General features: G+C 40.9%; 3 protein-coding genes across 3 annotated transcripts; 2 read left to right on the top strand and 1 right to left on the bottom strand.

The window, feature by feature from the left end:
* Positions 1 to 1873: 1873 nt before the first annotated feature.
* Positions 1874 to 20768, top strand: LOC129122333 (protein mono-ADP-ribosyltransferase PARP14-like). The gene is made up of 17 exons (XM_054636055.2): positions 1874 to 2115; positions 3605 to 3744; positions 3828 to 3861; positions 4921 to 5157; positions 5708 to 5944; positions 7016 to 9252; positions 9753 to 9983; positions 10216 to 10437; positions 10886 to 10949; positions 11904 to 12053; positions 12746 to 12808; positions 14450 to 14617; positions 14742 to 14954; positions 15036 to 15644; positions 16174 to 16319; positions 17618 to 17792; positions 19408 to 20768. The coding sequence occupies exons 1-17, from the start codon at positions 1923 to 1925 to the stop codon at positions 19692 to 19694; spliced, it is 5406 nt and encodes a 1801-aa protein (XP_054492030.2). The 5' UTR covers positions 1874 to 1922; the 3' UTR covers positions 19695 to 20768.
* A 1367-nt stretch (positions 20769 to 22135) lies between these two features.
* LMLN (leishmanolysin like peptidase) lies at positions 22136 to 37763 on the top strand. Its single transcript, XM_054636329.2, has 17 exons — positions 22136 to 22333; positions 22660 to 22757; positions 22855 to 22885; positions 23364 to 23446; positions 23909 to 24026; positions 24880 to 25058; positions 25677 to 25782; positions 26030 to 26124; positions 26852 to 26969; positions 27749 to 27856; positions 28582 to 28658; positions 29248 to 29358; positions 30071 to 30203; positions 30806 to 30965; positions 31751 to 31881; positions 32829 to 33039; positions 33615 to 37763. The coding sequence occupies exons 1-17, from the start codon at positions 22178 to 22180 to the stop codon at positions 33707 to 33709; spliced, it is 2010 nt and encodes a 669-aa protein (XP_054492304.2). The 5' UTR covers positions 22136 to 22177; the 3' UTR covers positions 33710 to 37763.
* A 122-nt stretch (positions 37764 to 37885) lies between these two features.
* On the bottom strand, positions 37886 to 52889 carry LOC129122451 (glycerol-3-phosphate dehydrogenase [NAD(+)], cytoplasmic-like). The gene is given in 9 exon segments (XM_054636330.2): positions 37886 to 39985; positions 41419 to 41525; positions 41675 to 41908; positions 43495 to 43607; positions 45265 to 45403; positions 46608 to 46748; positions 48617 to 48794; positions 52406 to 52590; positions 52593 to 52889. Coding segments are annotated over 9 exon segments (1476 nt in total). The 5' UTR covers positions 52875 to 52889; the 3' UTR covers positions 37886 to 39888.
* Between the last annotated feature and the right edge of the window lie 2991 nt (positions 52890 to 55880).

The following is a 55880-nucleotide window of genomic DNA, read 5'->3' as shown; positions in this document are numbered from 1 at the left end:
TGTGAAATAACACAAATATGCAAGTCAAGTATCTCAGTAGAGCTATAAACCTCAGGCTGTGCATTTGTACATCCCATCCTTCTGTGACAGCAGTGGAGCTGCTCCCTTTGGGCTTTTTTGCTTTTTACTATGTAAAAAAAACCTTTTTCAGTAGTTACAAAAGTTCTGTTTTTTAACCACTGAAAATTGCTAACTATTGAGATCAAGTGTGTTGAAACCAATTTAACCTAGAGCTGGAGATCAAGGTATTGGTATGGGGGCCAAAAGTCTTTAAGTTTTGCTTATACAGTGAATAAACTTATTAAATCCCCGTCACAAATACCTGTGGCCAGTGGTTCATCAGCCTGCCAGGAGCCAGAGGAGATGGCTCCAGGTGCTTCATTGCTGCTGATGGGTCACTGGTACCAGTGTGACCATTCTCTCCAGGAGCCAGTACTGCATCAGGTCTCAGCTTCCCCAGCGCCACAAGAAGCTGCAGAGGACACCAAGGTGTTTTTCACCAGTGCTTTTCTTACAGGTGTCTAGGGCATAAAGCCTGGAGCAGAAACCTGTCACCCTGGGTTTTGTGCAGGCCATGAGTGACAGATGCTACTTTTCCAAATGGGCTTATTCTAACAGGCAAAGCCAGAGGCAGGAGTGTACAAAGGGACCGAGAGTCATCGAATAGCCTGAATTGGAAGGGACCCACAAGGATCACCAAGTGCAGCTCCTGGCCCTCCACAGGACATCCCCCAGAGTCACACCATGTTCCTGAGAGTATTGTCCAAATCCTTTTTGAATGCTGCCAGGCTTGGTGCTGTGACCACTTCCCTGGGGAGCCTTTACCAGTGCACAACCACCATCTGAGTGAAGAACTTTTCCTGATACCCAACCTAATCTCCCCTGACACAACTTGTTCCACCCTGATCTTGTTCCTCTGGCAGCAATGATGCAAAATGTGAAATATGTAAAAACTTCCTTCAGGAACCATGTTCTTTGGTGTTTGATCTTTGTACACTCTCAAGTTTAATTAACAAGAGAGGAGATTTCATCCAATAAACAGATAGCTAGCAAGTAAGCTCTAACTGATGTCCAGGTGTTAGGAAAACAAATTGTTTGTAAGTAGAATTGCCTCGTTAAGGTTTAGGGCTTAACATGTTTCAGTGATTTGAGACTTAGGAGGAGGTTAACAAGGCTTGGGGAGAAGGATTTACCATTGATAGTGGGCACAAAGAATGCAGGATTTAAAGGCCACAAGGACATTTGGCAGAAGCCCCAAGATTAGGAAGAAACTAATAAAGGCAACTCAGCAAGCATGCTGTATCAGCTCTTACTGGTTTAAGGTAATTCCAGCAAGGGGAGATCATGACCACCAACTTATGGCCCACTGACCCAAAAAGAAGAGAAAGACTGAGCATATGAACTAATTGGCATGAGAAGCAAGAGAATCATTAATCAACAGAAGATAGAATACTAATTAAGAAGAGAAGTAAGTAACCTGTAGCCAATGAACATTAATGCCATTTTTTCCTAAAGTTTTGGTAGTCTCTATGCTGGCTTTGTGGATTTGCCACCTAGCCCCCTACTCTGTGCAGAGCTGTAGATGAATGAAATGCCTCGAATCTGTGTGAGGATTGTCCTCTTGCAGAGCAGGTGGGAGAACTCCTGGGACAGCAGCGAGAGCGGCTGCCAGCCCCCGGCAGAGGGGCGAGCAGGGCATTTGATAGGCGAGGGGGTGCTTTGGATGTTCCAGGGGGAGAGGAGGGTTAAGGGCGCAGGTGTGAAGCTGTGTCTGGGGGTGCCGAGGAGGCGGCCCGGGGCAGGGCTACCTCGAGAGGCGGCAGAGGAGACAAGAAAGGCTCGTGATTGCCGGGAAAAGGCGCGTCCTGGGGCGCGGGGAATCGAAAGCGAAAACGCGCCGGGAGAGGAGCCGCTCAGGAGCCATGGAGGGGCAGTGGCCGTGCTCCTTCCCGCTGCTGGTGCGAGGGGACTGGGGCCCCGCCGAGCCGCCGCCCTCGCTCAGGAAGAAGCTGCTCTGCTACTTCCAGAGCCAGAAGCGCTCGGGCGGCGGCGAGTGCGAGCTGCGGACCGGGGACGACAGCGGGACCATCCTCGTCTGCTTCGCCCAGCCCGAGGGTGAGCGGGGCGGATCGGGGAGAGGGGACCCGCCGGGGCGGATCGGGGAGAGGGGACCCGGCGAGGGCAGGGGCCGGGATTAGCGTGTGGCCACCCTGCGGGGGTGTTGGGGTCGTAAATCGCAAGTCTAAACTTTCTGCAAGTTAAAAGATCGTTGCATGTAATAATATATGTCTGGTACGTGATGTGCAATATCTGTAGTATATAATATGTCGTATACACTCCCTCCTGTCCAATATAGAATAGACAGTATGTAAACTTGGTGTGATTCTTGCAGATGTCTGGCGCAGGTGCAAAAGTTGGAGTCGATCTTTGTGGGTCCCTTCTAACTCAGAATGTGATATTTACTTTATATATATATGCTTAGATTTGGTGCTTAGTACTAGCCTCTGGATTGTGTTTGGCATAAAGGCTGTAAGTGAATAAATATATCCTAGGAGGAATATATACAGGCATACTCAACTTGATGCACAGTAGTATTCTCTAAACTGCACTCGGAATAATAAATCTTATATTAACCTAACAATTAGATTAGTTACAGATATATATATATATAATATGTCATCTGTAACATGCACATATTTTTATAAGCTTGCAGCAAGCTGGAAAGGATTTAGCTGCAGTTGAGTTAAATGTATATATAGACATGCATGTATGTGCAGAAACACACAGATACCTATGTACAATTTTTCCTTTTCTTGCCTTAACGTGCTTCCCAGTTGCTGGCTCTCCTTGCTGGTAAATTCAGGACATACAGCCCAAAGAGCCATCCATTTCGGCACTGTCAAGAGGATTTTCAAGGCCGACTCTCCGGGTCCCCATGAAACCCGTGACAGAGCCGAGTTTTGCATCTCTGGCAGTTTTTCGCGGGAGTAATGTCCATGTCCTCTGAATGTCCTCTGCTGTCTTCCTTTTTTTTTTTTTTTTTTTTTTTTTGAAGGAAGCCGTTTGCATTCTGCGTCAGCATTGAGTTTAAAGCTCTTTCGTTTCGCGGGACGGTATATCTACGGTATATCTGTATATCCTTGTTCCGGCCAAGGCGAGGTTAACTTTTCCTGGAGCCAGGAAGGCACAGCAGCTTCCTGGGGAAATTCGATCCCCCTGAGCCGTGCGGTGGGGCACAGAAAGGGAAGGGAGGGATTTTTTCCGGCTTTTGTCGAGCAGCGGCCCGTGAATCGTTTATCAGTACTGATGTCGTTCCTGTTTTTCTTACTTCGTTGCTGTTTGTTTGTAGTTTATTGTTCTCATCTCGTCCTGTAATGCTTAACATTTTTGTGCCTTCAGTTCTCCTATCCATCCTGCCACGGCGGGGGAAGCTCACTACCTAGCGGTGAGGTCTGGCTCCTTTCAGTGGAAAGGAGCAGAATACCAGAAAATTGCAGAATATCATTCTTAAACTGCGACAGTGTCATAATGGTGGGAAAGTGCCATGCAATGTAAAGCTGTGTTTCCATTCACATTTTCACTGGGCTTTTTTGGGTTTTTTTAGTCAAGAAACGAGTTCTTGAGAGACAGTCGCATCAGTTGCATTTGGAAGGAGAAGGAGAATTGAGGTTGTTTGTCACAGAGCCTGAAACAGCACAAGCTACTAAAGAGGAAACATTTGAAGAAAAATCAGTTCCCACAAAGGTGAATAAAAATTAACCAGAGCTTTGAAATAGTGGTGAGAATGTCTAATCTGTCACTGATATTTGGCTTTCATTTTATTTTAGGCTTTGGATGCCATGAGCAGCCTTCAAACAAAAGGTAAAATGTTATCCATCACTCTATGTGCTGATTCTTCAGAAAACAAAAATGTTGGTGCTTTTCTCCACACAGGGCTTCCAGTTCTCCAAGTTGTCATCTATTTTGTAGTTATACTAGAGAGGAACCTGGAAATCTTCAGATCCTGCTCTCAATTGCTTCCTTGGGTCAGCCTGGCTTTCAGTTTTGGCTTTTTGGTATTTCCTTCATTGGACAGAGTGGACAAAATTACTCCTTCAGCAGTCTAGAAATTAGTAACTAGCATCAGAAGAACTGTTGCTTCTTATTTCTTTAGTTTTCTTCTTGGTGGTAGTGATAGGCCTTCAAAGGCAGCTGTCTTCTGGACATGTTATGGGTCTGATATCAGTAGTTTTTGTACCTCAGTGAGCAGGCAGAGCCAGCCTGTTGGTCATTCACCTCTGCCCTCATCTGTCTGCAAAGCTGGTGACATGATTGCCTCTGGCAGACCCTGGACTTTGGGATACTCAGTGGGTACCTCTGATATATTTTCTATTTACAAAATGTTGTTTCATCCCTGTCAGCCCTTTTTGCACACTGTCATGCTGCACTGATGCTGCTCCAGTGCTGTCATGCTGCACTGATGGCAGGGCACAGTGGTCATCAGGAGGCTTTACACCAAGTCACACGAAGCTACCTGTGGTCTGTGGTGCCTGTGGATGTCCTGAGCTATGTTCAGGCTTGTTTTGCCTGCACGGGGCTAAGAAACAGATGTAGAGGCTGCAAGGTCTCTGTCAACCCTTACTGACATCTGAGCAGCTGTGGTCTATCATGTCAACGGATTTTAGTTTTGTTTAGTCTCTGACCAGAGACATACCAGTGACATTGGTCTGTTTTTGTGCCACCAAAAAAGCTGCCTGCAGCCCTGCAGAATATTGCATCTGGGCTGTTTTGGATCTCAAAGTGTTCAGTGGTACCCTGCAGTATTTGTTTGGTTAACAATCCCTTTTTTTTGGGGAAGGAAAAGAGAGAAAGGGTCAGAAGAATCTGTTCATTCCAAGAAATGTGTACTGACATTTTATGCGGCTTATCTTTCTGCTGCAGATGATACAAAAGCCTCGAAGAAAGATGAGAGTTTTGTTCCAAACAGTGAACTCCAGGAGGAGGTTGACTCTGCAGAGGCCTCACGTTCGGTGGTATTTGAGAACACACAGAGATGCAATCCAAAGTGCTTACGGATACTGTTGGAGAACATCACTGGCCTGAATATAGATGTTGACTTTACTGTTGAACTGATACCTGAAATAAATGTTGCTGTAGTAACCTTTATAAAAAATATTGGTAAGACAGGATGACACTGTTATTAATTTCCATTTATAAGCATGAGTAATAGCTTTCAGAGCTTGATTCCTCTCCCATTAGAGATCCAGACTGTTTGAAAAAAGCACCTGGATTGTGATCTCTCAAGAAAAATGTCTTATATGCAGCCCCATAAAAGTGCCTGTGATCCGAATGTTACACTGAAAAAAGAAAATGGTGGCATCTTTATTAATTGAAATTGGATTAGAATGTTTTGTTGTTTCTGTCTTATTTTGGATTAGATGAAGAAGAATTTAAAGTGCACTGAGTGTGGGGATTATATAAAGTCTCCTTTAGAGAAGACAGTAAACTTATGAGATAGGAACAGAGACACAGTGGTAGTGAATAGCAGAGAGTAACATGGATTGTGCTTTCCCCCTTTTTTTTACAACACAGAATTATTTGGCACCAGAGTCAGTTTTGTTTCAAATACAGGGAGTAGACTCTGCTCATTTCTCTGCCTGAAGTGATAGCCAGGGCTGATAATGACTCAGGAAAACATGGTCAGTTCATACTGCTTTTCTGTTTACAGATACTAAAGAATTTGTTGAGAAATGTTCACAGAACAAGAGAGTCAGAGAATTCAACATGACTGCCCGGCTTCTTGAATCAACACAGAGCATCAAGGCTGAAAACCTACCAGAGAGCATTTCCTCAGACTACCTCACGGTGTACTTTGAGAGCGCACGGAACGGAGGGGGGCCCGTGGCAGATGTCCAGCTCTTCCCTGAGGAGAACTCAGCCATCATTACATTCTGTGACCACAAAGGTAACTCTGTCCTTTGCCTGAACGAGGTACTCACAGGCAGATAACCTGCAAGGAAGTTACTGAAAATATGGGCATTAGGAGAAGCCTGGCTTTCTGTTGCTGAAGTCAGTGTACCTGTCCTGTTCCTAGGAAGTGCTCTGGATGTAGAAATACTGCTGTGTGTCTAGGGCTTCAGTATCTATTGGGGGGGTTTGTTACCAGAGATTTATTTTAATATCTGCCTTGTCCATGGGTTTTTTTCACTGGTGTTCTTTCTCCATTTGCAGAGGTTTGTATATGCAATATAAAATTCATGGTACTTACAGGTAGAGGGACAGAGCAGAATCTGTGAATGGCTTTGTGTCAGTGACACAGTTGACTTTCAGAAATGAAAAAAGGTCAAATATCCTAATTTCTAGCTAATTAAGTCAAATATCTTCATTGTCAGAGAAGAACAGAGCTAAAGAACAATCTTGTTAATATTTCTTCCATTCCTTGAATCACTCTCCGGTTTTTGTGCCAGTGCAACGTCTGGTAAATATCTGTGAGGCGACTCCTGGCTTAGTAAATTTACTTTGACAAAAAGCTTTATCTGCCAGGTGGTTTTCTTCTGACTCTCAGGATTTTCTGAAGAATATTTTGTACATGAAGGTAAAACATAATTTGGATCATTGTAATGGAGTTTTAAGCTCCTGCCAACATTATAATTTCTTTGCTTTGTCCGTTCCAACAAAAATGGCAAAAAAAAGTAAAAATGCACTGGCACTAGGAGATTTATTTTAAGTTAAGAGTAAGGAGTATTTCATAGTAGTATGTTGATAAGGCCTTGCTCTGTGGTGGAGTTTCCAGGGGAAATGAGCAGGGTGTAGCTCTGCATGGAAATGCAGGCATGAGCATATTTACCAAACAAGTTGGAGCCAAGGCTTTTATCTTGTCCACTACAGAGTAGTTTGGAAATCAGAAAGACATAAAAACAGGTCTTTGAAATGGAAGAAAAGGAAAATCAATGTAATAATTCTAAGAATAGAGACATTTGCCTGATTTAAAGTTAATGATATATGTTTGTTTGTACATATGTGCACTGACTTTCAGATGTAACCACGGTCCTGAAAAAGAAACATTTACTGGACCAGACACTGATTTCTGTGTATCCATATTACCACTCCATGGGAACAGCTCTCTATGGAGAAGAAAGACCAGCTTTCAAGATGCCAGACCCCATTGGGGTGCCACTAGACCCATATGTATGGCAGTTTTTACAAAGGCATGCCAATCTGACCCAGGACATAAACCAGGAAATGGCAGTTTGCCATTCTGAGCTCAAATGGCCCCAGGCAGACTGTGCAAACCCAGAAGTTATGTTGTGCCCATCACCATCTCTCTGCAAGCAGGAAAAGCCAATGATTAAGTTGCTCAAGACATGGCAGCAAGATGCTTCCACTGAGTTCTCGCGTATCATGGCACGTTACATAGCTATAAAATGTAAAGTCAATTCATCAGGTTGGGAAGATGTGAAAAAAAGGTTGTCAAAAGATGTTGCTCTGATGATAACTGATATTTCTGAGGAGATGGTGGTGATTGCAGGCAACAGAGCAGCAGTGGACAGTGCAGAAAAAGAAGTGAGGGAATGCATGAAGCAAAGTGAAAGGGAAAAACAGAGCATAGAAATTTCTGTGTCAGTGATCCCAGGGAAGTATGCTGTGCTGCACAATGCTGGGTTAGAAGAGAATATTCAGAAGGAATATCCATGCCTAAAGCTCTTTTATGATGACAAAAAAAAGACTGTTCAGTTGTGTGGATTACCTGCAGAAGTATATAAAGTCAAAGCTGAGTTACTGGAAAAGGTATTGAGTATGCCATGTACATCAGTTCCCATTGACCGCCATGTTTTCCACTATCTGCAGTGTGTAGATAATAAAAAAACATCAGATATGTTATTCATTAGGGAAAAAATTATTGCTTTTTATGAACTTCAGGATGATACTCTGTTGCTATATGGAGATGCTCACAAAGATCTTCTAGAAGCAGAAAAGCAAATAAAAACAGGTTTAGAATACAAGTGCATCAATGTGGCGGATGGTGAAATTATGAAAAAGGATCAGTGGAGGGATCTTCTTCTCTCCTTGCTCAAGACATATAATTCTTCCCAGGAAATTGTCATCACTTGGGAGCCTGTTGGAAAAGAAAATACAATGACTATTGCTGGCTTTTCTAAGGCTGTAACAGAGGTTTATCGGAGACTTAATGCTTTTGTAGATAGAAACACAATCATTGAAAAAGTAATCCCAGCTAAATCAGGGGTAATAGTGCAGTTTGTAGAGAATGAGAAGTCTGGCGTTTGTAAAGAATTGAAGAAGAAAGGTGTGACAGTACGTTTTGACACCAAGACACCTTGTATTTCTCTGAGGGGACCCAGAGCAGAAATGCCAGAAGCATTCAACATGTTTCAAAAAACTGTCTCATCCCTTTACTCAAAAGATGTGCCAATTGATAAACCAGGGGCAAAGGAGTTCTTCACTGAGAGAAAAGATTTATGTATTTTAGAAGCAAAGCAGAATTATAGCTGTTTCATTAGGATTAAGGAAGAAGAAGAAGAACAGAAGGGTGGAAAAGCTGGTGATAAAGTGAAAAGAAAAGTCTACTATGAAAAAAACCTGCCAGGTGGAATTATGGTAGGAGTGTATAGAGGTGACTTGTGTGACTACCCTGTTGATGTTGTGGTGAATGCATCTAATGACAAACTAAAACACGTTGATGGGCTGGCTGAGGCACTGTCAAGGGCAGCTGGGCCAGCACTGCAGGAGGAGTGCAATGAGCTGGTGAGGAAGCTGGGGAATTTGCAGCCTGGCTGCGCAGTGATCACATGCCCTGGGAGACTGCCCTGCAAGAATGTCATCCACGCTGTCGGGCCCAGGTGGAACAGGGAGAGACCAGAAATGTGTGTGAACCTGTTGAAGAAGACAGTGAAAAAATGTCTACAACTAGCTGATATATACAATCATCATTCCATAGCTCTGCCTGCTATAGGTGGAGGGAATTATGGCTTTCCACCACAGATCTGTGCAGATTCAATTGTGACCTCCATCAGGGAGACCTTGGAAGAACTCACGGAGGACAGAAACTTGAAGGAGATCCATCTTGTGAGTAATTCAGAAGGAATTGTTCAGGTTCTGAGTGAGACAGTAAAAAAAGTATTTTCAGCTAAATCATTCTCCCCAAAATGGCTGAACAAAAGCCAGAAGGAGAATAGAAAAGGGGATCTGAAGATGATTACAACAAATGAAGGACTTTGCATCCGAGTGGAGAAGAAGAATATTCAGGAAGCTGTGGTAAGGCTTTACTTTTCTGACTCCTTTCTAACTTGATGGTAAGATCTTTCAGTTTAAATGAAAAAGGACAGACAGTAGGTTTCACAAGTACTTGCTGCATAAGGAAAAAACAACTGTGTGCTAGCTAAACAAGGATGCAAGCTTGCAAACCTTGAGTGTAGGTTGAGATCTGTTACTGCAGCCATTTCTAGATGGCAGCTGTGAATTTCAGGATGTTTCAATTCCCAGCTAGATCTTGTTTGTTTTCTAGATCCAAGGTCAACATGTAAAAGAGTTGTGGTTTTTTTTCTTAAAAAAAAAACTTAACTTAAAGTACTTTGTAAAAGTAACTGTCTTGGTTGGATATTAGGGGAAATAGGTACCTGTCTGGGCTGCTGTTTTGGGTATCCACTGGCATCTTGTTTCTTTTCCTGTGTGTTGCATTGGTAGGACTTCTAATCTTGGTGCATATTTTCGTTTGAATTCTAGCTGCAGCTGTTTTCATTGTAATCTTGTTGCAGACGGATGTTGTTGTCAACAGCGTTGGCACAGATCTGCTGTTTGGTGAGGGGGCTCTTTGCAAAGCCGTGCTGGAAAGAGCTGGGCCAGCTCTCAAAGTTGAGTTTGACAGCAAGAAACAAAGTCAGAACTCAGGTCCTGGGAGTGTGGTCTGCACCAGTGGATGTGCTATGGCCTGCAAGTCCATCTTTCATGCCATAATACCCAAGTGGAGTGGAGCACAGACAGAGAAGGTATATTTTAATTATTAACCCCCAATCCACCCCAGCTACATATTTGTTTGGGATCTGGCCTGAAATTTCAGGTTTAAATATAGTTAATTTAGTTGACTTGACTCCATTCTCTTCCGTTGGACTGACCTTAAAGATGTCTTGATGCACTCAGAGCTGCTGATCATACCAGTTTCTTTGGAACTATTCATAAATTATGCCTTTAGAAAAAAAGTACCTTTGCTGTGTTTTACAGGACCTAGAACATGCAATCAATTTCTGCTTGAAGAAAACTGAAGAACTTGGACTGAAATCGATCACTTTCCCAGCTATTGGGACTGGAGGATTTGGATTTCCTAAAATCATTGTTTCTAAGTTAATGTTTGATGTGTTATTCAGGTTCAGTAGTAGTAACACTCTGAAGAATCTCCAGGAAGTCCATTTTCTCTTGAATCCACATGATACTGATAACATTCAGGTAGTTCTTCTCAGGACAAATCTGTCTTTGTAACATACTGCTCTGTTTACACTTTAATAATCTGTTTTACTTATACTGCTTTCTAAGGGAATAATTTGGCACTTTCTTACTGCTGTGGGCCAGCAACAGTGGGATGTCTTTCCAGTGTCTCTGAAATACAAACTCTCAGCAAGCAGAAGCTGCAGACAAAATTGGCCTTGCTGTTGGCACTGTAAAAGCCTTTAGATGCTTCCTTATCTTTTGACAGAGGAGTTCTAGCAATGCAGAGCTATCTCTTATCACACTGTCCACACTGGGTCTTCTGCTGTTATTAACACTTAAATATGACTATAAAATGTGTGAGGTGTCTCAGCAAGAGGCTACAAGACTGTTAATGTTAATTACAGAAACATTCAGTGTACGTACTGTGAAATGAATACTATCTTGAATACTTTTTTTCTCTTCTTAGGCTTTTACCACTGAATTAGCACGTAGGGCAGATGAAAGTGGCAATGCCGCAGCAGCACAGCCAAGTAAGTTGTGTAGGGATGGGACAGAATGTAAATGTTATTAAGTGGTTTTACGTGTATCAGGAAACAAAAGAAATATCATCAGGGCACAGGGCATTTTTTGTCCTCCTAATGGACTTGCATTCTTAAATGTCATTTGTAAAATTCTTAGAGAGGAATTTCTTTTGTTGAGGGCATGCTGAACTCTTAGTGAGACCAGTCTTATCAAAACAAAAAGGGTGTTCTGATAGGAGACACAGTAGTTTGTCCTGCTTAAGGGATATAAGAACTTGCAATCACTTGGCCAAACAAGCCATAAATAACATGTATTTCTGTAGCTTTAATCTCCTACAAATATATATTTATATATACAGAGTGGATAATTTCCTTTCCATTTATTAATTGACAACAGTGGGACACAATAACCAAAACATGAATGCACTTCAACAAGGACAGAGGCTTATTTGTAAGGATATAAAACCCTTCCTCTTCAGTTGCTGAGTATCAAAGAGATGAAGTTAAGAGTGGGCAGATAAAATATGAGTTAAGTTAGATAAGTTTAGACTACAAGAAAGGAATAGTTTTGTATCCATGAAGGTAAACGTGAAATAACTTGCAAAAGGAATGTGATCTGATCTCCATTACTGGCAACACTTAAGCTGGATGCTCCATTTCTTGTAAGAATAAATTCAGGAAACTGTTACACAGCTGGTCAGATCAGATAAACCCTGAAGCCATTTTCTGAATTCATATTGCATAAATTTACAGGAATAGAAATGGTTTCACTTCCATAGCACAAACAGGAAGAATACTGTACCTCTCAGCTTTCAGAAATGGAATAAAAACAGAGACACTCTACATCCATCAAACTGACCTAGAGTATATTCCTTAAAAGGATAAGGAGTTTCAATCAGTGGAAGAGAATAATACTCCAAACTAAAGGAGAAGTGATTTAATGTATTTTTCTTTCCCTTGCAGGTTTCATTAGTCCTGTTTCTACTAACCTATTGGGAGTTCATGAAATGAAGATTGGTTCCATCACTCTGCAAGTAATTAGTGGAGATATTACCAAGGAAGATACAGAGGTTATTGTAAACATAGCAAATTCAACTTTTGATGCCAAAGCAGGTAATATGTTGAATATGTAGTTCCTTAGCAATAAATCTGGGCTAGTTTTTAGAAGGGGGTACAGGAAAGAATTGTCCACAAGGGAAACTTTTATGAAGCATTTTTCAGATGAGTTATTTTCATAAAGAGTTATGATTAGCCAGGAAATAGATCTTAAACAGGTTTTTTACATGTCCTGAATATTTGATTTCATTTTCAAACAGAAGGCATCTGACCATATTTTTCTTGCTTAAAACCATAAGTATTTAAATGGAATTTTTAGATTAAGTATAATTATAAAAAAATACACTTATCCTAAAATGTTTCACTGGAAGACAAAGCTCTGGTTAAGTAAATTGCCCTATAAGAAGCAGATGGTTTTCACATAGTGAATTATAAGCCTGCAAGGTACCAAATGATACCAGTTCAAAGCCATTGGAGAGTTTGGTGAGGGGCATATGGGTTTGGTGAGTGAAACAATGAAACAGGAGTTTTTAATGACTTCTAACCAGCAGTGAAGGAAACGTTCTCTCTGCAGCCAAAGCTGTGTGTCATGGACAGTACTTAGGGAAACTGTCACCGTTTTGAACTTTGAGGTATCTTGCCATAAAGCAATTTAGGGTATTTGTAGGGTACAAAAGTTGGGTAGAGTTTTGAGTAGAGATAGTTGTGGAGACTTTATGAATGTGTGTGCTTTTCTTATGTGATTTAAGGGGTCTTCAAAGCAATTATGGATGCTGCTGGTTCCCAGGTAGCAAAGGAATGTGCTCAATATGGTATGTTAAAGCCTATTATTTTTTTGATAATTCTTTTTTTTTCGTGTTCATTCTCACTGAAAACTTAAAGTTGCTTTATAATTCTCTACTCTGACATAATTGTTTTATCTGATTAATACAGCTTTCATTTTTAGGAACTTTGAAAAGTCCCCTTCTTGTTTTGACATATACCTTGAGAATTTTTCTTTTCATATTTGTTTATCAATAACTAAAACATCTCTGTGTTAGACACTTTATTCTCGTACTGGATCCAAAACATGGCCCTGCACTGGCTACTAAGAGGAAAACTCACTCTATTCCAGCTGAAATTGGGACAACCCTGATCACGAGTTCTTCCATTGTCTGCATTCTGCCAGACCAGTAGAGCAGTAGAATTCGAGCTCATTGTGGTTGGTCTCTACAAGCACAGAAAGGGACATTTTAGATGCATAACCTAAATGTGCCTGCTCTGAGTCTGGAAACTGATTTTAAAGATGGAGTTTCCTGGATTTTTTTCCCAGCCTTTGGCTCTGTAGAAACATATGTACAAACACACATTTATCATTAACCTCAAATCAGGTAAATGTCTCTGTTCTTAGAACTATTACACTGATTCTTATTTTCTTGTTCTTTCATTTCAAAGAGCTGTTTTTATGTCTTTCTGATTTCCAAACTACTCTGTAGGGGACAAGATAGAAGCCTTGGCTCCAACTTGTTTGGTAAATATGCTCATGCCTGCATTCCCATGCAGAGCTACACCCTGCTTGTTTCCCAAGGAAACTCCACCACAGAGCAAGGCCTTATCCATACTACTATGAAATACTCCTTACTCTTAACTTAAAATAAATCTCCTAGTGCCTGTGCAGTTTTTACTTTTTTGTAGGAATGGACAAAACATAGAAATTATAATGTTGGCAGGAACCTAAAGCCCCATTACAGTGTTCCAAATTACATTTTAACTTCATGTACAAAATATTCTTCAGAAAATCCTGAGAGTCAGAAGAAAATCACCAGGCAGATAAAACTTTTTGTCAAAGTAAATTTATCAGTCTGATCTCAGTGCTTGCAGAGCATCTTACTGTCATTACCTTTGTGATCTGTGAGGTGGTCTGGATCTCTGTGCTCATCAGTCCATTCATCCTCACAATATGATTCCATTTTGTAAGCAAACATGAGTGCTCTGAGAAATCACAAACAGCTTTTTAAAGATTCCATATTGTTCTTAAATCAATTGGTCATAATCTTAATGATTTTATTTTAGCCACTCAGCTCTGCTGCAGTATAAGAATTCAGGCTTTTAAGGAATAAGTGGCATAAGAAAGGTTTTCACATATAAATTAATTTGGCATGCTTTTAAGTAGAAGTGAGATGTATTCAAAGTCATCATAAATTCTTATATTGTACTTAATAGGAAAATACTTTGTAGCAGAGGTCTTAGGAAATTAGAAAACACACATTTACTTGAATTAATTTCTCAAAGAAACTCTGCAGATTATTTGAAAAGAAAACCAGAATCAAGTAAACTCACAATAAAATAGCTCACAGTGGATTTCTTAGCACTTTCTCTACTTCTCTTGTACTACCAATATAACAGAAAATACTACCAAAAGAGATTGCCACTTTGTAAATATTATGTCTCCTTCTTTATCTTCTCTCTTCCAGCTGGGCAGTGTCAAAATGGCTTTATTACTACACAGGGTGGGAACCTGTTATGCAGTAAAATCATCCATTTGATTGCTGATAACCAGGTGAAGACTCCGGTCTCCAAAGTGCTTCATGAGTGTGAGCAAAGGATGTACAAATCTGTTGCCTTCCCAGCTATTGGAACAGGTTTGTTTTTTCTTGGGAAAGCAATGTCTGATGGGGGCAGTACAGAAACAGACAAACTTCATATGGGTAACCCTAGACTTGCATAAAAACTGTTCACTGATATGTGCCTTTTATTTTTGTTTAGGTCAAGCAGGACTGAATTCAGCCAAGGTAGCTGATGAAATGTTGGATGCTATTGTGGAATTTGCAAGACAAAAATCAGTTCAGCATTTACAGACAATTAAGATCGTGATCTTCCAGACAAATATGCTCAGGGACTTTTATGAAAGCATGAAGAAAAGAGAAGATTCAGATTCATCCAAAACAGAATCAGAATCATGGTTATCTATGTTTAAATGTAAGTTATTTTCTGTGTGCATGGGCAAATAAAACTGAAGTTCTTTTATTTACAACTAATAATTGATGTATTTATCCACAGCATTTTTTTGGGGCAAAAAACAATCTTCTGAGAAGAAAAAGTCTGTGATTTTGGAGAAGAAAGTTAATTTAGTCACGTTTCAAATTTGTGGAGAAAGCCAAGAAAAGGTGGATGCAGCTGAGTCCTGGATAAAGGATTTAATTTTAAAGGAACAGTTTGAAAACACTATTTCAGATGAGGCAATTGAAAATTTTGATGAGACGCAATTTGCCATTTTGGAAGATCTCCAGAGAAGAAAGCAAGTCACCATTGAGATTTTAAATAAGCTTTCTCCCCCTCAAATTAAAATTTCTGGTATTAGCAGGGATGTGTGTTTTGTTTCTCAAAAAGTTCAAGAAATGATCAAAAAAATTAAGTCTACTGAAGAAGAGCAATCCAAGGCAGAACTTCTTTTTAACCTGGTAGAATGGAGGTATCTAGGAAGCAATGATAGCTTTGTTCCTTTTGATAAATTGACAAATATGCAGCTGGAGCATGCCAAAATGGCTAAAAAGCCATATATGAATGTCAGAATTAAAAATAAGAACTACAAGGTGGATCTGAATACTCTAAGGGCTACTGACGACCAAGGAAAAATTAAAATCCTTCAACGTGTGAAAAAGGATGAAGGTAAATAACACTTTTGTTAAATAAAAAAACTTGAATAGTTATTATTGAATGATGATTTGGATAAATGCAAGCTCAGGTATCCCAAAGAAGTAAGGTATTCCTTAGCTTTTTTCCCTTTTTCTTTTTTTTCCCTCAGCCAGGAGTTTTGGGTTTCATAATCAGTGGGAAGTATGAGTGAAATCAGAGCACCAGTTTTAAGTGCAAATATTGTCTGCATATATGTGACTGGTGAGCATAGATTTCATGCTTAAATCTGACAAAGGAAGTGGTGTATGAAGAATACATAAAATTCTTCTGGAGTTTTAAAGCTGGTTTTAGTTAGATATTGGTATGGGGATAATTAGACAAAATGTAAAGGCTTTACAGTGTATTACAGAACCAGTGATTCTTGGAAGAGCAAGAGCACTTGTTGAATGAAGTATTGCAGAAGGTGCTGTCCTCTTTGTCCTCTCTGTGCACGTGGTTTGCAAGATGTGCCTATGGAGCTGAGCTAGTTGTCTGTCATAATAATGCAACCTCTGTTTTGCAGATATGCAGTCAATAGAGCTCCCTAGGGAGTGGACAGACATGCAGAATGAACAGGTCAAAGTGGTGGAGCTCAAGCCATCGCATCCTGAATACACAACAGTTGAGAAGATGTTTAAGACAACATCTAGTAATTTTAACATAGAGAAGGTGATACCATATGGGGTGGGGAGGGGGGAAAATGTCAATGCTTGGGCAAGAAACAATAAACTTCCTAAATATGTGCTTATAAGGTGTCTGCAACCCAATACGCCCTTTGTATGTCAGTCTCCTCAGCACTGCACAGGGTGAATATAAATCAGAGCAAGTTTCCTAAGAGCTATTCTGCCATTTCTGCCATCTAATGGTGCAAAACCAGTGACCGTCAGTCTTCAGGCTGACTCTTTGTTCAATTAATGTGGTACTCTCTAGCTAATATGGTACTTCCAATTAGGAAATTCTATATTGAAATGGAGGCATGAGCAAATGCATTCAGAATACAAAGAAAAATACAAAGTCCTTGCAGACTGATACAAAGCTTTGGACTAATTTACAACTTAAACAGGCTTGGCTGTCAGTTTTAACCAGTGTCAGTATTTGATCCTGCTTATTTAGAAGTCTGCAACACAAAGCACAGAGATTTAATTGCCAGGGAGAAGATGGAATTGTTCTGAATCAAGAGAAGAGATAAACAGTAGAAAATACAATCAAATTAGGAGTGAGAATAATGTGTTTAAAACATCATGAGCTTCAATGAGCATGGTCAAGAAAACACACAAAGAGAACAAAATATTATGTATTACAGAAAAAAAAAATCAAGTAATGACATTAGGTCTTTTTCTGTTAAAAATGGAAAGCTGTTACAGAAGTGTCTTTAAAATTATACTTTGTTGGAGACACTGCTTTCCCTTAAGCTATATTCACATTGTTGGCATAGGGAGCCAGCAACATCCATCCTCCCACCAAGTGATTTTTATATAGTCATTTCTTATGGGTTGCTAAGCTACACATTAGAGGAAGCAATTTTGACTTGCAAGCTTAGATCTAGAAGAGAAACTTAACCTAATGCTATTGCTACACTCTGTCCTTTAGTGAGAAAATAATCAGTAAAGATGATTAGGATGTATAGAAGGCATCTTATATCATTGCCTCTAGCAGTGGTACAGCAGCCTGTTGCTAGAAATGTCAGTGCACAGCTACCACAACTGCTGGGTACCTGGTACACTTAGCAAGACAAATGTATACCCAAAATTACTGAGCTTGAAACTCTCTTATGAACTGCTTTGGTTTGTGATTTTTCAGGATGCCTACATAGTTCCTCTACCCAAACCTCATGCTACCAGGATATAGTGAAAATTGCTGTAATTCTTTCAGTTTGATTTCATTTTAATGCTTTTCTGCCATGATAAATATTCATCCCTACCCCATTTTTCCCTCATATAAATATAGTTAATTTTGTAATTTTGCAGATTGAAAGAATACAAAATCGCATCCTCTGGCAGACATACCAACTAAAAAAAAAATCTATCTGTGAAAAGAACAAAAATCAAAATAATGAGAGGTTGCTATTTCATGGGACAGCTGCATCTTCATTGAGTTTGATTAACTTCTATGGATTTAATCGTGGATTTGCTGGAAAGAATGGTGAGTCATTATCCAAATCAGTTAATTTCCTAGGCATGTATGAGAGCTGCAGGGTGTCAGCATTATAGTGCTGTCAGCACAACATGAAAGCTGAATGAAATTAGAGAACACAATAATAAACAACTCCTGAGATTAATCTGTATGGACAGAGGAATTATTCTGTTCAGTTAATCACTTGTTGCTGGCTGCCACCAGGTAAAGGATATCAAAAAGAGTTCCCCTGCTCTGAAATGAAGCCTGGGCAGCTTCTGGGAATTGGTTTGTATCATTTACCTAGAGAAAGGAACAAGAAACACTATTCAACATCCTTAGCTGATGTAACAGCTGCTAGCTGGTGGTATCTCCTCTCCTCTTAGACAAAGACAGGTAGCAAAGTAGAAGTGCAAATCCTTCTCCTGTTGCCTCCACAGATTAGGACAGTGTAAGATCCCACATCTGTACCAATTTTATGCTTACAAAATCTGTGAGATCCATTAGTTAATTCTTAGCCTTTAACAGTTGTTAGAGACAACTTAAATATTTAACATAAAGATATTCTGCAGTAGGTAAAAGCTTGTTCTGTCCACTTCCTCTAGTACAGTCTTGTTACGTGTATTATTTGGCAGCAATCAAAGATGAAGGACAGGATCCAAAGAAGTGGAACATGGACTGAACTGAGGTGCTCGTTGATTTTAGTGGCCATGTAGCCTCACTTCAGAAATCCTTAATTTTTGTTCTTAATGTTTTCTTCCTTAAGACAGAGTTGTACATGCCTAGGGCTGATTTGATATTGAGAGAGCTGGGCAGCTTAACTCAGATCTAGTTGATACTTCAGTGTGGTCTGGATCCAAAGACCTTTCTCTGTCTGGATCCTCTGGAGGTACTAACTCTGAGATTTTCTTCAATAAATGAAGCCCAGCATACACAAAATATATGCTGGTTGTGCACAGGTAGGAATGGCAGCCACCACTTCTTTTTAAAACATGATCAGAGGAGATGTAGTTTTGCTTTCCTGCTCTTTGGTAGTGTCAGGAGGTTGGATTTACTCAGGAAGCAAGAGCCGTAGATCCCCATGTCCTCTCTCTGCTTGTGGGTATTAACATCCACCTTTTCATCTCAGCTGTGATTAATGATTGGGAAGGCACACTTGCCTTCTGTCAGGCTGGGTAGCCAAGCAAAAGTATCCAAAGATCAGGGCAGCCAGATAGGAAGGACCTCTTTGGCCTGAACAGCTTTTTACCAATGTCAGAAAAAAGAAATCTGTCTTGAACAAAGACATGTGATTTCTCTGACTTGCTGAGAAGTGTGACTAGAAAACTGTAATAACACTTACATCGTCATAAGTCCAAAAGCCTCTGAAGAATTGCAATTTGATGGATTGCAGGCTAAACTATGTTAAACAGAGGAGCCCTTTTCTCCATAGGAAAGAGAAGTCAAAACCTGGGTGTTGATACGTATCTGCTATCTATGTGGATTCATATTTGATTCTGATACACAGGATTAGTACTAGAATTTCGTGTTTGAACTCTAACCACATTTATAGATTCTGCAGAGTTAAAAACAAAAAAGGAGTTTTAGAGATTCTGAGGAGAATAAGAACACTAACTGTATTTGAAAATGTTGTTTTTCCTAACAGCTGCAGTCATTGGAGACGGAACCTACTTTGCTGTCAATGCAAGTTACTCTGCTCAGGATATTTATTCCGTTCGACATGTGAATGGCAGAAAACACATGTACTTGGCTCGGGTCCTGACTGGGCAGTACTGTGTTGGGACAGCAGGGCTAAAGACTCCACCACCAAAGAGCCAAGCAGATCCTACTGACCGCTACAACAGTGTGGTTGATAACGTGTCTAATCCAACAATGTTCGTCATATTTAATGACATTCAGGCATATCCACAATACCTTATTACTTTCAAATAGTAGAATGATCTTAATAGTCCAGAAAATTTTAGTGCCTTTTACATTTAAGAATTTACAGAGCACTTTTTAATTCTTTTTACATCTAGGTTTCTTCTTTATTGATCTATCCATGTGTTGAAATATGTCTTCAAATTATCAACAGAAGGACTAACATAAGCAAATATTTTAGAGCATGCTATTTCATAACTCACATTTCAAGTTCAGTTATGCAGAGATGTCGGCAAGAACTGTGAGAACAACTTTAACTTCTTTCTACACAAGGCAGAAGGGAGTGGTAGAGGAGGAAGGTGCTCTGCCTTACCTGTGTCCAGCAGTAAGAGGTGTAGGGTAGGTCAGAGCACCTCTGCATGTTCCTGTTTCCAGTAGTCACCATAAAGCACCTTCTTGTGAGGATTTATTTAAAATGTTCTGTGCTAAGGGAATCTGAAAGATCTTTTCCAACCAAAGCAGTGCTGTGATTCTGATTACCTCGCCCACCAGCAGAGTTTTCAGTCATCCTTAGGTATCCACTCAGCCTTGGTGCTAAAAGTCTGGAAGAAAAAGAATGAACATGCACTTTGCATTTATTATTTCAGCCCCTTTACCTACTTGTCTGTTACCTTAGCATACTTTGCTTATTCCTTAGTATAGATTACTATATTCATACCCATTTCTTAGGGGAATTCTCTGTAGTTCCCTCCTGTTACTTCCAGGAGTAATTGCTTTGCCACTAACTGCTAAAGTACTTTGCTTCCACAAAGTAATTGCTTTTGCAATTTTCAAGACTGGAAGGAGAGACTTTAAATTTTATTCTTTTCAATACTGAAGCATGAACCATTTTGTAGAATCACCAATTTGCAGAGTCATTTTTAAAGTTCTCTAAAAACTGAAAGTAATAGCACCTTTGCAAGTAGTACTTTTAATCACATCCTAACCTTAAAACTGCCAATCTAAAGCCATATAGGCAGATTAAGAAAAGTAGTTTTAAAAAGCTATATTGTATTGATGAGCTGCAAGAGGGACACATTTCACTTAAAAGTGTTTCTTCATATTTGAATTTGTTACAGTGATGCAATAAAGACTTCAAAGACAAAATGGTTTTCTTGTGTTGTCTTAGTGACGACTTGTGCGTACAAATTCCAGGTGAAATTATTCTGCCTTAGTCAAAAAAAGACATGTGCTGCAAATAGCTGCCATGATGTCTAAAAACTTTGTCATGATGTTCTCATTGCCTGCAAAGAGGAAAAGGGTTTACAGTATCTGAAGTTTGCAATATAAAAAATTTCTGCTTTTCATAGCGTGCTGCCCATGCAGCACTTCAGATGAATAACTGTCCTGCATAAATTCCCATTTAAAGCAAAGCAGAGTGTTACCCACTCCCACTTTAATAGATTTTGTTCCCTGTGAAAAGGTGAGGATTCCTTTAATCTTTCTCTGCTTTTTTGGGTATTCTTCTGTGTCATGGAAACACTGCAGGAGCCAGAGCAACTCGGTTTAGCTGAAAGCACCAGGCATCCACTGGCTTCTCCCACCAAGCAGCTTGGAGAGCCAACACACACCACTTTCCATTTGTGTGGCCCATCTTGGAAAGCAGCAGGAGCTGCAAGATAAAGCACCTCAAAAACCCAGATAACTTTCATCGCTGGTGGTAGAAGTTTCTTCAGTCATTTCCATATTAGACACTGGGGGATACTCTGTTGTGCAGTGTTTGTGGACTGAGAAGCTGGGAAAAGCCTGTGTTGTGTGTGATTAATAAAATCCCAGTCACAAATGGAACTGGGTGTGCTGTTTGACAGATGGCTGGCTATGAACCAGCCCATGCCCAGATGGCTGAGAAGACCAGTGCCATCCTGGCTTGTATCAGCAATAGTGTGGCCATAGGACCAGGGCCGTGACTATCCCTTGTGCTGGGCAATGATGAAGCATCTTAAGCTCTGTGCTTATTTTTGGGCCCATTAATAAAGGCAATAAAGACAAAAAAGTGATTTAGGTGCTGGAGTGTGTCCAGAGAAGGGAACAGAGCTGGGGAGGCTCACCCTGGAGAAAAGGAGGCTCGGGGTGGACCTTATCGCCCTCATAGCGCCCTGACAGGAGGTTTCAGCCAGTGGGGGCAGGTTCTTCTCCCAGCTTACGAGCGACAGGATAAGAAACGGCCTCAAGGGTTTTAGTAGAGCATTGGTAAAAATTCCTTCACAGAAAGGGTGGTGGAGCATCGGAATGGGCTGCCCGGGAAGGCGGTGGAAGCATTCAAAAGCCGTGTGGATGTGGCGCTGGGGGCATGGTTTAGCGGTGGCCCTCAGGGGGCTCCTGTCCCCCCTCCCGCTCCTGCGACTCCGGCCTTGCACCGCCCGCGTCCCCCGCCACCTCCCCTCAGCTCCTGGCCCCGCCTCTCGCGGCGCCGCGTCCAATCAGAAGCGCCAGCTACTCCCGCCCCGCCCGCCCATTGGCGGAGGCCGCTCCCCCGGCGCTGCCGCCATGGCGACGCGGCGGACGGGCACTCCAAGATGGCCGCCGAGCCGGGCGGCGGGCGCGCTTGGTCTACCCGCTGCTGCCGCCCGCCGCTCGCGGCCTTCACCGCCGGGCTCCTGCTGCTCCTGCCGCTGCCGCTCTGCACCTCCGCCTCCTCCTCCTGTCACCATCGCGTACCCACCGGCGACCAGGTGGGATGGCCGAGGGTCTTCAGGCGGCCGCGAGGGGTGTTGGGGGGCAGGGGCTCCCTTGTTGGCTGTTCCCGCTGTTGGATCCGTCCCTTCTCGGCTTTTCCGGGCCGGGTTGTGCCAGGTCTGGCCCCGCAGCTCCGGCTGTGGGCGCTAAGGACGGCGGGCGGGCGCGGAGCATCCCATTGCGGCGAGGGAAGGGTCGGGAAGGGCTGGAGGGGGCCGGCACGGAGCGGTGCTGCCGGCGAGAGGGAGCCGAGGCCGGGCCGCGGGGCGCGGAGTCAGCCCGGGTGAGCTGCCTCATCCCGCCTCGTGCCTCTCCCGGCCAGGTCGTCTATCAAGTTCCTCTAAAGGAAAATCACGTCTCGAAGAGAAACGTGGATCAACAGCTAAGAATTAAGATTGTGTATGACAGAAGCGTTGAGGAGTGAGTATAATGGTGTGGCAGATTTTTTTTTTTCCCCTATGGCTGAGAATGGAAACCTTGTGAACTAAAGCTCCTTTGTTTTGTTTTTTAAATATAGTTTGCTGCCTGAGAAAAGACACCTTATAAAGGTATGTTATTTGCTTCCCCTTTGTGTTTGTATGTAATATAGATGAAATTAGGTTTAAGGCCGGTTTAACTAAAACCTTGAATGCCAGCAATTTAGTATTCCCCTAGTCCAGGAAACCAAAGCTTTGTGTATAGATTATACCTCCATAACAAATAATTCCAGAGTTCTGCTGCATGGTGTTTGCTATATCCCAAGGTACAAATGTATTAGTGAGAAATGTGTATATAGTTTTTAAGAGCCTCTTTGAAGCTGTACATTCTAATTAATACTGTTTTCCTTCCCATTTTCTCATTCCAATAACAACATATGGAAATACTGAAACAAAGTTCGTAATAATTGAACTTCTCAGAGTGTCAGGCTTTCCCCTATTGTGCTATACCAGAATATCTAGTAAGTTTTATGTAACTTGGTGGTTAATGCCTTTGGGGTGAGGTGTGTCTGCACTGCTACTGGGTGACTCTGATTTTTGCTCTTTTCAGAACAAACTCTTCCCACAAGCTATATCTTACTTGGAGAAAACATTTCAAGTGCGCAAATCTGCCGGTGCTATATTGCTAAGCAGGTTTGTGAAAGTCTGATGAAAATCACTTGCTATATTTGATATTTAACGCTGTGCTGCATAGCCTTTAAAAGAAGATTAGAGTGTAGGAAATGCCCTGCTGAATCAGATCAGTGACCCATCTGATCCAGTGGCAGTGGCAGATGCTCTTTTACAAATCTGCCAGTCTTCCACAAACAACACCTGCATTTGTTGTAGCAATTGAAATATTGAAATTGTAGATATTCAAAGCTACACGTGCTGCCAGTTTTCTTTTATGTGTACCCCCATTTATGAGCCTGGTTCTAATCACTCTTTGAGCCTGTGGATGCTCCATTAACAACTGGAAGCATTATGTCTTCCTTGGTAAGATAATTAACAATTTTCACTGTTCAAGTTCTATCAAGTACCAACAGAGTTCTGTAAGACTATTCTGTAGTTCTCTTTTAAAAATAAAAGCCTTGACTGTCTCATGTTTCATTGAAGGCAATGTGTGACAAACCAATATTTAAGGAGGAAAGCTGACCCTCACAGATATTGCCAAAAAGCCTGTGCAGACCATACAAGGTGTGGGCCGGTTATAGTTCCTGAGAAACACCTCCAGGTAAGCTCAGCTGTCCAAGCGTTTCCTAATCTTTGAAATATTACTGTTTATGGTCATTTATGAGAAAGTGAATATTGGTCATTGTGCATAAGTGACCTGTTTGCTGGACATCAGTAAGTCTGAATGAAAGAATAGAAAAACTTAAATTAGTGTGAGTTTCTGTAGTTTATGTTGTTGAATTCAAACTCAAAGTAAAAAAAAAAAAAAAACAGGAACTGGTTACTGTCTTCTGAGCCTGTGTTCTGATGGCCTGCAAGGAGAGGATGAGATTTGGAGCTTGTTAAATTGCCATTAGTCACTTTGTTATTCACCTTGGTCAATGAGTTGGAACTTCACAGAGTTAATAGTTGATTTTTTAAGACCTTTTTTGAAGAGTTTATCCACTGACTCAGGAGCATGGGGCAAGAAATGCTTCAGACTTGTTTTTGATTCAACTACAGTATGTGATCGGTAGATTTCTGGTTTTCTTTCTTTGACTTGGAAGTTTCAAGTGTATCATTAAAAAAAAAAGATTACATGAGAAATGCTGTTACTACTTATGTATACTAATTTTGTGAGCCAAGATTTTTTTTAATTTATAAGAATTGCGGGGTGCTAATCCTGGGAAGCTTGACAGGCCTTTTTGTTTGTTTGTTTCTTTAAAGCTGCCACCTTCATTGTGTCTAATAAATCATAAGAGTTAGTCATTTGAAAGTTATTCCTTGGCTCTGGTTTTGTTTGCTGCTCTTCACAGGGTGTCTTATTTCTGCTGTCTATTAGGATTTATTCTTGGCTTCAAGCTAATTGAATTGTGTCATGCAAAATGTTGGTGATAAGTGAAGTATTTTAATAGTTGCCTTTGCACACTGTACAGCAATGCAGGGTGTACAATGACAGCGACTGGCACCGCAGGCCCACGGGCTCCCCCGAGCAGGAGGGGGTTCGAGATGCTGACTTTGTGCTCTACGTTAGTGCTCTCACTACTGACAGGTGTGGCCATGAAAATATCATTGCATATGCAGCCTACTGCCAACTGGAAGCTGAAATGGACAGGCAAGTATTCCCTCTGCTGCAAACTCTCTTTTTAATTAGGCTTTCAAGTTTGTTGATTGTTTGAATGTGGAATTTGATTGTGTTTGCCTTTGTTGTATAACAAAGGAGGAGTCATCATGGACAAGCACTACATTTATGTAAAATCACAAACCCATCAAATAGTGCTTAACTTGCAGAGTTGAGGCACAGGACTCAGAGCTGATCTTCCACTGTTAATGCCTAAACTTTTTCTCAAGATCCTGTTTCTCTTAAGGTGAATGTAATGATTTCACACACTTAAAGAATGCAAGTTCCTACTTATATTTTGTTTCCATTCAGTTGTAGTTACTGTCACAGTCTTTGTACCTCCCCTAGGATCTTACCTAAAATTCAGGTCCCTTGTCACTGACTCCTATGCATAGTACTGAATATAGACATGGATTGACCCCATCCCACCACTCCCCATACCAACAGTAAAGTAGTCATTGTGTTGTTAACAGATTTTTATAAATTATTGGGAAGGACATATTTTTACATTAGTCTGTATCTTCTTTAAGTCTTCTGCTGCTTCAAATGAATAATTATTTGAATTTTGTAGTATTTTTCCAAAAACCATTTAACTTTAAAACTCTCTTCCAGGCCAATAGCAGGATATGCTAACTTGTGTCCAAACATGATTTCAACGCAAGCTCAGGAATTTGTTGGCATGTTGTCTACAGTGAAACATGAGATAATCCATGCATTGGTAAGGGTTGGTAAAATGCTGCCCTGAAATGAGTGCCTGCTTGCTCACGTGCCTCCAGCTTGTTGCCCAGAGAAGGATGTTTGGTGGAGAGAAGCTCTTGCTTTGCCTCCTTCAATCTGTGTTAATTGCCTTGGAGTGTTGTACTTCCAGGGTGTCTCTGGTGGGTGTGGGGACTCTTTCATGGTGTTTGACTTTGTATATGAATGTCTTACCAAAGGTTTCCATGTGCTTGTTTTTTGACTTGAAGGGTTTCTCTGCTGGACTGTTTGCATTTTATCGTGATGATGATGGAAAACCTTTGACACCAAGATATGCAGATGGACTTCCTCCTTTTAATGAAAGGTATTTTTTTGGACCTCTTGGTACTCTCAGTGAAGGATGTTTTCATGTTGCTTTTTCAGGATGTATTCTTCCCTGTTAAAAACCCAACTTCATTCCATTATTAGAGTGCCTTTCCTTTGTAATGTTCAAACAGTGGTGTGTGGTGACTCTCTAGTCTTTCTTTACATTGTTATTAAGGACTTAAAATATCCACATGTACTATAAACTAGGACAGGATTTTATTTATCAGAAGGCTGGAAGTTAAGCCTTACAATTATCCATGCTGCCTAATGTCAGTGCAGTTCATTTTTAAGATATATGGTTCTGCATAACGGATGATGTGTGAAATCTGCTATGTGAATTTTCTGATTTGTTACAGAATTAGCAGTTTGCATTCTTTTTTTCATTTTTTAGTTGGTATTGTAGATATTATTCTAGGAGATGGAAGGGTAGAGAGCTTTTTGTTACAATAGCAATACTGAGGGGTTTTATTTAATTTCTTACATTTTTGGTAACTGTAGAAAATGTGCCTTGAGTCTATAACTAATCTTCCTTTGCCTTGTTAAATCAGTTGTGTGTCTAATAAACACATCTTAAAAAGGAGAAATGCCGTATAATGAAATTTTTAAATTCAGAAAGCATGAGGGAGTATAGAGATTATCCACGATTCTGTTTCTTATGGAGATAGATCTTTGCACAGTAACATGTCTTTGTGGGAAGGATTTGTAACCAAACCTTCTCCTTGCAGCCTAGGTTTGTATCAGTGGAGCAATAAAGTTGTTCATAAAGCAGTGAGGCTGTGGGACGTACGTGGTGGCAAAATGCTGCGCCATGCTGTTCATCTTCTGGTGACACCTCGGGTCATCGTAAGTGTGCATTACCTTTCAAGCTTTGTATGCCAAGGTTGCCAGGACATTCTGGAGTCATAAATATTTCTTATTCTTGAAGAATGCTCTTCCCTGAAAGCATGGCCCAAAAAGCCCGTGCCATTAACATTGTGTAATTGAGAGGGTGTAGCTAAAGTAAAGTAGAAAATGAGTGAGAGACAGTATGAAATAAATAAATTGACATAGTAAGAGAAAATGAAGGGGAATGAAATGACTGGAAGGTAAATTATAAAAGGTTAAGCAAAATAGATGTTGAAGAAATTCCTTAATCCTAGTCTTTAGGTGTTTTCCTACAGACTTAAGACACCTCCCGCTCCTTTAATATTAATATTTTGTCATGTTTAAAAAGAAATTCCTCAAGGATTTTTGGAAATCTTTCTTGCTTCCCACGCATCAGACTCTCTCTTTGTGCCCTCAGCAGAACATATGCTCAAGTGTTAACAAATTGGATTTGGAAATAAGTCATAGTGTTAATCGCATTTGGCCACAAATAATCTTTTTGTTTTAAATCTAAGACAGTATATAGAGCAAACATGGATTAATTATCCCTGGTTTTCCTCATTTATTTCAAGGAGATGAGTAGATAGTATGATAGCCTTGCTGTTGGGGTGCTTGCTTAGTCAGCCTCTGAGCAGAAAATAAAAGAGTAGAAAAAGAAATGCTGAAATACTTTTAATAGGTAATTCTAGAGCACTAGGACTGTATGTGGGTATCCATCTCAGTATTTTGAGAGTTGTGTTGAAATGTTTTCTTTCTAGGAAGAAGCCCGAAAACATTTTAATTGTCCAATTCTAGAGGGAATGGAGCTTGAAAATCAAGGTGGCATGGGTACTGAACTCAATCACTGGGAGAAGAGATTGTTGGAGGTATCTGCTGATACTAGGAATGGAAGGGAACATGGAAATGTCTGCTCCCTGTGCCTTGATTTTTAGGTTTATTGTGGTACCTACTGGAGCCTTGAAAATGCAGGAGTATCAAACCTCATTGAAATACATCACAAATAGTACTCGATACTTAAATATTTAGAGGTCCAATTTCTAGATACATCTGTCTTTTAGCCTTCTTGCTAAATCTCAAAGTATGAGATCAAGTGTTACTGAAAAGCTAAATGTCTCTTACTCCTGTCTGCCATTTACCCTTTTGAGAAGGTTTGCTCCTGTTTCAGGGCAAAGGGGTTATTCCTTTTAGTCAGTTGAGTTTTGTTGCCCTCTGCCTCTTAAATACCTCATCATTCTATTTATTACCTTGACTTCATCTTTTTTCACATGCTCTGGCTTTAGCTTTTGCTCTGGCTCCTCCAGAACCTTGCCTGACCAAGGAAACACTTATTTCCCTCTTGGCATTTAAGCTAATTTTTGTTTGCAACTTAGCACTGTGTGATATTTTTGGCAGAGTTACGTTATCTAGTCATTGTTTTATGCAGTGAGGTAAACAAAAAGGGAAATGCTTCAGGACAGTCTTTTTATGAAGGAGTATGGGATTTGATTGTCAATAGTAAAAAGAGAACAGAAATAAAATGCTTTTCCCTAAGAAGTATTTTCTTACAATAATGATTTTGAGTGGCTTACCAATCATAACTGGTAACTTTCAGAATGAAGCAATGACTGGATCCCACACTCAGAATCGAGTCTTTTCCAGGATCACCTTAGCATTAATGGAAGACACCGGGTAAGAATTGAGAATGGGAGGGTGGGTTTTAGTTCATTTGTGCTTGGTTTGCATTGTACTTGATTTTATTTCAAATTGATGCACTTGTCCTTATTCCTCTGCAGCAGAGTAGGTGATTAGTATAATTAGCTTTAAATTAGACAAGGAATCATAACTTGTATGTTACTTTTTCTTCACGTGTTTCAAAACCCATTTTTAATCTAGCCTTAAAAAGCCAGGTATTGCAATCCAAAGTGCTGTTTGTAGCATTTACTTTTTCTCTTAATGTAAGTCTTCTTTCAATTGCAGCAATACATATTGATTATTTTTTTCAGTTCTTCTTGCAGATAGAAAGCAGAAATTGACTCAGGTTTCATCTTTCCATATGCATTGTTCCTTTGCAGGTCACAAAGTTTTCTTCTAGTTCATTGTGACTCGAAAAATAGTGAAGTCATTATGTATTTTCCTATAGGCAGAAGGGGATGCAGTTTCCCTTTTTCTTAATTTGAAAACCTTAAGGCATAATATGAAATTCTTTGAACTGCTGTTTTATTAATCAGAACAGTAATTTTTGAAGTAACTATATTCTCATTTCAAAATACCTTTACAGATGGTATAAAGCAAATTACAGCATGGCAGAGAAATTAGACTGGGGACGCAATAAAGGCTGTGACTTTGTAATGAAGAGCTGCAAATTCTGGATTGACCAGAAGAGACAAAAGTAAGAATACAGTCTTAAAAAAAAAAAATTAAAAATCAAGCGGAAACCCTGATGCTTGTTTACATTTGTCCTTCAAATGTAACTCGGTAAAAAGAGGTAGAAGTTGGTAGAGATCAAAAAGGAATGCTGCCCTGCATCCCACCCAATTACAGTAAATACAGAGGCTAATGGTGTAGAATGCATTTACACGTGAGAAGGCTGCACTTTAGAGAGGACAGGTAGGACTTACTCTAAAAGTGTTTGCCTTCTTATTTTGTCCCTTTTAATTGGGAATGCTGCCTGTGTCATTTTGCTGGACTTAAAGCAACTGAAGGAGATGATAGCCATCTTCACAACACAGCCTGCCATGTTTGTTCCTTACAACCTTGTTTGTTCTTTACAATCCTCAAACCTTTCTAGGACACAGCTGCATAGTGGGCCTGTTTTGCTTATATTTTTTGTTCTTTAAAATTTACAAAGCTGTGTCATTAAAACTAAATAGCTGAATGCATTGTAACTTTGTTTGCTGGCTTGATATTCTTTAAATGAGAAAGGTCAAAACCAGACAAATAAGAAAAACAAGCCTCCAGAGAAGAGGTCAGTGCTTCTTTGTGTGATTGACTGAGTCTAGGGGAGAATGGGAACAGTCTTGGCAGGCTGCTTTTGTAAAGCAGTTTAATTGATCTGATGTGATTTTTATTCTGGTTTTGTTGGCTTGCTTTTTGTTTTTGAGGAAGCAATTAATCAGTCCATACTGCAACACTTTGAGGAGTAATCCTTTGCAGTTAACCTGCAGACAGGACCAAAGAGCAGTAGCAGTGTGCAACTTGCAGAAGTTTCCAAAGCAGTTACCTCAGGAATATCAGGTATAATGGATCCTACTTTACAAATAACTGAATAATGAAGCGTTTCATTGTTGAGCTTTGCTGCCTGATGATTGTGTTTGTTTCTGGTTTTTTTCTTCTGAACTATCAGATAGTAGTAGATACTGTGAAAAATGTCTACCTAGTTCATTACAAGGAGTTGGAAGACTGATAAAAACCCCTTGTGATCTTAATAAAAGAAAATTATGTTGCTTTGCTATCTAGCCAAATACCAGATAGAAATGTTGCCATGTAACAGAAATCCCCCAAAATATCTTGTTTGAGGGATTTCTTCCCCCAGTCTTCTTCCTTTTGTCACTGCACACTAAGAAATCTGTTCTGTTTACATTCCAAAGAATGTAATTATTACAGAGGGGAATCAGGGACAGAAGCTGGATGCATGCAGATGTGAATCTCTGCATTATTTATGTATTCTTAAATACTTCTGGCTCATCTGGTTCATGGGTATTGTAAGGTGCTGTTAATAGCATTCCTGAGTAGTAACAGCTGATGTTCTTGCAACTGTAGTGCTTTGGTCTATTTAAAAAAACAGCTGTACTCTTGCCTTTGCACAAACTGCTTCACTACTGTATTTTGCTTTGCAGTACTTTGACAATCTTAATGGAGTACCAGCAGAAGAACTGCCTTACTATGGTGGCTCAGTAGAAATTGCTGACTATTGTCCCTTTAGTCAGGAATTCAGCTGGCATTTAAGTGGTGAATTTCAACGCAGTTCAGACTGTAGAATAATTGAAAACCAGCCAGGTCAGTATTCAGGACTTCAGGGTGGTTTTGCAGAGATTGCATTTGTTCACTTGGAATGGACTCGCTGCATGTTCAGACTAATTGCATGTGAATTTTTTCACTCATGAGGTTTCACACCACCAGCTTTGTCAACACTGTGCTGTGCTAAGAAGCATAGCACAGCTATTGTGTACACCTGAGGCAAACTCACATATCTAATGCAGGAATTGCATAAGGAGTGAACATTGGGTCCAAAGGACCCAAATACAGGACAAAGAATGGGGGTGGGAGAGAGTGTTGTTTATTGAGGCTCTGAAATGTGATTGCACTTTTCACCTTTGTGGGTATTTTGTTCAAGGCCAGGGTCTTTGTGAGTTACCAGAGCATGGGCTTGTCTCCTAGTGTAGTGCATGCATGGTCAGTATTGCAGAATTCCAGAATGCTGTAGGATATTACCTGTCTGTGCAGTTGTCTCAAAAACAAACACCCTCTGCCCTCAAACCAGCAATCACAGCTGGCATTCCCTGAGGGTAAACATAACCACTTTCTGATTGAAATGCTTACTCATTGTGGGGGTTTTTTTGTGGTTAGTTGATTATTTTGTTTGTTTCTTAAATCTTGCGTTCCTTCCCACGTTATTTTCAAGACTGTATAATTCCCAAATAGATAATAATTCAGGGTCTGAAATTTTCCCAAAGTAAACCTTGAATTGCATGTGGGGACATTGATTAGATAGCCTTTTAAATTGATGTGGGCTTTCTGTTCCTCTGGTTAACTTGTAATTCAGTGTATTCCTTCTACCTTAGACCCTACCAAAAACTATGGTGCAGAGAAATACGGACCAAACTCTGTATGTCTTATTCAGAAATCTGCTTTTGTTATGGAACAGTGCAGGAGGAAACTCAGTTACCCTGACTGGGGTAGTGGATGTTATCAAGTAAGTATTTGTTGGATTTTTAGTGGGTTTTCTTTTTTAAAAACCCTAAAGGGAAAAGTCGGGCTTAAAATGTTGGTTGTGACTGTTAGAATTTTTCACTTGCATTGTAATCTGTGGATCATATAACACACTTTGAAAAAAAAACTTCCAACCATAAGTCTGTAATTTAAATAGTTAAGTGTGTGACTGCTGGTATGGCTTCCAGTCTCACTAGGGACATCATCTGTCTTACCCCGTGGCACTTCATCCTCAGCTAAGAAGCAATACTTCCATGAAATGTTCTGTTGTTGAAGCTTAATATTAATTAGTCACTCTGATTTTTCAGAGGTGGAAAGCACTGTGCACATGTCACTTCTCATTTTCTCTGGGACAATCTCACTAAAGGTGTCACGTTCAGTAACTGCACAACTCTGCAAAAGTGGTCATTAGCAGAAGCCAAGTTTTACTCATTCTCAGCTGATGATCTGCATAATTGCACAAAAAGAGTATAGTCAGTGCTTTGAAGAAGCATTCCTGAATCTTGTAGTTGCCCAGATTGCATTAAAAATCTTGCAGTTAATCTGTGCCTCTGATAAATCACTGTAGGTGCACAGTTTGTGGTCATTGGGAGTGGGGCTGCCTCACTGAGCCTCATCCCCAATGGGCTCAGCTGTGAGAAGCAGGTGAGCAGCATTGACAGCAATGAGCCATGGAGTGCCCAGGGGCACTGATCAACAACCAAAGGGAGCAGAGGGCACACAGGTGCAGTGCATCAACATGAGGGTATAAAAGGCTGGGCTAAAGAACAAGAAGGGCAGACACTGAAGCCTTCTGAAGTGGTCTGGTGTTACTCTGAATGGGTTGAAGCCTTCTGTAACTGTGTGACGATATTCTGTGTATTGTGGCTGTCTCAACTGTGACATATGCTGCAATAAATCATAATACAGACTTGACTCTTTTATTTGAAGGTTTCTTGTTCTCCACAAGGGCTGCACGTGTGGGTCAAGGACACTGCGTACTTGTGCAGCCGCTCAGGCCAGGTGTTGACTGTGAGCATTCAGATGAATGGCTGGATACACGTTGGCAATCTGATTTGCCCAGCCTGTTCAGACTTCTGTGAGTCCTGTCCCCCAGAGAGGGATCCTCCAGCTTCTAACTTAACAAGAGCTGCACCCATTGGTAGGTTGCCTTTTTTGCTGAGGTCAAACTTCGGTATTAAATATCTGAAAACGTCAAAGCTTTGTGTCAGTTCTGACTGTCAGGAACAGGAGAGGAAGGCTATGGCTATTTTAAGATCCTAGGTGTAGGAGGCAAAGGAAATAGGAAAGGTGCCCTGTGTGTTGCTGTGCAGTCGTGCAGAACAGTGACTAACACAGGAGAAATGTGTCTGAAACATAACGCTTTCATTTCACATCTCCTCCTGGTAATCATCCCAGACATCTAGCTTTAGCCTGGGAATTTATCAGGAAATCTGACCTGCGTTTTGAAGGCCATATTGTTATTACAATCTTAAAAATTATCACCTTGGTGGAAAGTGAGTTCTCACTTGTATAATTTCCTATTGATAATGTTCATGTTGTAATGCAGAAAGATGAGAGTCAGTTTTCTTTTTGAGGAAAATAAAAAGCTGAATTCACTAAATACCAGTTAATGTTTTGTCAAGAAGTTTGTTTTAACTCTTTGGTGGTTTTTAGTGTTCTCTTTGGTATTTTATCTTGTCTTTAAATGTAAATTTTTTTTTTTTTAAATTTTAGACTTATGCTCCTGCTCATCCAGCCTGGTTGTAACCCTTTGGCTGCTGGTGGCCAACTTAGTTCCCCTGCTAACAGGATTGTTTCTCTGCGCATAGACTTGAGCTTGGGGCAAGAAGAAGTTCTGAGATAATCCTGCTGCCCTCCTTGCTGTGGAGCACGGAGGTTCTGTCTCAGCAGGCAGCTTTCTCCTGCTGAACCTCATCTCCCCTGGCAAGTATTGCTGCACACAGTAGTCAGGGAAGTGTTGACAAAAGCAGGTAGAATTTTGAGAGGAGGAAAATTTACCTTGTCATCTCAATAAGTGCCAGTATTTTCCTGAATTGCATCCTATGGTTTTTTTGACGCAGTAACAAGATCCACTTTGCCAACTGTTTTAAACTACCTGGCAGCTCAGTCAAGATTTGAAATGAGAACTCTTCTGTAATAGAACTGAGGGCTGGTTTTTTGTTATGTCTGTTGTGTGATTGGTAGCAAAGCATCCTCAAACTGGAAATATACCTCAGTGGTTTAGTCAAAAGCCATGTAAAAATCAGTTGTCATCACTGCTGATAACCAAGGCCTAAAGAGGCTGGTAATTTGTCTGTTTGATTTTTTAATTCTTACAATTTATGGGGGAGGAAAGAATGTAATTGGATAAAGCAGTGGTTGGCAGATGCCTCCACAACTGTATTCTGAAGCTTTGAGCCCTCTCAGAATTCATGCTGGGTAAAGCAGCTAATTCTTGGGGTTCATTACATCTTCCTACATGCACAAAATGGAATTTCAGACTGGTAACCAGTGCAACTGTCTAGAAATCCCATTTTCATTTAGCATGTGCCAGTTCTACTGTGAAATTTAATACGTCACATTTGAATATCCTCTAGAGTTTGCCAGGCAAATGCATTTCAGTACTGATACTCATACTGTAAATTTGGGATAGGATTTATGATTATTTTTTATTTTGTTGATTTGTTTCTCAAATAATGGCATTACTGTTTCAAAACTAGTATGAATATTACTGCAGATGTTCTCACTTCTTGTTGAAGAGCAAACCAGTAGCAATGGCAGCTATAATCTTACAGGATCATGCTGATGTCTCTAGACCAAAAACTATATTGAATGTGGAAGGAAAGCCTAATCTGTTTTCTTTTTTTCTTCCCTCTACTCTTTTTGGACATGTAAATGGATTATTTGAGTATTTTTAGTAAGCTGAGAATCAGGTGGTTTGAGCCACATGAGGGCACACCTTGCTACAAAATTAATCACTTGATGACAAAATATATAAGAGGAAGGAAATTAGTAAAATCTGTCAAGGTAAGGACAGCTGCTCTATAGGACTCTTATTTCTATTTATTTCTGACTATAATGTGTTTACAAATAATCCTGTTCAGAGGTAAAGAAACTCTTTGTGGTTCAATCCACTGTCTGTCGTTTTAGGACAGTTTTCACTCTTGGAAAAGTGTTAAATTTAAGGGGGCAGACATACCCATTGCACTAAAAAATGCAGATATAGGGAGAAAGATGATATAACTCTGCTTCTTAAATGTTCTGTGGCATTATAATTGTCAGTGACTGGATCCTTTTCCTAAATGGAAAGCAGGGAGATGGAGTAAAACTTTAGGTACAATTATACTGTAATAATAGGACTTCCATCATGATTGTAAGAAATTCTTTGTGCCTACTGGACTTGATTTTGTTGGGTTTTTTTATTATTATTATTTTTTTATTTAAGGAAACTTATGACACTGCTGAGGAGAGTAAGGTGCAACCTTAAACTGTCTAAAGACATCACAGTTGAGAGCACCTTGCACTGGGCTAGTTCTCCTTCCTAACTGCAGGTTAAGCTTGCTGTGAATTACACAAGGCCTAGGCTAGCCTTAAATCAGTGTCTTGGAGAAGCAATACAAGTCAGGACTCAAAGGCTTTAAAATTGTACAAACTGAATTACTAAACATTCAGATTGATAAGTGATGACTAATTATTTTAATACAACCACAAAACAGTCAATGTAAACTGATACCTGGAAAACATAAAGGTTTGAGAATACATCTTAAGTCCCAGAGGTTGATATTGTATTTTTTGTCTGTTGTGCAATAATGCAGTTGAAATGGTATCACTCAACAACAATGCTTTTGATACTTGAAAAGAAATTACTGGTTATTTTTTCTTACTGTGAAATGTTTGCACTGTCTGAACTTTCTGGTTAACTTTATAACTGTTAAACTTTTTAACTGGTGTAATTTATTGTGCTCAGTATTTGATATGCTGGTCTCCTGTTTGTCTAAGTGTGAGATTTGTCATATTTAATTGAATATTTTTATCTACACAGTTGTTTATCTTGAGGGCTTTTCTTCTTTTAATCTCTCTTCCTGAGAATTAATTGAAAGATGGGTTAGAAAGTTGATACTTACCTACTTCTGAATTGTATGCATTAATTAAAGAAAGGGGATGTAGTGCTTTGTATTGAAAGGGAAAAAAAATCTGTCAGCCTGTTAGAGCTCTTGTGGTCAGGTTCACCAGTACCTGCTAAGCAGCTGCATCAGTGAATCCAGTGAAGTAAAACTGCTACTGCCTTAATAATCTGAGGTTTCAGTTGTAATTTCTTGGTGGCACAGAACTGGACGTGACTCTGGGGGTTGGGCGTGGAAGGTACTTTAGTCAGAAAAATGCAACATCATCTATCCCACCAGTGGCTTAGCAGCTGCTAGCAGCTGTAGCCTTGTGGGAACTGCCAGGGAATGTGTCAACTTAAAGTGGCAATGAACTGGCAGCTGTCATACAGAATATTTGAGTAAAGCTGACTACCTCAGTTCTGTTTGTCTTTGCATTCAGCTTTTAACCTGCTGTCAACTTCCAGATCTTAACATCAATTAAATCAAATCACGTCTCAGGTTTTTAAGAGTAAAATTACTACAGTAGGAAGCATAAGCCATTTTTGAGTATAGAACACAGCTAAAATTGTAGCTTAAGCAGCTCAGTTATGTAGCCTTAAGTGTAGTTTCTGCCATAAAATTCAGAATTCTTTTAAATAAAAGCAGAGTTTGCTATATTAGGTGTCCTGACCACACATGACCAGTCCCTCCTATTGCATCTCTGAAGTGTGAAAACTTGGAAATACAGCCCATTTAAGCTTCGTGTTTCCACCAGAGAAGACTGGGCAGCAGGAGCCCTGGAAGTTGTGCTGAGATGCATGAGTTTGCTCATCTGTAACAGAAACATTTTCAGTGTATAGTGTCCACAGTTTTAACTTTATAATTTTTTTTAAAATATTCCATGTTTGCTTAGGGAAGTAAATTAGTCTTGCAGTCTTTTTTTGGTCCCAGTAGTTGAAATAATTTCAATTAGAAATTGAAGCAAGTCATCTTTTAGGAACACATTTTTTCTAGTGTTGCAATTATCAGGAGGAAGGATAGCTTTTGTCTGGAATCACCTGGAAAAGCAGCAATTCATTCCTTCTGAAATGACTTGAGGTCTTGGGATACAGTCACGGCCCTTGATGTAGGTTAATTACTGAATTATATCCCCCATTAATTGACTGTCAGTCCAGCACAGCTCATTCTTTCTGCTGAGCTCTAATAAACTGGGGACACTGATGTCTGAGAGCAGACATATCCACAATCCCTTATGAGACCAGTTGTTTTTAAATCTTCCTGTCCTGCACATCTTTCTGCTTGATGATATTTAGTAGAGAGGGAGGTGTACATCCTTCCTTCCCCACATTTCCAAGGAGTGACTTTCAGCCAGCTGAGCAGCTCAAGGTGTTTTCCCTGCAAGACTGAAGCCCTGTTTTTAGCTTGTTTGGATGTGTGGGTGCCTGCCTGCATGTATATACTGCTCTGCAGGATTTGGGGCTGTTTGTGCACTGAATAACAGGATCTTACATTACCAGACTTCGAAACTGCAAATGTTGCCTTTTTAATGTGAAACTTACCTTGGAGATAAAACAACTGTTTTGAGAGAAGTGGCTGACCTTGAACATGTGTTTCCTATTTTGGTACAGAATGTAAATATAGAACTAACTATTTTACACAGATTTTGGCTGGACTGAGATATAAGGGCTAATTTGTGTTATTTATGGAGTAAAAGTTTCCTTATTTTACTGTTTAAAAAAGGTATGTCATGCAACAGAAGAAAAAACTGTTCTTCAATAAAATATCTGTAGAATATTAATTCTTCTTGTCCTTTTCTTTGAGAGCTGACAATGATTAACTGCAAGAGCAAGCAATAAAGGAGCACTATTACAACAGTCATTTATTTTGTGAGAATGTTGATAAATGAAATTTCATCAAGTCTGTATATTGATCACTTTATTAAACTGTTATTTGATACACTTTGAATGTAAAATATTCAATGTTATTATTAGCTCATACATGACTTATCAGAAATTCAGCCTGATGGTGAAGGAAGGAGGTTCCTGAATTCTCTATCCCATCCTCATGTATTTGATACTTCAAAACTGTGCAACGTGTAAGTACTTTTCCACTTCAAATTGAAGATCATAAATTCCCTGCTTTGTGGGAAGGATTTGGTCACATGATTTCCATTTCAGTGGCAGGAATGTTGGTGTTGCTCTGCAGAGCCCCAAGCTGTTAGCTGTGCCTGGAGTCTGAGCAGGAGGAGCTGAGCTACCCTTGCTGCTGTTCAGGAGGATCAGGGATGCTGCAGCCACTGGTTTTGGTACCCAAGCTAGCTTTGCTAGCTGTGAGACTGAGATTTTTTACAATATATTTGTAATTACAATACATTGTTATATATATATATTACTCTGGTAAATGTGAAAGACCTATAATTTCTCTAAAATTAGTTGAAATTATTTGATAATTAGCTCATTTTTTTTCTCTAAGCAATATGACAGCGAGTACATAGATTTAAAAAAACTTGCCTTCCTCTCTGCTATTTCAGAAAATCTGATAAAGCACAGCAAAAGTAGGTTACTCTTCCTTTTTTTTTTTTTTTTTGTCTTCTCTCAAAATAGGAGTATTTCAAAAGGGGATTAAAGCTTATAAAATGCGCCACTGTTCATTTTGTAGATGTTTTTAACTCTGAAAAACATCAGGTATGTAAAGTTACCCAAATACAGCTATTAGGTTAAAAAACTTCAATATTTCTAAAATTCACGCCACTGGTAGCACAATAAAAACCCCTGGTGTGAACCCAGTTTGTGTTTAAAATTCAGAAGCAGATGGGAGATCTCTCTCCTGGAGTGTAAGATGTGCTGCTTGAGCGGGATCAGGACACGACTCTGCAGTCTGGAAAGGAGCAGTGGAGTTCCAGGAATGCAGCCTGGTGTGAAATGCCAGTTTACAGGAGTTCTGTGCGTCTATAGCGGTCATCTCCATACAGGTATAAAAAGTCAAGTATCACAGAGAGTTTGTCACTGTTACTGGTTGCCCCCTCAAAATATCAGCATAAGTGCACAAGCTGCAAGCTGAGCCCTGGGTACATCTCTCTGTCAACTTCCACTTCCCCCCTCTCAGCTGGTTCAAATTAATGGTGAGGACTTGCTGAGAAAATCTGATGCTAACAAAATTGTCTTTGGTTATTTCAGATGGTTTTTTCTGTATTTTAAAGGAATACAGTAAATTTAATCAAGGTCAGATTACTATTGAGGGTTCCTAGTGTCCCAGATTTGAAACAAACAATACACCCATCCCAAACCCCTTCTCCTTTCCCCCACCCCTTAAACTGTTTTATTTATACATCTGATGAACATTCTTGTGTGTCTGAGTACAGTAATAGTACCTATTTTTCCAAAGAAGCTTCTACTGGGAAACTAAATCAAGGAAGGCCTAAGTGTCCCAAAATGCAAAATGTTATTTATGTTTGAGGGGAATTACAGAAATCTAGCATTTGTCCATGCAATTGCATCTAACTGCTCTTGGATTTTTTTTAAACTATGATTTATCTGTTTGAATGAGTTCTTTGATTTTTCTATGTGTTGTGCCATTCTAGAAGTAACTGTAGGCAAAACATTAAGTTTTATGTGAGCTATTTAGCTCTGTTGTAGAAATTACAAGGGGAACTGTTTTCAGTCAGCAAGAAAATAATTATAGGGAAATACCCACATTACTAACTCAAATGAAATAATGTTAAGTTTTACATTTGTTTCCTATTCCTTAGGTATAATGTTGAAATTAAAGGCAGATGTTTTTACCCCCAGGACAAGGGGAATTAAATACATTCTTTGTTGCTTTTACAGCAAGTGTCACACAACCTGCTTCTCTATTTCAATTGCTGTGGAGTGGACAGAAGTCCCAGGAAGGTGAGAATTCAGCCAGGTGAGGAGAAGGGATCTCTACATATGCTCTGGGTGGTTCTGCAGGCACATGATGAAATCTTGGATTGATCGACCCTCGTAGCAGATCTTGTAGATGGTCGTAAATAATGGAAACCTGAAAGAAGCATATAGGAATTAAAATAGTTTTTAAAGTTTATATGAAAATTTTTATTCCATTTTAATGGAAAGAATTTTTTGTTCTGTTGAAAGTGGAAAAATTTTTGTCTTTCTTTACAATATAATTTTAGCTTGGGGCTGCCTTTACTGGAAGACTACTGGGCGAAGAAGAGGAGCTAAAGAGGGGCAAATAATGGGTGTGACAGTACAGAAAAGCTGGTTTGGAAACAAAATACCTATTCAGTATTTTTTATTTAAAAACAATTTTGAATTGCATATCCTCTTTTCCTGCTGTGTGCAAAATGGATATATTATTTGCAGTCATTACTGATATCCAAAGGACTAAAAGAAATGGAAATGTCTAACGATTTTCTTTTCTTGGCTTAAAGGATTCTTTTCCTTTTACAAGCTGTCTTAGTCATTATGTGGTAAAAAATGAGTCCACTGAATGACTTGGAGCTGAGCATGTAACAAAGGGCAATTATAGGATAATTATTAGATCAAGCTGTGATTTAAACCTGCTGTCAAAATGAGCTTTCCTTTTCGCTCTCATTTTTGAAAGATATTGCTGCTTCAATCTTCTGTATCTGTTCCAATTTTAATAAGTTTTTAAGGATTCATTTAGCAGTGTTTGACTTCTCAGTACTGCTGATGTATGAGAGGAAATGGGATGGAGGGAAGTCTAGCTTTTTTGTGTAACTTGAGGCAAAGGTTTCAAATTATTTATAATCTTACATCATCCTAAGCAATTAGAGGTACTTTTTACCTTTACCTTTTTACCTTTGTGGCACTAAAGCATTGGTATCAGCACACATTACCTTTTCAGTGCATGTAAAAATCTTTGATTAGGAATATGACCCTGAAATTTGTACTGAGATAACCAAATTCAGGTTTGCAATGAGAGCAGGACTGCTGCAAGCTGCAATGCTGGTATACTGAGAACAAGAAACCTTCTGGCCCATGAATCATGTCTGCAAGATAATTCTATGTACAGCCTGAAATCTTATTTGGGGGATGGGGATGTCTGGGAGGCTTCTTTACATTATAATTTCTTTTGTTTCCTGTGTATGGGCCATTCACTTAAGGGTTGGTGATGATCTCTGTGGGTCCCTTCCAACTCAGAATATTCTGTGATTGTTTTCCCTGCTGTTCTAATATGTGATCTCACATTACTGTATTAGGCACTAACAGTATCCCATGAACCCACTCTCTATCTGTGACTTGTTTCTTCTAACAATGCTCAGCCCTTCTCCCATTCAACTGACCCTGGCAATGAGGAGTCAAGCCATGCTCTAGCAGGGGCCCACAATGTAGAAAGCTGTTGTTGCAGAAATGAGCAGATAATTTAAACACAAGTACAGTTAAGAAGGTTATAAATCACTCATAATTTGTTGTTGTTTTTGTTGTTTTTTTTAAACTCAAAGCACTTACTTATGGAGCAAATCCTTCTGTTTCAGAATTTTGTAGACTTCGGCTGAGGTCTGAGGACCTTGCAGCTTTTGTCCATTCAGCATCTCCTTTTCCAGCTCCTCAATGGACTGGAAGAGAGAAGACTGATTACTTGGGTCAGAGGGGATACTGCTGTGATACCAGCAGTTATCAAGAAGGTAAACAATTAATGATGCCTTTGTAAAACATGGAAGGACTTCTTCATGCGTTAGCGTAAAATATTTAAAATCCTCCTTACTTTTCCTGTGCGAGCAAAGGCTTCTGCTACTTTCCTGTTGCGTCCCCCGTAGCAGGTGGTGATGAGATCAGCCACCCCACAGCTTTCCAGAAAGGTGGCTATTGACACTGGTCCCTTGCAGAACATCTTGGCAAAGGCCACCATCTCCATGAGGCCCAGGCGTATCACTGCTGCCTTGGTGTTGTCGCCGAAACTCAGCCCATCGCAGAACCCCGCGCCCACCGCCACGATGTTCTGAAAATGGGCCAGTGCAAAACACAGGGGAGGGAAGGAAACAGTCAGCCAAGGTGTGCAGCTTACTAGCATGCACTGAGCTCCAAGGAAACAACTCTGTCTTCATCAGAACAAGGGTTAATTTCCAGTGGCCATGAGTTTATCTTATGAAGAAACGGGTCCGATAATGTTGAGCAAAAGTTGCTGGCATTTTTTAAGACTTTTCAGTATCTACTTTTACTCCCATGGGCAAAAACCAAAGCAGTGTTTTATACACTAATACTGCAATCACAGCATGTATGCAATTAGTGTTTTGTTTTCCTGCTAGTTCCAAGTTGGATCTTGCTGACCCTTCTGTTTAAGTATTTCAAATATCCCACACAGAGTCATACCTTTCTAGGTTTTTGTGGGTCTCTGATTTGAGCAGGCATGGATTCTAGGAAGATGCTATAGTAGAACAAATTTTGGGCTTACCTACAAATATTAGTAGAGCTGCCCTTGTCTACAGCTCTAAACAAATCTCTCAGGATCATAAACATCTTCACAAGTCCTCACCATTGTTTAGCATGCTTCCCTTCCCACCTTCCAATTCCCAGCTCCTAAATAAGTCCCTAAATAAATGTAGTTCAGTGTGTATGAGTAATCTGCCTCTTAGTGCTACCATTGGCATGTTTGCTCCAGACATCTATGTACCCTAGTACACATGTTTAATTTTTTTAGGGTTTTTTTAGCAGAGGCAAAACCAAACCAATGATTTTAAGAAGTGGGATGATTTATCATAAAACAGTAAAAAATTCTCCCATCTGTTCCTGCCCCACAGAGTTCTGCTCTGTGGCCAAAAGGAAAATTTGCAGTGTTTGGTTTTGTATGTCAAAAGATTTTATTTTTGTATGTGAAGTTAAACAGGACCAATTCTTTCCTCATCAGTCATCCACCTCCTCCATGGAAAAGTGAATTATTGAAGTATAAATGACTAAATGTATAAAGAAGTAAAAAGGATCACACGCTGAAGTCACTTTCAATTCACATAAAAGCAAACTCTCAATCTCACACTATTGTCCCCTCCTTGGAAATTTGGTGACTCTAATGTAATTTCTGGTTCCACCTGGGATCTCCATTTGGACATTGCTGAATGCCACACAGATGTGCTGCCAACACAGAGCATCACTTCTGACGTGAATTTTCTAGCAGGTTAGTATTTAAACCATGGACATAATTATTAGTGGAGCTAATCTATGTAGTGAGAGTCTTTGTTCCATGTGCTCACAACACGCAGACAAGAAAATGCAGTGGTCTAAACTCTGCTCTCAAAAACAGATGTGCCTCTGGTAAAATAAAGATAAAAATACAAGTATTTTTAAATGCTTTGCCTGCAGCTGCATTTTAAATAAATTTCCCCTTTTTGGGGGAATTTATTTCCCAGGTTGGAAAATTTATTTCCCAGGTTTATTTTCCAAGTTGGAAAACTGGCTCATGAATGATGCATCTTGTCTGCACTCATTCACTCACATGGTGACAGGACTCAAATTAGACCCCATAGCTTAAACAAGACTCAGGTGAGGTTAGAATTTGGTCCTAATAAGACATACTGGCTTGAAAACACTTACTTTTAAGGCTCCACAAAGCTCCACTGTATCGGTGTCAAGCACCACAGTAATCCTGAAATTGGGGGTCTGCATTAATTCTTTAAAGATTTCTCCTTGAGTTTCATTTTTGCATCCTGTGGGAAAGAAAGATGAAAGAGCTTTTACAATGTTGCAGAGTGCACACAATTCACCTGGAATAAGGTTCTAGGGACTGCTTCAGCTTTTGTGATCCCAGTCCCTAGGTGTTGCTAAACCAGAGATTTGTGCAACAACAGTTTCTGCTGCTGGATGCCAGTGTTAAGTGTAGGCAACACCTTGGCATTGATCAATATTGCTTAATGACACTTTAAAGGGCTTAAAGGCAGATACCCCCTAGTGAATCTTTCTGCTTGACAAAGCCTGTACAACCACAGACCTTACAAAAGACATTATTTACAAACTGCTTCCTACAGGACAATGGTATAATTTCTGCTTTGAAAATGTAAACCTGTGTCACTGCTAAGTAGTATCATGGGACACAAATTACTATTGCCCAGTTACAGGGGTAATAGTCCCAGTTACAGGTGGATCCACAGATGATGAAATTGAAGGTTGGCACTGCTAAAACCTTTTTCCTACCAACTCTACAGATGTCATGTATCATGTTGTTACAGTGTTCAGCCAAGGAGAGCCCTTAGTGCTAAAGGAACTGAGGTTTGCCTTGACCCAGAGAGCCCATGACCAGCTGGGCAAAGACCTCTGAATAGAGTTGCACTTGAGTTTTGTGCAAGATAGCTTGGTTTCCTTCAGGGTGAGCTCAGCTGTGAGTTTTACTACCTGGGGCACCACACTCTGGTAGCTGGGAGGTTTCTCACCATGTCATGAGAAACTTTAGGTTTGCTTTTTGTTCTTCACATACCAGTTCTCTTTGAGGTGGCTCTCTGTCTCTGGGCTGCATGGCTTTCCGTGGGGACAAAAATAAGGGACAAAGCTCTTTGCACAGTCATCATCACATCATGGCTTCAAACCAGGCCAGGAGAAGTTAAATTCCCCCCAAGAGAATTAATATAACTCAACTCTCCTAATCATGTCTAGTCCTATTTGTGCCTAGGTACTCTTTCAGTAACAAATGCCGAGCTGGTACACTTGCACCATTACTATAATATTTGCAAGGCAAAAGAACATGCTTGCAACACAATTTATTTTTCTTTTGCCTTTCCTAGCTATGGAAGGATGTTACTTTAATTTTGACTGGCTTTCAAAATGTCTGAGTTTTAAAAACTACTGGATGAACTTTCCAAATCAGGTCAGACTCAGTCCTGGGAGGATCTGAGGCCATGTCTTGGCAAGAAGTCCAAGTGGGAGAGAGGAACAGAATGTTACTGGGTTTTCTTTTCCAAACAAAGAAATTTTAAGATGAAGAAATACACCTCTGGGAGTGTGAGCACATAGGAGCTTCTGATTACACTTCTTTATCTAGAGTGCATTGTGTATCAGCTGCTGATGTACTCCATGTTGAGCTCTACAGACACAAAAGGTGGCTCTTGCCAACTCCTACAGAAACAGAATTAAACTGTGATATTTTCAGTGGATTAAATTAACTCTCAGCACTGAAATCCACTGTCAGTTTGAATCTGATTCTTTCAGCACCAAATTCTCTGGAAATAATCCTAGCTCCCTGAAGGAGCTCAGAAGGCACTGCTCCACTCAGGGACCACCTGGGACCAGTCACATCCCTCTGCTTCTTCCAGAGGTTATCCTGCCGCAGGTGACTTTAAACCCCAGCTCTAATTGGCTCTTTGCAATAGTTACCAATGGTGGTTTCACAGAACTTCTCATCAGCCACTTCTTTGGCTATGTTGGCCCCCATCAGCACACTGATCTCTATCTTCAGCTGCTCTCGAATGAGGTCAGAGATGAGCTTCAGGCCATCAGGACCCTCATCAATCCCCTGAAAAGAAGACAGTTAAAGCCAGGGTATTAGAATAGGAAATTGACAGCAGTAGAGCACTGGTAAAGCAGAAGGTGTTCTATTGCCTGCAGCTCTCTGGTTTGAATTTTTAAAAAAGGGTCTTGAAATCACCAGTGTTAGCCATTAATACAAATGCTCTGGGTTTGTACTTCGGTAGCTGCAAATTCAAGACAAACTCAGGGAGAAGGGGTGACAGTCAAGGTAATCCTGCAAGAGGCCTCACATCAAGTGCTGCTGTCCTGAGGCTTGCTTTCTTTGATGTTGTATTTTTCCTTTCAGTTAAATTTCTGTAGTATAGGAAAAGACATTTAAAACTAAGTCTATAAGAAATGGCTTTTTGCAAGATCTAAGTATAAATCAAAGTGCTTTTTGGGTGTTAAGGAGTATACTGAAGTGTCTTGGGGTTTTTAAGCTAAATTTGCAGAAATTTCCTTCCTCTCCCCCCTTCCTCTCTTCTCCTTACTGCTGCTTATGAGATAATTTCTATAGAGCGGAAGAGCTGGTATTGAAGTCCAAAAACTTGAATTACATTTATTTCATTACAACTTTAAGTGGGATATTTCCTGTAATGCAATCAAACAAAGAAGTGGTAAGACTACATTCCTATGCCTTGCCTCTGGCTTTTAGTTTGACATTCTCTTAAAATATTAATTCCTTTAAAGATTATGACAATCTGGTACCTCTCTAACCTTAAAAAGCAATTTCTCTGTTCATGCCAGATTGAAAATGCTTCAGTTTTGCAAAATCATTAGTGTTACTATGCCATTTTAATGCTGCCAAGAACAGCTTTAGCATGTACTTGGAAGAGGCACTTTGACTTGGAGTTCTCAGTTAGGAGTTAACTGAGGCTGTAGTCTCAGAGTATTTTTTCTGGCAGCAGTGCCAGCTTTATGCATCCCTTCCTCCGCCCATTTTCACCTCCATGCTGGTCCAAGTGGGAGCTGATCCAGGCTAAACATGACTGGCAAAAACAGATACTCTTAGCCTGGATAGGTTGCCCCATCCTTCCCTCTCCATAGTCACAAGAGTGAAGGGCTGGCAGAGCTGGGGAAGATTTACTTCTTGCAGAAAGAAATTCTCATGTTTATGCAGAGCATGCAGCTGAGGGCTGCAGCTGCTGTCCTTAAGTTGGAGCTGTTTATTTACTCCATATTGGCTGGGTACTGTGGACACAGCAACTTACCTTGATCAGGGAAATCCCAAATGTCCCAGGTTTTATCTGTCCTGCAATCTGCTCACAGATCCGTCCAATAAATTGATGTGGCAGAACAAACACTAAAATGTCTGCCCCGTTTGCTGCTTCAGCCACGTCTGGCACAGCCACCTGGGACAAGAGTGACAAACAAAATGAGCCCCAGGTAGGAATCCTCACTCCTTGCAAGACACCATCATGCCAAAGCCATGGCAAATGCAGTGCAAATGTCCTTCATTTTAACTGGCCCTGTGGCACAGCTGCCAGCTCTCCACACAAGCAGCTACAGATCTCTTCTGAAATATCCAAAGCAGCTGAACTGTTTTGGGGTTGGATTTTTTGTAATTTTTTAATAATTTAACCCTGTGTGGATAATCTGGGAAAGATTATATACTTCATAAATTTGTGGTGTGCTGGGAAGCCCCGTTGCTAGTTCAGCTTCTTGATCTGACTCCTGAAGATGGCTGACCAACCCCATATGATTCTTCTGGAATGAGTGGTAGCACTGGGAAGCACAGGACAAAAATGGAGTGGTGGGACAGAGGCTCTTCTAAAGTCTTTAGTTTCCATCCTTCAGCTGAGTTACTGAAGGATAAACTCTATCAAAAGACAGAGATTATTATCATCATCTTTGGGTGTGTCTTTGTTTTAAATATATAGTAATTTTCTCGAGTTACAAAACCTATACAACATGCTTAAAAACTGCCTAGCTGTATCTTTTTCCAAATGCTGGTGTTACTCAGAGCAACAATTCAAGCCAGGCTACAGAGGCAACAGCAGGTGAATTTGAGCCTGCTACAAGCAGTTTACAGTAGGAGCAAACAGCACTCTTGGATGCAGCCTTGGAGCATGCAGCCTTAAGCAAGTGGGACTCCCAGCAAGAAAACCAGAGCTGCTGCCAGCCAGGCTGCTTCTCTGGGAAAACAGTGAAGTGGGAGTAGGGCAGAGGCTGGCAGCACTGCACAGGCTGTGCTCCTGTCTCTCCAACATTCTGCAGAGCAATGCAAGGAAAAGCTCAGCTTGTTTTTCTTTTTTTTTTTTTTTCCCACAGTTGGAGAGGGTCCCTCTACTGCAACCAGCTGATTTTTGCTGGTGAAGCCTCAGGCTTTGCTCTAAACAGGATGAGACTGGCCTCAAGGGATGATGACAAAATCTGCTAGAGGGTTGTAAAAATAACAGTGACAAGTCAGTTGTAACCCAGGAGAACTGTGTGCCAAGTTCAAACACTAGGAGTGCAAATATGCAATCACAGCACAAAATGGAATACTAAATATAACCACTCCCCAAGCAAGGAGGCCCACCACATGCAACATTTTAATTTCCCTTTACAACTGCAACTGTTCCAAAAATGTGACACTACTCGCAAAGCAGCAGCATTTGGCAAAATCTTGAACAGCCAAACCCCCTCACCTCGCTTGCTTCAGTAGCAGTAAATTATCTAAGGTGATTAATTTAAGTAGAGATGTGTAACTTGGTATTTTAAATGTCCATGAAAATAAATACCTTCTATTTTTTGATGGAATTTAGAACTTTATTAACTACAGCTGTCCTGAAATCACCAATGAGCTGATAGCTCATTATTCACCTCCTTGTAAGCCACAGCTCTGCTTTTGATTTTTTTTTTCCCTGAAGAAAGGGGAACAGTAGCTTTGCCTGTTTGTCCAGAAGATGCTGTGGGTTTGAAATAGCTCTGTGTAGACAGATCTCTGCCTGCCATTTCTAGACTTGTTTTGATTTCTGCCAGGGAGGAGGATGGTGTGATACCAGCACAGACACAGTTGGTGTTTGAAGTTGCTCCTGACATACAAGGCAAGCAGAAATCACAGAACTGAATTATATTCCAGGGAGTTATAATGGAGTGAGTTAGATGGCAAACCAGAACAAAACAGTGAATTGCTTCCTAATTTTTTTTGCAGACATTGCCTCCCTTATTAAAAAAAAATAAATATATATATACGTATATATACAAATTCAGTTTTTTAATTTTTTTTTCAACTTACCACATTGTGGGGTATCTTATACCCAGGCAGATATTTAACATTTTCATGTTCCTGGTTGATGATTTCTGAGAGTTTTCTTCCATTAATGATCTCTTCAAATACCCACATCTTGACAGTGGGATCAAATCTGTTTGACTTCTGGACATTTTTGCCAATGATTCTTGCTATGGCTGATCCCCTTTAAATTAAAATAAAATAAAATAACTAAAAGGGGAAAAGTACTTTCATTCTGAATTGAAAACACTAGTTACTTTAAACATCATAACTCATAAAAAGCCTGTGCTATAAAGCTGTCTAGGTGCTTGCAACATTTATCAGAAAGCTTTATCCCCTACCCTCCATCAAGAGCCCCTCAAGTTTAAGAACAGAGGAAGTAGAACAGTGGAAAAAAAGTACCATCAGTAACACTAAAAATACATTATCTGAGATTAAAATCTCTTATGGTCCTCAGATAATTCAGGTTTTTATCAAGATCAATAAATGTAAAATAATCCAGGTGGTAAATAAGTGCTGAGCAACCTTGCTGTGACAGTCTTGGTGCATCTCATGTAAAATAGATGCATCCCACTTTCCTATCCGTAACCAAACAGTTACAATAATGATTTACATAAGAGCTAAATGATCAGAAAAAAAACCAAACAACCCTTCAATCTGGTGGTTTCTCTTTACTTATTGTTCTAATTATCACTGTAACAAGACCTGTAATACTTGCAGCCTGAGGATATTTTAACCATCCAGTTTACTCATCTTGAGTCATGCTGAGCATTTTTAATTTCAGGTCAGACAATAATTTTATTCCCCCATCATCACTGCAGCCTTGCAAATGCTCACATGGCAAGGGAGAATTAGAAACCTCACAGAAATATTGTTTAATGAACTTAAAATTATTAGGGAAAGAGGGTGATTATTTTTACTGCTCTCTTCTCTCCATTTTAATGCTACTTTAATCTCTCAAGTATTGGCCACTACATTAACACGAGTGAAAGAAACTCCAGTTGCAGCACTCTTGTCCTCTGGCCCACTTGTAACAAGGAGCATGAATAGGATTTATCTGTGGTGTGTGTTCTGGAACTGATAATGTTCTTGGGGATATCAAAGTCCAGGTAGGTCTGTGCTGTTAATGATTCAAAGGGAAACTGCATTGTAACTGACCCTCCTTGGTTCACCCATATTTTTCATGTAACCGGTTTGCATAAGGTTAAATTGCTTAATAACTAATAAGCTTAATAACTAATAAGGTCTTATTAATAGGTAATTAAGGTCTTAATTTTTAATGATAAAGAAATCCTGCTGAGATCACCTTTCACTTCACTCAGTGTTGATTATATGCTATATCCTGAGCTGCTGTAGTGCTTTTTAAATTTAGTTACTTCATTTGGGGCTTTTTGGTTGGTTTGTGGTTTTTGTTTTGGGGGTTTGTTTTATTTTGTAAGGGATGATTTGGTTTGGTCCTTTACAATATTTAGGGAAGTGTTTTAAGGGTGAACCTTTCCCATAAGAGTTCTGCTGTTTTGAAAGAAAGGTATGCAGTTATATCATATTTTCGTATTATTTCTAAAATTGCTTATATTCTGATTCTCTTGCCCTGCTATCAATAGAGGATACACTCAAAGCTTGAGCTGAGGATGAATTTTGGCTCCACACACGAAACATGTTTTAACAAGAAAAAGGTTGTTGTTTTTTTTTTTTTTAATAAACTTTAGATATAAATCTATTGTTCAGGTTGTCCAGCACAACCTGGATGATGAACTGATACATCAATCCTACCCATAAAAATAACTTTTTTAGCTAAGTACCAAGAACATACAATTTTCTGTTGAAAGATGCAGACTCCAGCTCTAATCCCTGAAATCCTGAATGGGACTTGCAACTCTCAGTAGATAAACACAAACCCTCCTGCACCCACTGGCAACCACAAAATGCTGTGCAGCACTTGCTTTGCTCAACCATATCACTCATGAGCCTCCTGGCAGTGTTGACTTAGCAAGTCCCCGTGACCTGCTGAACTTCTGCAGCTGACATGAGCTTTTGCAACATTGCTGTGTCACGTGTCAGCCACAATTCTGAGCTGCAGGAAAGCCTCAAGAGCACGGATCTGAACTGCTGGCCAAATATTTATGAGGAACATAAGAAAAAAAAATGTTTGCCAAAGGTAAATGTATTTCCCTGTAGCACTAAAACAACCTGTTCTGCCACCAAGGCTATGAATAAATGTTACTCATACATCAGGGCACAATGCTTATGTCCTCCCTGAGGATTTTAGAGTTGGTGTATATGGTAGGAAGCAAGAGATGGGCCCAGGCAGACAGGCAGAATGGGTAAGTAGATGGTATTGAATGGGCTGGGGTCTCAGTATCTCTGTAGTATAGCTCAAGTTTGTACATGTGGAAAACCAGGGAATTTCCTCGAATACGGATCTGAATACAACTAAGTGACTTCAAATGATGTCTCGTGGGAAGGTGGACAGCCTGGGAAAAGCAGGAGGTCCCTGCTTGAGGTTGCAGCAAGGGAATGATGAAGTTTGTGACTGTGAGCTGACCAAAGGTAAAAAAGTTGCCTTCCAAACATGCAGTCATGGCTGTTGAGGGCTTGGAAGAGACAATGAGCTGTTACCTGCACAGGCAAGCGAGGGAAGAGAAAGTGGCAGGGAGAGGGATGCTTTCCCTGAAAAAACATGTGAAAGCAGCAGTTGAGGAAACAAATGATGGGGCTAGAGAAAGCCAGAAGTGTGACAATGAGGTCCAGAAGACTTGGCTGTGCAATTCCATGTGAAAGGCTGTGAGATGTCATGCACAAAGAAAATGCATTGCAGGCAGTGGACTGTTTTTACAAGGCAGGAAGGCAGAGAGCTGTGCTTTAACTCTGTTGTGTTCTCAGCAGCTCACAAGCAACCACTCCCTCACTTACTGACTCTTCTGGCATTACTTCCACTTAGCTGTCAGGTATTTTTAAAATCTCAAGGAGCTTGCTCTCCTTGTACAAAAACAATCACCAGAACCTGGAGGCTAGGTTTGCTAATCCCAAATGCATGCACATGCATGTTGGTCTGTTTGTTTGTGCTCATTGTACAGAAAGCATAAAAAGAGTAAGATGCTAAGTCCTCTGAGATGGATCTACTGATCTTACTGGGATCTGTCAGACTCGAGGAGCTCTGGAGACTCATGCTTTTATCCAGGCTGGAAAGGACCGAGCAGTAGCAAACATATTCTTAAGAATGAGGATAAATGGGAGACCTGAACACAATGCTGTGTCCACACCAAGAAGCAAAAGGACACGCTGAGGAGGATGGAAGTGAAAGGTGCCAATACCTCGTGGCTTTAAATGAAGCCTGTGCCCCGTTTCCTTCAGAGCAACACAAACAGCATCACCACCCTTCACACTGCTGAATGCTTCGATTTGAACTGCCGGGGCCCTGCAGCAGGCACACACAGCGACAGCTGCAGCTCCGGGCCTCTCTGGATTCTGTCGCCAGGCTTTGAGCGGTTCACACACCTGGGATGATGCTTTTCCAGTTCTCATTGACCGGTGCATCTCTCGGCACCGATGGTCCCTGCCCAGGAGCCCAGAACGGCGGCAGGACGGGGCCGGGGTCGCCGTTTCAGGACCATGGAGACTCCCCTGGCCCCCGGCCCCGCCGCTCCCCGTACCGCACCTGTTGCGGAGCCCCCGCCCGCCGCGGGGGGAGGAAAAACCGAGGAAAGAACGGGGGAAGGAGGAGGAAAAGGGAAAAACGTGAGGAAAAAAAGGGAGGAGGACAAAGGGAGAGCCCCCCCGCGCTGCGGCACTCACCAGTTCCCCGAGCCGACGATGCAGACGCGGAGCGGCGACATCCTGCGGGCTGCGTCCCGCCCGCGGGGCTCGGCTCGGCTCGGCGGGCTCGCTCCGTCCCTCCCGGCCGCCAGCACCGCCCCTGGCGCCCGGCCCGGCCCCCGGCGATGCGGGAGCGACGGGCGGCGGCCCCGGGGCAGCGCCGGCTCCTCCCCGGCCCCGCCCGCGGCCCCGGCGGATGCTCTGCCCGGGCCGGTCCTCTCGGCTGCGAGCGGGGGGATTCAGGGCCCTGGAAGGAGGAATGGGGAAAATGCTGCCTTCTCCGAAATGTACGGGGATAGGGACCTGCGTGGGGAAAGCGGGAAGCCCTGCGCTTCTCGTGGGGCGGGACCTTCCTGCCCACCGGCAGAACCCAAGGTTTCGGTAGGGTGGGTAACGGGGCAGAGTGTGGTAGAGGGACAGCTGGGCTCTTCGGGACAGTGAGAGACATCTCGAGGTCCCACCTGCCCTGCCCCACAAAGAGCAATGGTTTAAATCCTTCAGTCACATTAGGAACACACCAAGAAAAGGCTATGAGTGCATTAGCAGCCAAATTCAGCTGATAAACCCTGAACTACATCACAGCTCTTAATATGGGACATCAAATACAAGTTGTCTGCTGGGAAGAACAAAAAGGAGTGTTGGTCCTTTTCTCCTACATTGTTTAATCATGCATAACACCCTACAAATAACCACATTTTACCTCTCAGCCTTCTAGTACACCCTGTCTCCTCTTCAAAGCATCCTTCTCTCATTTTTTGAGCCAAAGGACTGCATTTGCCACCTCTCCTGCTCTTGCACTCCCGCTTCCCCTCATCCTGCCATGTCAGGGTTTCTGCCTCTGTAGGCTCAGCAGTGACCACATCTGCTGTCCTCAGCCCAGAGTCTGGTCAGTGGGCTCCTGGCTCTGTGGGATGTGGACACCTGACCCTGTGATTCATAGAGGGAGGCTGGCTGCCAGCGCTGGAGGAGCCTGTGGGTGTTTCTGGAGGTACACATATGTTCATCTCGCCTGCTGTCAGCTCCATTGGCTCGATTATTTGGTGCGTCCTGATAGCAATGACTGTGTGGACTTAGCAAAAAAGACTAGGGAAAAATCCTGCAAAATAATATTTTGAGAAAATATTATTTTCTCAAAATATTATTTTGCAGGACAGCTGATGAAAAGGACAGCTGGTGAAAAGGAAGCTGTAGCTGGGACCTGATGAAAAGGAAGGTGTAGCTGGGGCCTGGGGCACACGTGAAGCCTGATGAGGATTCTGCAAGAATATGCATTACTTGCAAGCAAAGTTTGAGCACAGCCAAGGCACAAGAGCCTTTCTCTGGTTCAAGGAACATTAGCAGTATCCTGCTTGTTCACCATGATTTGCTTCTTCCTCTATGTCCCTTCATTCTCTTCTCCCTTTAACTCACCTTCCCCTTGAGAAGAAGATCTAAAATGGAGGTGGAGAGTAGCCATCATCCTTCTTGTTCCTCTGCTTGTTGCAAGCTCTTCTGTCCTGGTGAGTCGCCAGGCCCCAAGGAAGGAACATAGTCACTGAAGCTCAGGCTTCTGCAACTAATGCATGCCACAGAATATATCCCTGATCTGTATAATACATAAGTGTTGCAAACTGTGTAGTGATTTTTTCTAAATTAAGGTGGAAGCTTTTAATTACAAAGGAAAACCGTAACAGTTTGGTGGCCTTTGGACTGATTTATGTGGCCTCCACAGTTACAAAGACCATTTGGTGGGTGCAAATAAACTGGCAGGGGACGAGCAGGCAGATGGATATAGCAGCACTTGTGGAGAGCAGGGGACACAGCCTGGGACTGTGAGTGCACACATTAGCTTATCCATCTGTGACACTAATTGGCTGTGGAAGTACATAATATGTGCTGCTGCTGAACTCTCCTCTGGATTTGTGTGCTTACTGCTCCATGGAGATGGATAGGGAAGCATTCACTCCCCACGGGCAGTTTCAGGTGGTCTGCAGGCAGTTTTAGAGGTCAGGTTTGGCTGTCAAGGCTGTCTCAGTGGCAGTGTTGTGTGAGGCCCTGAGAAATGTGTCCTTTGTTGGATTTCCGAGCCCCCGAGCCACAGAGCACACACTGCCGAGTGCTGACGGCTGTTGTTTTATCAGGCAATAGGAAGAATCCGTTCTTTCCCATGGAGGCTCCATGTTTGTTTTTCACATCAGCCCAGGAGCGCTAGCTCTGATGTGTGAGTCGTTGGGACAATAGCAGACATAAAAGCTCAGTCGCCATAAAGGGAGGCTAAAGACAACTCTCTCTCAAGGCCACCCCCACCCAGTCTCTCACCTGATCTTCTACACCCAATGCACCGTGACTCAGAGATTACACAGCTGAACCCTTTTCCCCTGCAAACAGCAGGACCTCACCATCCGTGCAGCACAGCCAGGGCAGCAACGGGAGATTTTGCTAAGCCAGGTGTGGCTCTTCCTGTGGTGGCAGCGCAGTCTTTGAACGTCCCAAAAAAAGTGACTGAGAAATGCCAAACTCAGTATCCCTCTAAAAACTGGTTAGAGGTTTTGCCCCCTCTTCTCCTACTGAGAAGTTGTTTGAGACCATTACTCCCCTCACAGTGAGAGCCCTTCTTCCTGTTTCATATCCAACTTCCGCCCATCTGCTCTAGCATGAGTGCTGCCTATAAATGTGAATTTTTCTTCTCCCCTGATGCTTATTCTCCCTCTCTGCCTGACTAAAACCTCAAATGTATTTACAGGAATCAGATCCCATCCCACCATTCATTTTGCCAAGCTCAGCAAGACATACTCTTAGCTATTCCTCTGATTATCTGGATGTCACTTCTTTGTACCTGTTCCAGGATGAATTCCAGCTTGCTGAACACCAATAACCTGAGTGATGCCCAGAAATTTCAGCTGAATTTTACCCAGTATCTATTTGTTTATTGTTCCTGAAAATACAGGGCTTGCTACATTTAGGACTCCATTTATCTTTCTAATAACTACACCATACACATGATTCTTCCTCTTCTGTTGTTCATAGTGGATAAATTCTAATTTAAGGCAGAAATGTTACCAGTCTCTCAGTACATGTCCCTGTATTATATGCTGTTACATTTCTTCCCATGTCTGTTATTAGGGCATGATAATTAAGTAATACTTCCTTTAGGGTTTCCTCTCTATTGAAAATATAAGATATAAATATTTAATATTGTTGTTAGCAAATTTCATTACTTTACTCATAATTTTTTGCATCAAGCTAACTAATGACATTACTTAGACTTACTGACTATTCCAGTCCTATAATTTTGCTCTCAGCCCCATCAGCAGTTTTCACTCCCAGTTCTATTCCTTCATCATTTTATAGTATTTATTTTAATCCTCATCTTCTCAAGTTTAACTAATAATTATCTAGGTAATGCCAAATCAAATGCTTTACCAAAGTCTAGGTTGATAAGATTTATTATTTTTCCTTTGTTCTGATATGCCCT

Source organism: Agelaius phoeniceus, chromosome 7, assembly GCF_051311805.1.
Source record: "Agelaius phoeniceus isolate bAgePho1 chromosome 7, bAgePho1.hap1, whole genome shotgun sequence".
Classification (NCBI taxonomy): domain Eukaryota; kingdom Metazoa; phylum Chordata; class Aves; order Passeriformes; family Icteridae; genus Agelaius; species Agelaius phoeniceus.
The sequence above is the reverse complement of the archived record's forward strand: the minus strand, read 5'-3'. Positions and strand labels throughout refer to the sequence as shown.

Excerpts from the sequence above, each read along its gene's own strand:
- LOC129122333 (XM_054636055.2), top strand. The coding sequence starts at position 1,923 with ATGGAGGGGCAGTGGCCGTGCTCCTTCCCGCTGCTGGTGCGAGGGGAC. Across the intron at positions 14,618-14,741 it reads CTTCCCAGCTATTGGAACAG|GTCAAGCAGGACTGAATTCA; the intron begins GTTTGTTTTTTC and ends ATTTTTGTTTAG. Across the intron at positions 17,793-19,407 it reads TGGATTTGCTGGAAAGAATG|CTGCAGTCATTGGAGACGGA; the intron begins GTGAGTCATTAT and ends TTTTCCTAACAG.
- LMLN (XM_054636329.2), top strand. The coding sequence starts at position 22,178 with ATGGCCGCCGAGCCGGGCGGCGGGCGCGCTTGGTCTACCCGCTGCTGC. Across the intron at positions 22,334-22,659 it reads GCGTACCCACCGGCGACCAG|GTCGTCTATCAAGTTCCTCT; the intron begins GTGGGATGGCCG and ends TCTCCCGGCCAG. Across the intron at positions 25,783-26,029 it reads ATGAGATAATCCATGCATTG|GGTTTCTCTGCTGGACTGTT; the intron begins GTAAGGGTTGGT and ends TTTGACTTGAAG.